Below are 72089 nucleotides of genomic sequence, written 5' to 3' on the forward strand. Positions count from 1 at the left end.
AGGTGTTGTTCGAGATTGGTCAAACTTAACCATTCATTGAGTTGTGGTCGAGGGCCGATAGGTGTTGTTTGAGCTTGGTCGAACTTAACCATTCATTAAGTCATGTCTGAGGGTCGATAGGTGGTATTCCATATTGGTCGAACTTAACCATTCAGGAGAGCATTTTCAATAAATGTGAATTTCTATTACTTTGACATTGTTGCTTCGATTACATTATTTTCCCTTGGGAAATTTTTGGAGAAAGTTACAAGTTTTGGGTGTTGGTTGATGTTCCAGTCCTAGTCCCGATATATCTAGTCCCTTCATTGTTCGACCTAGAGAATCTTGAGGAGTCGGGCAATGAAAATTCTATCTGCTCTCATATACTTCAAATCGAAGTGCCCCACGTATCACCTCGTTAAAAACCTCCTTGAGAAAACCCTATTGGGACGAAACTCAAGAGAGGAAAAAAGAGTACGACTTACAAGGCATTTCTTGTTTTTTAGAAGTTGAAGTACTTGAGTTGGCTGATATTCCAATTGTTTGGCGGGGATTTTCATTCCATGGTTTCTAGTTGGAAAGAACCCTTGTTTGCATTGCCTATAATTTTATATGGCCCGTCCCAATTGGTTCCCAACTTGCCTTCTCAAGGATCCCTGTTTGCGTGGGTTTTGGCTTTAGGTACGTAGTCCCCGATCTTGAGCTATTGGACCTTGCCTTTTTGTTGTAGTAATGCTCTGCTTGTTGTTTCTGGGCGATCATCAACCTCGTCGAGATCTTTCCTCATACTCTCGTCATTGTTGGTACCGCTTTCATGGGAGTACCTCAGCTGGGTTCTCCAACCTCGACTGGTATAACCATTTCTGTTTCGTAGAATAGGGAATAAGGTGTCTCTCTTTTGCTCGTCTTCGGGGTGGTTTTGTGCGTCAATAATACTTCTGGGAGTATTCCCGGTCACAGTCCCTTAGCTTCTTCGAGTTTCATTTTCATGATGTTCAATATGGACTTATTGGAGGATTCCACTTGCCCGTTGTTGGCTGGGTAATAAGTAGTTGAAAGTATCCTCTTAATGTGCTATTTTTCGAAGAACATGATAGTTTTTCTTCCCCTGTACTAAAGTTTGTTGTCACAACTTATCTCTTTGGGTAGACTGAATCGGCAGATAATGTCTTTCCATATGAAGGCGATTACCTCTTGTTCATGCACTTGGGCGAATTCTCCTGCTTCCACCAACTTAGAGAAAAGTCAGCTAAAAAATAAAAGAATTTTACGTTACCTCGTCCTGGTGGAAGTGGTCCCACGATGTCCATTCCCCATTTAATGAAAGGCCACGGAGAAGTGACAGAGTGGAGGTGCTCGCCTGCTTGGTGAATTATCGAGGTGTATTTTTGACACTGCTAGTATTTCTTTACAAATCCTAGGGCATTTTTTCTTGGTGGGTCGGTAATACCCGGCAGTATGAGGAACCTGACGAGTGCTCGGTCACTAGAATGACTACCGCAATGACCTTCAAGGACTTCCTCGAAGACGCGTTGGGTTTGGTTCGGGCCTAAGCAATTTGCCAAGGGACCACCATATATTATCGTGTATAAGTCATTATGAAGGAGGTTGTACCTGATAGCTTGCATTCCCAACTTTTTGGCTTCCTTTTTGTCGTTTAGGAGGGTGTCATCCTGGAAATAGTTTATAATGAAATTGTGCCATTAGATTTACATATTTTACCTTGATATGGTCCAATGTCGAGCTGAGAAGGTGAACTACACTCTTATCCTCAGGGGTTACACTTTTGGTGGCGGCATTGGCGAGACCGTCTGCTTCAATGTTCTGATTTCATGGAATTTGGTCGAGCTGGCATTTGTCAAAACTAGGTAACAATCCGCAGATCTCAATTTGATATTTCTGCAATCTCTGCTCTTAGATTTGGAAATTCCTAGTATCCTGGTTGACTACGAGCTGAGAATCGCAATGAAGCTTTAATTGCTTTGCTTTGTAATTGAGTGCCAGTCATAATCCTGCAATTACGGCCACATACTCTGACTCGTTATTAGTCATGTCCGAGCATCTTATGGATTGGAGAATTATCTCACCGGTGGGAACCTCGAGTATAAGTCCCAGCCCAAACCCGCATGCATTAGATGTGCCATTAGTGTGTTGTACCCAAAGGTCCTGTGTCTGAAGAGAAGTTTGAGTGGCTTCCTATTCATCCTCCGGAATTACTTTTGCGCTAAAGTCTGTGACGAAGTTGGCGAGTACTTGCGACTTTATCGCCGTACAAGGCTGACAAGTGATGTCGTGCTCACTTAACTTGATGGCTCACTTGGACAGCCTCCCCGACAGCTCGGGTTTGTGTAATTTGATTTCTTAAAGGAAAAGTGGTGATGACCGAGATAGGGTGGCCTTTGAAATAGGGTCTAAGCTTTAGTGAAGCTACGACCAGGTACGACCAGGGACAAGGCTATTTTCTCAAGGTCGAGGTACCTCGTCTCGATGTCGATAAATGTTTTACTAATATAATACATTGGAGATTGTGTACCTTTATTTTCTCGAACCAAGACCACACTTACTGCTGCTTCCGAGACAATGAGGTAGACGAGGAGTTGCTCCTAGGCTCAAGTTTTGAAAGCAGGGGTGATGATAACAAGTACGCCTTCAGTTCTTACAATGCTTGTACACACTCGAGCATCCACTCAAGGTCGTTATCCTTTAAAGTATGCTGAAAAACCTACGACATATATCGGACGACTGCGAGATAAATCTGGATAGCGCAGCAGTTCGACCAGTCAATCTCTGGACTTAATTTTTAGTGGTCAATTGTTTTGGTATCCGCGGATAGCCTTAATTTGATCTAGGTTGACCTCTATCCCTCGATGTGATACCAAGAAACCTAAAAACTTTCCCGATGCTACACCAAACACGATTTTTTAGGGTTTAATTTCATTATGTACTTTCTTAGTATATCGAAAGCTTCCTTTAGGTGGTCGATATGATCCTTTGCCTTCACGCGCTTGACCAGCATGTCATCGATATACACCTCCATGGTTTTGCCGAGTTGATCTTTGAACATCTTTGTGACTAACCTTTGATAGGTGTCCCTTGCATTCTTCAACCGAAATGGCATGACCCTACAACAATATGTTCATGTATGGGTGATAAACATGATTTTCTCTTAGTCCTCTTCCTCCATAAGTATTTGGTTGTAACCTGAATAGGCGTCTAGGAAACTTAACAGCTCGTGCTCGGCCATTGTGCGATGTGTGGTAGTGGGAATGAATCTTTTGGGCATGCTTTGTTTAGGTCTGTGAAGTGCACACGCATCCTCCATTTCCCTTTTTCATTTTTACCGTCACCACATTGGCCATCCATTTGGGGTACCGTGCCTCCATAACGGATCCATTATTGCCAATAACTTCTCTACTTCTTCATTGACGGCCTCATTGATGGCGGGGTTGAACTTTACCTGGTTCTCGGAGTTTGCAGCCGATGTAGGCCTTTTCGATGGGGTCGTTATGATCTAGTTGAATGGGGTTGAGGTCCTCTATGGTTGATTTAGTGACTTTGACCGTCTCTGGATCCATAATGGTTTCCTCGGCTTCTCCTTGTGGTGACCTCAACCCTACTAATTATTATGCGTCCTTTTCTTTTTCCTTCTTTTGTTGACTTGTTATGCTGTCCGTGGCAATTCTGTAGCATTCCTGAGATGTACGTTGTTCTCCCCGTATGCTGAATATTCCCCAAGGTGTTGGGAATTTGATCACTTGGTATAAACTAGATGGGACGGCTCTCATGGGGTGTATCCATGGTCGCCCCACGATGGCGTTGTATGCGGTGTCCTAGTCCATAATATGGAATGTCGTCTCTAGAGTTACTTCGCCGGCGAGAGCGGGGAGTGTGATTCTCTCGAACTCCATTCAACTGCATTGTTAAAATCGGTTAGTGTGATGCAGTGCGGCACTATCTTATCCTCGAGTATCATATGTGCGAGGACTCGAGGATGGATGATGCACGCTCCACTTCTGTAAGTGCATCACTATGAGGGAAAGTCAAACCGTCGGCATCTGACTCATCGAAGATAATGCTTTATTCGAGTCCGTCATATCGTTCATGAGTGATCGATCTTTTGTGCTTGTGGGTGATGGTGAATTTGATGTCGGTGATAGAGGCGTCGTCACTGCCACCAATAATCATATTGATGGTACGAGCTGGTGAAGAGGGCCTTGGCGTACCTGGACGTTCTCGACCCCTCGCCAAGGTGTTCCTGCCCTTGTCGTTAAGTTGTTCTTTGAGGTGCTCTTGTTGTAGTAAGTTTGTCACTTCTAGCATCAGGGCGAGGCAATCTTCTATTTTATGTACACGTTCTTGGTGGAACTCGCAGAGGGCGTGAGATTTCCTTGTGTTTGGGTCCGACCTCATCTTGGGCAGGCATTTGACTTTTGTTTCGAGGCTCTCGAGATCGTAGACTACTTATGTAGGCGATACGCAAAAATTGTGAGCAGATAATAAGGGAGTCATACCTCTGTCGTTCTTGAGTTCCTGATCTCGTCCTGGAGGGGCTGTCTTTATAATGAAAGGTGGGAACGGGTGTCCTAACATAAGGCTGGTGTCGTTCCCTTCCTAGCCGTGATACTGGATGATCTCTCCTTATATTATTTTTGCGTTCCTTCCTGGGCTCGGATTGTACCGAGGTGAGTCGTCGAGTTGGTTTGTTGAGGTCATCGTCGTGTGCTCTGACCTCGACACAGTAGGCATTATGGATTTCATCCCAAGTGGTCGGTGGATACTTCATTAACTAACTCAGTAGCTTTCTGGTCACCCTCGAGCCTTCTCTGCTCAACCCATTCTGAAAGGATGCGACGGCCATTCCTTCGGCAACATTTGGTAAGGTCATCCTTACGCTGTTGAACCGGGCAAGGAAGTCCCTCTTCTGTGGATTGCTTGATGGCGAAGATGTCGTTTACTCTTGTTTCAGCTTTCTTGGGCCCGTCGTTTGTCGTTACGAAGTTATCGGCCATTTCTTCCAATGTTTCTATGGAACGGGCTGGTAACTATGAATACCATGTCAACTCACTGGAGGGTTTCACCAAATTTTTTAAGCAAGATGGAGGAGATCTGCTCTTTGGTGAGGTCATTGTCTTTCACAGCGATAACATAGTGGGTCATATGATCTTCGGGGTCGGTCGTCCCATCGTATATTCTGAGATATGGGGCATCCTGAAGGTCTTTGGTATGGCGTGCGGAGCCGCTTCCTCGTTGTATGGATGTTCTATGAACCTACCGGCGTCCCTTTTTGGCAGCAATTTGGGGTGCTTGGTATTTTGTCTACTCGTTCTTGATGCTCTTCCATTTGGCTCTGAGCAACTTGTTTTCGTTCTCCATTTCTTCCATTCTTTTAAGCACAGCGGCGAGGATGCTATTACGTGCATTGACAGTAACATTATGAGTTTTACCTAAAGTTGGAGGGTCTGGTTGGTCATCTTGTTCGTCCCCTCGTTATGCTGCCAGGACTCTCGTGTTTTCTGTGGTCATGCATGGAGCTTGTGTTACTGAGTACAGTGACTAGGGTATCAGTTAGCCATGCTTCGAGGAGCTTTTTCATAGCAGGTGGTGTCCCTTCTCCCGTGGACGTGGATGATCCTTTCCTATTTGGTTTTTTTGTGTTGCAGAAAGGGGCAAGCGACCTTTCTCTCCTGGGGGAGGCAGTGGGCTTCGCTTCTTCGCCCTGTGTGTCATAGCCTTCGTTGATGGAGTTCATGAGGTTAAGGGGAACGTTATCTGCTGCCCTCGTCCCGTTTCCTTGGTTAGCTGCCATGGATTTTTTGTACGCATAAAGAGGATTGATAAACCTTGTGGTTTGTTATACTAACAAGTCACGTGAGTTGTAGATCTTATGAAAACTAAAAAATTGGCTAAGAAAATCCCCACATGCCAAATTAGTTTACCCAAAATTTAGATCTAGGTTTAAACAATTAGATTTTTCAATAGAATAGAGTTAATCTTAGCCAATATTAATATCCAACAGATTATTTAACTGGTTTCGTAGCAAAATATCACGTGTACCGTTCAAATAACAATAAATGTGCAATAGTGAACAATATTCAATGACTCAAGAATAAAGGGAATAGCATTAAATAGTAATAAATAATATATAATGGCATTTATGTACATAAATGTAAGTGAGGTAACCGAAAATGAATGAGATTCTTTGATATTCCTCTTGACAATGATAAATGATTGATGAGTCTTTGAATATTCGGATTCTCCTTGGATCGTGGGAGAAAAGCTAGATACAGATCTGAAGAAAAGGTTTATTTTGTATGTATGTAATAAAGCATGAAACTTCAGAGAATACCAATGTGTTGTTGTTGTTTTTTTACAATGAGTGTTCAATCTTCCCTATAGCTTCATGTCTTTCTATATATATGGGTACATGGGTCGCAAAAATCATAATAGTACAGATAAGAGGAATATTTCCTAAAATATTCTCTATAATGTCTTATCTCTAAAACTAGTTGTTACTGCCCTTCTAAAGGGAGTGCTCGTTCTCGTCCCTCTGCTGAGTCAGCTCAACCTCATCTTCGTCCTTCGTTGAGAACACATCGATGATGTGTGACAACCTTCAAAGGCTTTCTTAATTTTGACTTGGCCCACACATAACATTGAGGATAATTTTTAGCCCATACACTTAGGGGTCGTTTGATTTGAATACGGCTTTTGCCGGAATAAGTTATACCGGGATAAGTTATGTTGGAATTAGTTATGCTTAAAAAACAATCCCAGCATAACTAATTCCAACATAACTTATCTCGGTATAACTTATCCCGGTATAATTTTTAGCCCATACACTTAGGGGTCGTTTGATTTGAATACGGCTTTTGCCGGAATAAGTTATACTGGTATAAGTTATACCGGGATAAGTTATGTTGGTATTAGTTATGCTGGGATTGTTTTTTATCCATTGTCTGGTATGTTGTATTAAATATGACAATTGCATAATTTGTAAGAAGAATGTATAAGTTATACCCATGCTAATTACCCCCCTCTCTATAAGGTATAAATTATTCTGATGTTAATTTTAATCCTGGGATAACTTATACCTGGTTTGCTAACCTAACGAAATATTAAGATGGTATTAAATTTTTATACCAGCCTTATACCTTCTTATATCTCATACCAAACGATCCCTTGAAGCACTTTGTATAACACTGAGTGGTGTGATTGCTGCTTTTGAAGTACAAACTCTTTTTCTTGGTTGAAAGATAAATTCAAAAATAAAAATAAAAAAATTAAGAGGATAGAATAATTATCTCTATCTCCCCTCAACTTGCATAAAGGGGAAAAGTCAACAACTCTGAAGCTAATCCCCTCTTGTCCTCAATTCTTTCCCCTTGCAAAATATGAAAGTTTAAGTTTTACCTCTCCCTCATCCCTGTCCTCTTTAACCACCTAGGAGCTGAGTAAACAAATCTAGTTTTCGTCAGATTTTAGAGCGTAATGCATAGATCAAATCAATTGGACCTCTAATCTATGAATAAGTGATAACTTTCTTTTACAATCTGAAGCTAACTCGTCATCAGAAAACATACGGGCAGATTTCTCCAAACAATAACCACTTAAGCTAATTCATTATTGTAGGTAACATAAAAATAAGAAAAGCGTAAGATCAAAGCTCATAAGAGAAGAAGAGGGCTGGAAGGAGCAAGTTAAGGGTTTTAGGATTCATGAAAGAGGAACATAGGAGTGGATGTTCCAACACAAAATAAGGTTAAATAGAGAGATCTAGACATTGATAGGTGGAATCCGATACCAATATTGGTGGAAAATAACAAGCACCTAATGAATTACTCGAGATGCAAGCAGAATTACCCGAACACCGCAGTTATTCAAAAGAAAAAGGGAGATACTGGATGGTTTGTGATGAGGCCAATAGAGACAAGAATATAACAAATGGAAGAATATGTTCAACAATGGAGGAAGGTAACTTGCTTGTTTCTACTGTTTCTTTCCATCTTTCTTGAGCTAAGAGTCTATCGGAAACGGCTTCTCTACTTCCAAGGTGGGGTAAGGTCTGCATACACATTATCCTCCCCAAACCCCACTTGTGGGACTTCACTGCATCTATTGTTGTTGTTCCTAATGGAGGAAGGTAACTCCACAAAAATAATTACTCTAAGAAGTAATCCTTGGCTTGAAAGGCAAGTCTGCAGGAGATATTCCATTCAAAACCCCAAATAAGAGAACTTGAAAACTTCACCTTCGTCCTCCCCAAACAAGTTGGAAAGCATTTAGCAAAAATTTAATATTTCAAGGAATTCAGGTCCAATCATAAAAGCACTTCCTTCTTACCTTCACTCTCTACCTCAAAACACCTACCTGCAAGCACAGAATACTTAAATGGTGACTAATATGCCAAATCCGCGCTTTGCCCTTGTATTGAGACACGATTAATAGTGTGGCTAACATCGCTCCCTCAAATAAAGAAGTGACAATATAGTTATGCACACACCTTGACACAAAAATTGAGGTAATAATGTTGAAGAGTACAAAGCAACTCAAGCTACAAAGTAAGCGGTTGCATGCTCGAATTATTACTATATGAAATTGCAATTTTGTAAGAAATTTCACAAGCCAAGTGTCTGCAGCAAGAGCAAAAAATCATAAACAAAGAACCATTTCCTACAAAAAAGATAAACCGTTCCAATATATATGCAATCAGAAGAAACTCAAGCTTTTGTCATCAGAATTATTGTGGTCTGCAGTTATCGCCCCTCTATTCAGGGTCCAACTTCCAAGCAAGGCAATCAAAAAGGCAACCATATCCTTCGGCTTAAGGAAGTGTGGTTCTGACTTCTTTCCTATCTGCTCCAAAGGCCTGAAGAGCACAGCCGCCAGTCAGTCATGAGCCATGTAACCATGAGAAACTAGCAATTCACTCAAAAATAGACCTATCCTTCAAGAAATCCATCTTTTATGAAACATTCTTTTATTTGCTATATAGTCATATTATTCAAATTACTCCGTGTAATAACAGTCTACAACTCCCTGTACCAAACCAGATCACTTAATCTGCTGCCCGAGAACTAGGCCACCTATCTAAAGCTAAATACAACCACTCTTTTCATAGTAAAATAAACAGGTTCCACCTCCTAAAGCCATCATATAAATACTTCCAGAAAACTAAAAAATCATCTGATGGCTTATGCAATACCACAAGCCACAGTAATATTTACAAGGAACTAGCACAACGAGACAATCATACACAAGAACTGTTGAAAGAATTTGAACATCCAACCCAAGCCCAATCCTCAAGACAAAAGGGTGTGGTCCAAAACTTTATGCACCTGTTGATATTTTACGTCCAATGTGGGATACAGTACCTATATAACTCAACAGTAAACACCCTCTTGTATGTCTAATTCAATTGCTAAATTTACAAGTGAACTTTATGCAGACTTACGAGTGTGAGAATGGACTTACCAAGGGTTGTCTCTGGTACCAGATTATACGTGGATTGAAGAGTACTTTTGCTTTTTAGTTTATTTTCCTCAAAGTGGCTAAAAAGCTGGAGAGTGAGCCTTGGCTCTGGAGTAAAAACAGTACGTTTAACAGGCAGTGGACTTAAGAGTAGATAAAGGTTCACTTAATAGACTAAGAAGTGTGTTTTGAGCAGATGTTAGTGGCTCGGTGAGTTGAACTGGGAGAGATAAATGAGAGAAGTCTAGAGCGGCTCGATGGACTGAGTTGAGAGACAGAAGCCCAGAGCAATACAAGAGGTAGAGAGAAAACAGTTGTCAAATGTTATATGCCTCTCACATTGATGGTGAACTGGAAGGTAAATCGAACAGCAATAGCTATTCTACTTAGTCCAGTTACGCATTCTAGTGTCCAGTACAGCTTAGGAGTTGATCCTTCCTTGCTTTGGTCCAAAAGTGACCATTATATTTGTTCGACAAATATTCCCCATCCATATCAAATTGCAAGGTAACAGCGTCAGACCCAATCTATTAACTTAAACTTCATAGGCCACTTTTAGAAAGGAGAAGACCATGTTGAAGTAGATGTCACTAACATTACTTCTGTGTCATAAAAATCTCCACAGAATCATAATATCCAACTTCAATACCTCTGTTTTTTTGGGGGTGAGGGGGAGGGGAATCGGCACGGGTTATCAAACATTTCTAAGATAATTTGATTTTACCATTACAACAATTAAATGTTTATAACTAGATTTAAGGATATATGTCTTCTTAGTATTACAAAGAGCTAAAAGCTGGATCAAAACAAATACGCACCTCAACTCCAAACCCTTTCACATATACATTAGTAAACAGTTCTGAAGGATCAGGCATGGGACTCTCCTGAAAATAAATATGAGCAATCAGTAATCAGCCATTATGCCTTAAAGCAATTCTTATAATTCTAGAATCAAGAACAAATGGAACAAAATGGCATCATCTTTCTCACCTTTGCTTTAGCAATGGCTTCATCTACCACTTTCCTCTTTTCTTTCTCAATATCCTGAACATAATAAAAAGGGAAAGTCAGTTTATTAGCAGCATTTTATAAGTCAAGAGCCACATAATCTATTATCGGATATATGGTCCAGGTTTCGAACTTTATCATGACATTAAAACTTACCTTCAGCTCCTTCTCAGTGGCTATATCATGGGCTAATATGAGTTTCCTAATTCTTTCAATAGGATCACGTTCCTGCAATGGTAAAGACAACCTTATCAAGATACTTCATGACTCATCCGCATGTTCAGATTGTCAGAAAGTCTAAATAAATTATTTACCTGTCGAACACCGCTAATCTCGTCACGCGTACGGTAGGTGCTTCCAGGATCAGACATGGAGTGACCATGGTACCTGTAGGTGTCCATTTCAAGAATCTGGACATAGAGAGAGGACAAACATTAAATTGCTATGATATGCAAAGAATGAAATGAAAAAATTGGAAGAACAAATGGAAGTTGCAACAACTTCAAAAAACAATGACATGATAAGAGTAACAAATGAAATGAAATAAAATTTTCGAAAGAAGTAATGGAACCCATTAAGCATTCAACAAACATGACATGAACGACACTATTCCAAAGTATCAATATGCATCATAGTTCTACAAACTGACAATGGAAGAATCAGTTACAAGAGGTAGCATAGTTGTGAATCACAAATTCCCAAAATTTCTCTTAAGAAAAAGGAGAGCACAGAAAATAATGAATTATCTCTAGCAAGCTGATTAACTTTTTTTTTTACCAGTAAAGCTGATGAACTTTTTTCTGCTCCTAAAAGGGGGCTCTATGACCATGGAACACAATTGTCAAACAGACAACCATAAAAGATGAAATATTACCATGTCTTTACACCAGAAAGTTTAATGGAAAAGAAGAAAATATAATGACCGTTAAGCCATGTGATCTGAAAGGTATCACATCTCATATTCATCTATCAACCTGCCACTTACCTCCATTCAAAATTATAAGTAATAGCATAATTATAGTGAATCAACAAATTCCCAAAATCTCTCTTAAAGAAGAAAGGAGAGCAAAGAAGAAAAGAATTATCTCAACCAAGCTGATGAACTTTCTTAAGCTCCTAGAAACGGGCTCTATGACCATTAAACACATTGGTCAAAATAAGAACCATAAAACATGGAATAGTACCATGTCAAGAAAATATGACGACTATTAAGCCATGTGATTTGAAAGGTCTAGCATCTCATATTCATTTCTTCTCAAGCTACTTTCATCCTTCCATATTACTCATCTCCAACCTTAGCTGATAAAGGTAACTGTGGGGCAGTACCTATGAAGTCTTAATAGTATCTAATATGTAGTATCAGAAACATCTTTCAACAACATACTCACACAAGACATTAGATCACCGAATATCGTGTGAGAAATGCAACTGCATATCAATCCTGGAATTTAGGCATGCTATGTACTTACAATTGGTCCATTCTTGAGGGCATGCTCCTTGGCAAATTTGCATGCTTGTTTCACAGCAAGAGCATCCATACCATCCACCTGTTTTGAAACATAAAACGAAGAACATCAATAGCACACTTTCACATCCTTTTCTGAATCTCTATTTTGGTTATCACTTAGAATGATTATTCGGTCTTTATCTTGGCAGTAGGAGAAAGCTTTCTCAGTTTTTCCTTTTCCTACTATGTTGGAGATGTGGGTGGTAAGAATACAGCTGTTTATCATATAAACAAGCAATAAGCAATTTCGTAGTATAAAAACATGTGTAAGTACACCTCTTGCTCAATGCTTTTAAAAGCCCAAAGCAGAAAAGAGCAATAAGGTCCATGAGACATAGAAAAGTGAAGCACACATTTTTCTAGAGCACCACACAATTTGTGACATTAAAAAGTACCAAACATATATGAATTTAGCACTATAATGCTTAAATTCCAATGATACAACTAATTCAGTATACAATATACAATAATGTTGATACAAATCCAACTTCTCAAAGTTGAGATTCAAATCTTGCACGGATCACTTTGCGGGCCATTGCTTTGAAGCGCACAATTTTATAAATGGCATGGCTTCACCTATGAAGCAATAACCCCTCACTTTTCATCACTTTTAAGAGCAAAACAGATCACTTTTATTCTAATTGTATTGGATGTCCCCAAAGGGACCAAAAGCGCTTACTTTTAATGATACTACCCTTGCTTGTCCAACTAGTAGCACAAAAATACAACCCCCTGAACATCGAGGGATGTGTTCCTTGCAGAACCATCCTCAAACCCAATAAAATGCATAAGAGAAACACATTTATTTTAAATGGAGAGAAATACATTTTTTGTCATTGCAGCTTTTAAAATAGTTTTCTCATAGATCCTTCATCAATTTTACATTAATTTAGCATTTCGCTTTACTTTCCCAAAAGTTAGTTATTTAAACACATTCCCCAAAGTTATATCCATAGTTTACAGCATCATGCATATACATAATGATACTTATCCATGAACAGCTGCAAATTTGCATAAGAATTATAGTGGTAAAGTTGTCATTCATGGGTTCTGAAATATCTGTTATATGAATCTTACAATGTTATATGAATGTCACAATTTTTCTGCACCCAAGGGCATGGCCTAAAGGTCGATGAACTTGAAATGGACCATAAATGATCACGGTTCAAAATCTGAGCAGAGGCAAAAAAACATTAGGTGATTTCTTTTCATCAATCTAAGCCTTAGTGGACAAAGTTACTTGGTACCTATATTGGTACAAGGCAGCGGTAAGGTGTGTACTAGTCATATTGCAAGAAAGCTGAAGACACCACCTTTATCAGAAAAGAACAGACTTTCACCAAAAAAAAAAAATTGGAGCTTTAAAGCATTTTGCTGCAACCAATAACCTAATGAAGATATATGCACATATTTTTTGAGAATGAAAAAAATATGTAATATGACTACATTCACAAAGAATTAACAATTGCAGAATTAAATTTTTTTTATGCTGACATTAAAATTAATGGTCGAAAACAAGGATAACACTGCCAGGCTTTCAAAGCTATTTTATCTTTAAGTTTAGATGACAAAATTCAAAATTTACAGTTGCAGACGAACTCATTAATGCTCATCAAGCAGCATATATTCCAGGATTCAAATTGAAGAGAAGTTGGCTTCTATATATCTGATGTCAAATGTTGTCTTCAGTACCTACTTAACACATAAAGTAGACATCTAAATTCTGTCTACAAATTATAACAATGGATTTGCAAAATGTAATTTGGTCTCACCTTTAAACCAGGAACATAGTCTCCTCTTTTGTAATAGGCTGGACTTTTTGCAGCCCTCCATTCTGCTGTCCCCATTCCATCTGCATCAACAAGTAACCACTCAAAATCCTACGCGTTAAGTCACAACTCTTCATATTAACTTATATAACCAACCTCCATAAATTGTTCCTTTCCTTTTCATGAACATCAAATGCTATTCGTAGTTCTAAACTTGCATCACATAATATCAACAACTCTACTACTCCAATTAGAATATATAAACAACATATATTTATAGTATGAGTTCAAGTTATATATTACACTATCAGGTCAGAATTACCTATTGTTAGCAAGTAACCTTCCTTACTTTCAAAATTACAAAATGGATTACCTGTTAGGTGACCTAAAAGTGTAAAAAATTCTTTAACATAGACACTTATAGTGTGCCTTACGGGAAAAAAAAGTATAAATCTTACAGTGATTATTCTCGCAGACAAGAATAGCAGGCAAATCCCATAAAGCAGCCATATTCAAAGCCTCAAACAACTGTCCTTGATTAGCAGCACCATCGCCATACATAGCAAAAGTAACATGCTCCTCTTTCGAATACTTTTGAGCAAATGCCAATCCAATCCCTAAAGGAACTTGAGCACCTACAATCCCATGACCTCCATAAAATCCACTCTCCTTCTTATAAAAATGCATCGATCCTCCTTTCCCTTTCGAACACCCATCTTTTCTCCCCATTAGCTCCGCAAATGACTCGTATAACCCTCCGCCACGCCCTAGGAATAAACAGTGATCCCTGTAAGCCGTAATGATACAGTCCTTTTTGGTAATTGCAGCTTCCATGCCTATGGCAACGGCCTCCTGGCCGTCGTAGAGGTGGCAGAATCCGCGGATGAGTTTCGCCTTGTAGAGCGAATCAGCGGCGATCTCCATCCGCCGCATCTCCGCCATGTCTTTGAAGAAAGTCATGAGTTCGTTGGCGCTTGTCTCGACGGCGCGTGAAGGAGGATCGATGTTGTGGCCGGTAAATGGGAGGCTAGTCTCGACGGTGATGGTGTCGGACGATAGGCGGCGCGTGGCGCAGATGGCGGCGGATAATGGCTTTAGAAGGTGGTTAACCGTCCGATTCGTGGATAAAGCCATTCTGATCGTTGAATTGTTGTGTAAGTTGTGTGATGGGAATGGTTGATTTTGCAGATGGAGAAGAAGGGGGTTTGGTGAGGGGAGAGGAAAAAGGAGAATGTAAAGTAGAGAATCTCAGCAGCCACTGAACCGGGAAAGAAATGAAGTTTTTCCCTTAACAACTTGTTTTTTTTCTTAAAACAATTTCTACTAGGATTATATAATCCTTAACTATACCATAAAGTAAAATAGATCAACTAATAGATAAAGACAGCATTACATCTTGACTACTAAGTTGTCCCAAAAGTTGTTCAGCTTAAATTTTCCCTCTTTTTGAACTCTAGTGGTCCCTTAAGTTAGAAAATATGCCTATTTAAGTCCTTCTTAGATGACTTATGAGATCAGGATTCTAATTTGTTTAATTTACTGGGTTCAAAATTAATAAATTATATATATTCCATGAATTCAGGTTTGGCCGAACTCGTAGGTCGTGTTGTAGCTCCGACCCTACATACATGAACCGATAAGTTTTTAAAATTTGCAAAAGCTAAGCACATCTGGTCCATTGAAAGAACAAAATTATCGGTTGTCTTCATGTTGCTAGTAAAAAAATAATTTTTTTAGAGTAACACGGCTCAATTATACCAATACGCAATTAAGAATTCATCCAACAATTGGTTCCATCTAACCCTAGATAAGTAATTTAGCTACTCATAATATTATGTAAGATTACAATATAAAAAGTCATAACCAACGATAGAAATAGGAAGAAAAAAGTGAAAAACTCGTCGTGGAATTCTCCGCCTTACTCCTTGTGTGTTCTTACCTTATTTGGCCGAAATCCCCATTCCAAAGTGAGTTTTAGGACTATTTATATGGAATAAGGTTTGCATGGGGAGAAATAATACAAGCCAACTTTGGAACAACTTTTTCAGGCTCGTTCACTATTTCGTGGCGCACGCGAGAGTGAACGAGCGAAGTTCTTCTCTTTTTTCTTTTACTTCTAGGTCTCTCGTATACTTCCGTGTCTTTTTGCCTTAATCCACTATTTTTTTCAAGCTTCCCTCATCTAGCTTGTTCACTCTCTTGTGTGCACGTGAGAGTGAACGAGCGAAGTTCTTCTTTTGTCTCTTAGTCCCCAATCAATTTTTTTTGCTCACTTTTTTCCACTTTGCTCCTATACATAAGAATGCACATGAAGAGCATAATTTACAACAAAACTCGTGTAGCCTGATATTTAGCTTAAAGTATATATATTTATATGCATATCACCTTGCATTTTACTCAAGTTTCGTATGTGAAATATAATGATTTGTGCTAACTCATGGTGTTTTTATGTATAGGAATTATCCGGAGGCAATATGAAACGAAAGTGTGAGATTGGAGGCAAAAAGGAGCGAAATGGGAAAAATGCCACAGAGTAGCGCCCACGCTAGCATGGGGCGCTACTTGTGGCACAGAAGTGAGAAGTGAAAAAAATTCCAGTGCCAGCGCTAGCGCCCCACGCTACCCTGGGTGCTAGTGATGGAAAAGTTCTCCTAGGTCGCTCGGGACAAGGTTATTTCGGCCCCAGTCCCCCCCCCCCCCCAACCAACTTATATAAAAGCAAGCATAAGCCTATTTTGTGAGGGGAGATGCCACACTGAGGGAAAAGTGCATACGAGGAACATCCGGGAGCAAGGATATCTCAGTTTTCTTCATCTTTTCTTAGTATTCGCAATTATTCAACACTTGTAAATTTGTTTTGATCCTACTATATGGCTAAAACTCATAGTTCTGGGGTTGTGATTTAGCCATGAATATTATTGTTTGAAGTTGACTTAACCTTGATTAAAATTTGCTAGTATATGGTTATTTCTTCAATTCTATGATTAATTGCTTAATTATCTTGCCAAGAGTTAGGTTCTATTTACTATCTATGTTATGCGTGGGAAAGATATGTCTAGATTAGAGAAGAATTGAAGAGGGCATGATCTTAACTCTGAATTGGGAGGGGGGGAGGATTTGTGGCTAGGATAGGAATATACCTAGTCAACATGCTTAATTGAATATCGTAATCTTAATACGTTCTTAATAGATTGATTTCATAAGAATATAAGCATTAATCTATTTTGAATAGGCGAGTAGTATTCGGTAGAATACTACGAGAGAAATTATTTGATTAATTAGCAACCATGAGTTGAATTGTATGAAAGGGAGAGTTAATTAGAATGCAATAGAATTGGTGCATCGATCACAACCTTGGAATATTCGTCTCTACTGAATACACAACAACTATTCGACTACTTGATTATTTAATTACTTGTTAGAATTATTGCTTCGTATAATCATAATTCTGAACTCTGATTGACTCGACTAAATAATAATATGGGTAAAACTAGTGGGTAGTTAACACAAGTCTTTGTGGGTTCAACACTCGATTTATCACTTTATTACTTGTACGACCACGTACAGTTACGTGTGCGTTTGGGAGCAATAAGTCTTTGGCGTCGTTGTTGGGGACTTGAACATTGACTACTTTCTAGCTTTTACTTTAGTTGTTTATTTAGTCAAGTCTAACGTTTCTTATTGGTTGCTCTGCTCTCAGGAACTTTGATTGAATGCGAAGGGTCAGAAGCCAGGATAGACTTCAAGGATTTGACCCTGAATCTGAGAGAACATTTAACATGAGCTTGAGGGAAGCAAGGGACACAGATAATCTTCAGGCACTTGTTCAACTACCTATGAACATGGCAGAGGAGCAACATATGGCTGTTCAGGAGGTGGCAATGCCCAGCATTGCTAATGTCACCTCCAGCATTGTGAAGCCCAGAATCACTGGGCACTTTGAACTAAAAAAAGAGCATGATCCAGTTACTACATGCAAATGGGCACTTTATGGGTCTTCCACACGAGGATCCACAACAACACATCCTGAACTTCTTGAAGATTAGTGATACTTATATCAATAACGGAGTCACTCCAGACTATGTGAGGCTCACACTGTTCCCATTATCTCTGTTGGGCGAAGCAAAGCGATGCTTAAAGGCGGAACCAGCTAATTCTATTACATCATGGAATGATCTGGCGAGGAAATTTTTGGCAGGGTTCTTTCCCTCAGGCAAAACTGCAAAGAGCAGAACTAAGATAGTCACCTTCAAATAGAAATCAGGGGAATCTTTGTATTCAATATGAGAGAGGTTCAAGGAGCTGCTTAGAGACTGTCCTCATCACAACTAGACAAATGAAATTTTAGCTCACACCTTCATAGAAGGGCTACATCCATAGACAAAAATGGTGGTGGACGCTGCAGCGGGAGGTCAAGTGTTGGTGAAAAGCTTCGATGAGATATATGCATTATTGAACAAATTCTCCAAAAACAATCATGATTGGCAAGGAGAGATGGGCATACACACAGTGCAAAAATCTGAGGGGGTACTTGAGTTAGACGTTGTTTCTGCATTATCAGCGCAGGTTGCCACATTAGCAAACCAAGTCAATTAGATTACCTTGGTCATTAACAAACAACAAGCTCAGCCAATGCAACAGGTTCAGATATTTTGTGAAGTATGTGGAGAGGGTCACACGAGCGACTTATGCCCAACTAATCTTGAGTGAGTCTGTTTTGTGGGTAATGCAAATAGGGACCAGATAAAATAGTATGGGAACACATACAATCCTAACTAGAGGAACCACCCAAACGCCTCTTGGGGTAGAACCCAAGGTGCTTAGAATCAGTACAGGCCACAAGCTCTTCAATAGTAATATAGACCACCACAGACTGAACAACCTACAAACTTGACGAGTCACATTGAGGAGATACTAAAGAAATTGATGGTTGACCATCAGGGCCAAGCAGTAGCGATAAGAAATTTGGAGCAACAAATGGGGCAACTTGCCAGTGCCCAAAATACTCGACCAGTTGGAGCTCTTCCAAGCGACATTGAGGCTAATCCTAAGGCATCTATCAATGATGTGTCATTGAGGAATAGGAGATAGTTAGAAGAAGTCCCATTGAAAAATAGAGAGCAAGTGATCTTTAATGAGAAACCAGCCACCATAGAAGCAGAATCAGAAAAAGAAGAGAAGTCAGAGAAGCTAGTTAAATAGGCAGTGGCAAAGCAACCCCAACCACTAGTTGCGAGGAAACCACCGCCATTCCCTCAGAGATTGAAAAAAATGATGGATAATGTTGCTTATAAAAAGTTTCTTGATATTTCGAAGCATGTACAAATTAATATTCTGTTGGTAGACATCTTGCAAGAAATGCCCAAATATGCCAAATACATCAAAGACATAATGGAAAATAAGATGAGGTTGGCAGAGTTCGAGACTGTGGCACTAACTGAAGAATGTATCTCAAGAATTCAAAGCAAGCTACCTCATAAATTGAAGGATCCAGGTAGTTTCACTATCCAAATCTCGATTGGTAAGCACGTAGTCAAGTGAGCTTTGTGTGATCTTGGGGTGAGCATCAATTTGATGCCGCTATCTGTTTTCAAATAGTTGGGGTTGGGTGAGCCGCGCCCAACTAAAGCGATTTTACAGTTGGCTGATCGCTACATTGCTCATCATGAAGGGGTGATTGAAGATGTGTTAGCTCAAGTAGGTTCTTTCATATTCCCTATTGATTTCATTATCTTGGACTATGAGCCTGATTAGGAAGTCCCATTTATTTTGGGGTGTCCATTCTTAGCCACGCGCCGAGCTATTATTGATGTATGTGAAGAAAAGATGATAATGAGAGTGGGTGAAACACTCAGATAGCCAGCCCATTATGAAGGGATATCCATGATTTATGTGGTGGAAAGTGATGTGACTTCATTGTTGCCTTATATGATCCCCATAGATCCTCTTGAGCGAGTTCTGAACGGGGATAAAGAAGAAAGAAAATATGAGATGATGGAAGTAATTGAGCAAGTACTTAACATGTCTTGCAAATATATCCATGGGCTTAGGAGATTTGAGGAGTTAGACAGACCTGTTACTCTGACCCCTCATAAACCATCTATTGAAGAAGCTCCAAAGATAGAGCTCAAGCCTCTTCTAGTGCACCTACATTATGCTTACTTGGGGAACTCTAAAATGTTGCCAGTGATTATCTCATCCAGCTTGACCAATGTGAAAGAAGAAAAGCTGCTCAAAGTGCTTCGCAAGCATAAATAAAGTTATTAGGTGGACAATCGCTGATATTAAAGAAATCACTCCATTATAAACATGGGTATCTAGAGAATCATGAGACATATCCAAATATGAAGCAATGTGCCAACTCAATACCAAAATCAATATCTCTATCGGGTGGCTTTCCCGGCAGGTCTGTAGGAAATATATTTGGAAAATCTCTCACTATGAAAACTGAGTCAACTATAGGAGTATCAGCACCGACATCTCTAACAAAGTCTAAGTACGCCAAACACACCTTCTCAACTATCCGTTGAGCCTTCAGAAAAGAAAGTACTCTGCTAGGTACATGATCCAAAGAACCTCTCCAGTCCTCTCGGCAACCCCGACATAGCCAACGTCACGTTCTTAGCGTGGCAATCAAGAATACCATAGTATAGAGATAACCAATCCATGCACAAGATCACATCATAATCCACCATATTAAGCAACATGAGATCAACCCTAGTCTCATAGCCCCCAATAGTGACCAAACAAGACTGATAGACACGATTCACCACAATAGAATCTTCAATGGGTGTAAACACATAAACATGGGTATCCAGAGAATCACGAGACATATCCAAATGTGAAGCAAAATAGGATGACACATGCGAATAAGTAGAACCCGAATCAAATAAAATTAATGCATCTTTATGATAGACTGGAACAATACCTGTAATGACTACATCTGATGCGACTACCTCGGTCCTGCCAGGGAAAGCATAACAACGAGCCTGGCCTCCCCCTTTCTAGGACGTCCTCTACCCCTATCCCCACCTCTAGTTGACTCAGCAGGCGGAGTGGCAACTGGAGCAGTGATCATGGCCTGAGTACCATGTTGAGGTACACCCATCCGCGGTCTGGGATAATCTCACCATAGTGTTTTGTAAACTGAATTCACTCCAAAAATTTAAAATATTTTTTTCAAAGATTATAAAGTGAGTTTTGAAGGTGAAGAGCCTATCTGTACTAATACAATGTTTTTAACTCTTTGGAATGTGTCTATGTCGCAATAACACAAAAATTAATGTAGAGGCTACCAAGTCATTTGGTCCAACTATAAGCACATCAGGCAAGCTTGCTTTGTTTCACTTTTCCAATGAGCACGAAAGTTTCGAAAAAACTTATTAGTTGGCGACTACCTAATGAAACTTCCGTTCATCACTTCCACTTAGGAAAGAATTCAACTGGTTTGCCGCCCTAATAGAAAGGTCTTCTTTCTTACCAACACATTCTGGGGCGAGCTGAATGAAAATTAACAAAATAGAGAAATTGTTAAGTAGAAGAGGACGTGTAAAGATTTTTGCGGGGTAAGGATTCACCCGGCCCACCATGCCGTGCTTCCCAACCGGGATCATGAAGGATAACTACCCCTGCAGGCTAGATGATCACCAAAAGGTTAAGTTTCTTCTTTCTTTTACTAATGGGATTGATACACAAATAAACGGCCAGATTCAGTGTTTACTTTTCTAGTCCATATGAATAGATTATACATTAATTATACACAATCATACATGTATTTTACATGAATTATACATTATTATATATCCGCCGGGTATTTTTAATTTATAAAATTAGGTGGGCGGCTATTTGGGTTAATTTTGTTACACAAATGGTCGGAAAGATTCAACATTTACTTTTTCTAGCTGGTATACATAGATTATACATTAATTATACACAGTGTTATATATATATATATATAATTTTTAGCGTAACATGATATTTTTATTCAATGATTTTGTCGGTGAAATCTTTTGGCATCGTTGGGAAGGTAGAATATTCACCCCTTTTTGTAACTTCTAAAAGTTTTTGGTTACTTTGAATTGTATAAATTGCAGAATGTATGGGAAAACTCTATTACGAGAATCCTTAACAATACAGTAAAAAGAAAATGGACATCTACACTTTGAGTATTTTAAACATGCCATAAATTCAACTCAAATGAATGCCAATGAGATGAACTAATGAAGTTTGACGAAAATTCATGATCAAAATTGATGGTTCTTAGAACAGGAGTACACTTAAGGATTCGATGTGAGAATATTTCCATTACATATTGGAAGCAACTTCAACTTTTGTATAAGCAACAAAATGCTCCATTTATTCATCGACCATATGAAGAGATGACATCTTTTTATCAGTACGCCTAGTTAGATTCAGCATAGCAGAAGTTTGACCTTTAACTGCAGATTCTTAGTAGCTGCTTTTGCAAGACAGCCAATAACAAAACTACGCCTTTGTAGAAGGGAGGTCCAGGAGGACACTGAATACAACTCTGAAATGGCTTTCTATGGGTTATAATCTTCTACCATTTCTCACAGAAAAGACGAAAAAGTTACCTCCTATAGTATCTCATCCTTTCACCAACCAACAAGACCGCAGAGCTTAAGCTCACGAGGGAAGTCATTTCAAAGCAAACCATCATGGAAATAAATTGCCACTCTTTGTGCCTGCAAACATTGAAATGAATTAATAAATGGAGTATTATATTGCACAATCAGAAATCAACAGTTGTCTAAAAGATCCAGGGAAAACTTCTAATATTGCAGTTGGGCGGAAAATAATAACTAGCAGAAACTGCAGTTCCTTTGTTTGGAGAGGCAAGTCCAAAGAAAAGAATCAGGGGACACATACTGGTGTTCTCGAGAATTAACGTGCCACCCATGTCACATAAACTAAAGGAAGGAAAATCACCTTGAAATAAGACATGATTATAGGCAAATGCTTGAACTTAGATGCTGCATTTAAATGTCTTGAAACATATATCTTGCACTGCTAGTAGGAATGTCAAATAACTTTTGTCAGTGTGGCATCTAACTTCTCTCCGATCAATGTGATCCATGCCTGTCAATGATGGAGAAAAGCATGAGACTAGGGTGCATTTGAAAGATGACAAAAGGGGATACCAATATGAAGTGTGAATTTTATGACATTTGAATAAGTATTTAGAGAGAACAACTAAAGTTCAAACCACAACTGAACAACCATGGTAGAGTAACATACTTAAAGCTACCAAAAGTCATTTTAGGTAAGTATGATGACATACGCCATAAAGAAAACCATCTGTGTTCTACCGCTTTCCAAAATCAAAGGCTAGGCAATACAATTAAGTGTACAAGCACAACATGAATTGTGATACATACTTGGTCAGAAGATGTGAATCCTCTGATTGTGTCACCACCAATTATGGCAATTCCTTTGTCAGCTAGAGGTTGCAGGATTACTGCCTAATAAAGTATTATGGTTATCAGTAACCTTCAGGTGAAGATTGAACCTCCGAAAAAAATATAATGAATATGAAGGATGTATGATAACAGAGATCATATAGGTATATACATTTGGCAGAGACTTTGAATGATGCAAGAATTTTTTGAAGAGCAAAAGAAATGCTCATTTGGCTACTATAGGGGTATCTGCACATCTTTAGTACATTTGCTGTCGTGGACTTAGGTGAAATGAGACAAAGTTTTGTGCCGGCCAAATACATATGCAGCCCCTTTAACTTGTTCCTTTTTTCCATTTAGACACTTAAACTACTTCTTGTTCCTATTGAACACCTGAACTATTCAAGAATTGATCTATCAAACACTTTCTTTATCAATCTATTGTAAAAGGCCTGCGCGTGTTGTCAAACGCGTATGACATGGCAAGATAAACAAATTATTATTGGACACGTGGAATTTTAAAAGCTTTTCTTTTACATGCCTTTTTTACTAATCCCTACCCGCCCACTCTTCCGTCCCCTCTTTCTTCTTGCACCACGCACAGTGCCCCTCCCCAAATATATTTTGACTTTGATTTTGCAGATTGCCTCACCTTTGGGAAGAACCAAGTTCCAGTTTGCCATCTAATCTGAACAATGAGATAATGGAGAAGACAGATGTAACCATAACTGATGCGAGAAGATAAGAGAAGGGAAAAGGATGACAACCGGGAAATGGCAAGCCCTCTCTCCCAGCAAATTTTCAGCCATCCCCTATTCTTCTTCCTTTACCACGAAACGGGCTGTAAATTTTAAGTCCTATTTAAGTTTCCTTGCAAATTTCTCTGTGTATACAACAATGTTAAACACACATGATAGAGTTATGGGTTTGAATTTACTATCTGAAGGGCATTAAACACATGGGTATTATACATCTGCTGGGATAGAAATATCTGATACTTCTATTTGCTTTGAGAGTTTGACTTATAAATTGGATACTTCAACTGGGTATATTTGATTAAGATAGGTTGGAATAGAAGACGTTGGATTCTATGCCTAAATTGATTACTTGTGGTTGTAGTTCTTAACCAAGTGGATAAATGCGGTGCTCCTTTGCTTTTTGACATGGCTAATATTAGTGGCCTCATTTTTGCTCAGTTAAATTTTCATGTCTGCTACTTCTGTTCTTGACAAAAACCATTTCTTTGAATAATATGATGGATTGTTTAGTTGCGAAAGGACTGGGTCTGTGTTGTTACAGATTAGGGTGGTGAATGGTCGTGGAAGACGGAGGCGAAGGTAGAGAGAGAGGAGGAAGATAAGAAGGATAATTTTTCCTTTAGAAAGAATCCCTCACGCGCTCACGCATAGAGTAGCTCACTCACTTTGCCATGTAAACATTGTGTTTAATAGATACATTTAGGCATATTTCAAGTGTTCAATAGGAACAAGAAGTAGTTTAAGTGTCTAAATGGAAAAAAGGAACAAGTTAAAGGGGCTGCATATGTATTTGGCCGGCACAAAACTTTGTCTCATTTCACCTAAGTACAGGAGTTAATAGTACCTGTGTATTTGAAGGAAGAAATGGTAGCTGCGACTTCCCCGGATAAAGAGATAAGTTGGCCAAGTAGCTCTCTGAAGATACAGACAGTCAAGCTCATGTTAAACTAACTTCTTAACGGATGCTTGGAAATTTATATAATGTCTTGATCTTTCAAAACCTGCTCTCGGGCTCATAACTCTTTCACCCACTTGTTTTAGGAATGAGAAGATACAACTATATCTCGAAAGCTAGAAGAAATGAGAAGTTCAAGTGATATCACTCACGCGACGCTGATTTTAAAACTCCTTGGTAAAGCGATCCTTCTATCATCTTATTGGTGTCCACAGCTACTGCATCGCTTCCATTAGAGGAGGATGCAGCAGCAAACCCAATTTGAAGGATGCATTTCCCATCATAAACAATGACCAGAGATCTGCAGCACGTGACAGCTGATAGAGAATCCCAAGCCCTGTGAATTAGACAAAAAAGAAAGAGTAACACTTCAAGAGGCATTTGGACAATATTTCGTTAAAGTTGAGAAAAGAGAGTATTTGAAGTTGAAGTTGAAAAAGAGAATCTGAGAGTTGAAATTGCGTTCGTGTATGAATTATGCTGGTAAAAGAAGTTGAATTTTTGTGAGCGGAAACCATTACTTCACTTAAAATACTCCTCAAAGAATTTTTCAATATTTCAGAGTATTTCAATTACTGAAATTAGGTATTTGCAAATATTGATGGCCAAACTTCAACTTGCAAATAATGACTTCACAATTTGCAAGTGAAGTGATGGCCAAACACAACAAATTATCATCAACAAGTCTCTTCCACGGAGATTACAGGTTTTCTCATCTAAAAGAACATCAGGAAATGTATAAAAGTACGCTAAATTGTGCTTTCTTGGTTATATATCATTTGCATACTGGAAGAGCATGTTCAAGGACTTAGCAACACATTCTCTTTCAGGACAAGTTGTCTATTATATCAGTGCTATAGAACTTTGCGCTAGTGAATGCAGAATTCACACATTATTCACTATTTAGAATGATGTCACTTTTCCTTTATACAACCAAATATATTTCAAAGAATCAAATCATGCGCTTTCCCACTCATTAAGAAAAACATTATGTTAAATTGCTGGAGCTAGATTTCTAGTTACAGGTTTAGCTGAAACCAGTAGCTTTGGTCAAAACCTGTATTTGTTGTTAAGAAATCTACTTAATATGCATAAATAATTTATCCAAAACCCAATGAGCTGCCTTTTTAAGATTCAGAACCCATAAACTCAAAATTCTGGATCCGCCTCTGCACAAATCCCTTATCCGCAGAGGCCAATAGCGGCTTTTGCCACTTTCTCGCCCCTTGTTGACTTAAGCCCCCAGCCTCATGGTTAGGTGGATGGTCCCTTCCACAAAATCAACCCACTCTTGTCAACAAAAAAAGAACTTTTCAAAATAATTCGAAAGACATAAACGGTGAATATTTATTGTTCAATGACCTAGTCTCCTCTCTACTGATTTGATAAAAAGTATCATGCAGCGTAACTGTCACAGATATGTGACCTTCAGTCTGATTTTTTCTTCACAAAGGAAAAAACGATCAGATTCACTTCTTGAGTGCAACTTAAACTCATTACATAGATTATGCAACATGTAGATATAGCACAAACAGATCAAGTTCTTAATACTTTACGTGATCTCCAAGCACAAAAATAAGCAAGTACTCATAGATACAGTACCAGAGCAGCTCAGAAGTAACAAAATCTGGTAGGTTGGACGCTACTCTTTGGCACTCCACACCATTAGGATTTACCTGGAAAAGAATCAAAAGGCATAAGTTGATCAGTTACTCTAATGGTGTAACAACAGGAGGAAAACTAAGCAATGAGCTGAGCAGAGATAGCGGGACACAAAGTACATGTCCTCATGTGTGTATGTATGCGTATACAGTCCTCACCACAGATATGGTTTTTGGTCGAATTGAAAGCCAAACAAGACCATTTAAGATGTTGGTGACAGCCAAGCCAAGTGTTAATAAATCTGCTCTGGATTGAGAACTGTGCAAGTTGAAAGTAAATAGTTAAATAGTGGTCCAAGAATATGTAGAAAACTAAATTACAGGAGAAACAGGAAGCTAAAAACTGTTTCCAATGTGTTCTGTGTAAGAAGAAAAGTGCTGCTTCTAAAAGAAACATACTGTCTCAGCTACATATGATTGTGAAAAAACTTATGCATCCAACTCAATATGTAAGGGTAATAGGTGGAGTAATAAGATCATTATAAACTGATATGGAAACACTTATTTAACAAATATGGGATTTCTATCCATCTAGAGCTTTAACTTCTTCCCACATGTTTGATTCATTTGATCTCAAACGTGGATTTTAAAGGGAAAATGTCAAGATATCCATAAACGAATTGGGAACCCATATTTAACCAATGTGGGACTATGTTCAGACTATGTCTCTAACAATGAGTAAGTGAATTAGTGAACAAACTTTGTAATGGCTTAATGATTAGAGCACATACACCCAGCTTAATATGAAGAGGGCCATGCCCCTTCAAAAGCCTTACAATTGCTTTTCATATCTCATAGATTTTACTGGTACAGCATTCTCTTCCAATTATCAGAGTCTACTAAAATCATTTCAAGATGTAATGATTGGGCTATTAAGAAACTTCACTAACTATTTCCAAAAGGAGAAGACCTCAGCTTTTTTGTTTCTGAAATACAACAAAGGCTTCACCTATTAAGAGATGTCTCTATTGCGTTCAGCCAAAAGTTCATGGTGATAGAGGATTCATTAAATAGGTGTAGTCTTACAAAGCAAAACAACTGCATCAATTCTTCTACATTATGTCCGATGCAATCTCGTTTCATACTTTAGTACAATTTTCCTTTTCCTCTTAAGATGATCCATAAGTATATACCAAATGATGTGTGTGTGTATGTGCGTGTGTGTGTGTATGTGCGTGTGTGTGTGTGTGTTTTTCTCTTCTTCTTTTCCTTTTAAACCAAGCTTTAGCTGAAATCCTCACATTACCAAGGATTTAACTTATGCAAACAGATAGTTTCGAAAATCTACCAGAATTACCTTCTTTTTCTGAAATTACTAGTTACAAGTCGGTTTTTAAGTAGCCTGATAATGTAAGTGCGTAAAAATTAAACTCGTTCTAATACCAACATTGTCAAATTACTCGACAAAATTCAAAGCTACTCATTAAGAGGTAATATTCCAGGACATCAATTGCAGCCCTAAATTCTCTCTTGTCTCTTTCAAATTTTACATTTCTTTGTGGTAAGCTTCTAAGAGCAACACATTCATTTGATAAACAACCCTGCCCAGCCATAGAAAGGAAGAAAAATAATTGGCAACCGATACTCCCTGTCTCCCACCACTCCATTTTCCTTGTTAGTCCTTCTAAAAAGAAGGTCACATATCTATATTTGGAATGATTTAACTTTATACTTCCATTTTATGCATAATGATTATTTTTATAGCCAGAGAAACCTCATGTGCTTAGTCAAAATAGCCATAGAAATTGAAAAGGAGGAAGTAGTAGTAGTTAACCTGCTAGCATTTGAGACGGGAGCAATACCAGAGACCGTGCGATTGAAAAGAACAGCCAATAAAGACAATCCACCAACGTATATCGGCAAGCTCCGAACAAAATCATCATTTTTGGATACCCAATCTGCTATCCATTCCCTCCGTGGCTTCGGCCCTCTATACCCACTTCCTCCCTTCATTTCTCGTCACGAATTTTCCAAATGAGCAAATAACCAATAAGCACAAAGACAATGAATGTGGAATTGAGATTACCTGGGAACTAATAGAAGCCTTAACAGTAACAAAGGAAAGGAAAGAGGAGAGGCGACGGGAATGTACACAAAGTCGTTGTGGCGGTTGGTTTAAGGGAATGAAACCAAGGAGATTTCCCGCTTCCATTGAACAACAGGTTCGTTTTTCTGTCTGATTCCAATGTTCCTAAAACGGATAATGTCTAGCTTCCAATCACAATAAATAAAAAAAAAAAAAAAAAAAAGGAGTGAAGGCATTGTTAGAATAATGGGCCTAAGAATGTGCTTTTGGGTGTGGAGAAGACTGGGCTAGTCCTAATTAGGTGGCCACTTATAATATTCTGTTAAATTAGTTACCTCCTATAGCAAAGGTTGATATTTTATTTATTTTAAATAAATATCCTTATAAAAAATTATATTTCATAACTATATTTTGATTTTTTATACCCAAATATCTATTTATGGTCACCTCCTACTCTTAAACCATAAAATAAATAAGGTATTATTTTTCTCTCTTATATCCCCTCAAATTTCTCCAATCCCCTACCCCATATCTATTCTCCCTCTCTCTACTTCCCGATATCTTCTACTCCGCCGGAATATGCAACACCAAGCCCGTGATTTGATCAGTTTTAAATTCATACAAGATATATTAGTTTGTCTACGTCTGAAAGATGAAACTCCCACTTAGACCGTTTTGTATAATCCCCTACTGATGCTTGATAACTCTTGCCAAGCATGAAATATTTTTCACTGAGTGAGCCATTCTATAGGAGTCCTTTTTGCCTATCTAGAAAAATTAAGAAAACATTTTTCGTCATACCTGTCTGAGCTCTCGCTTGACTGAAACCTTATGTTTAGTAGGCCTTACAAAATAGTTCTTCTAGAATCCAGTGAACAACAATTCCTAAGGATCAGCTTGCGAATTTGTATTTCATATCTCGCTGTATTTCATTATCTTTTTTTAAATTGAATTTCAATATATCCAATTGTCTTCTATGTATTTCATTGTATTCACTGTCTCGCTATATTCTATAAATGTATTCATATGTTTTTTTAATTAATATAATTTATCTATTCAGATGTATTATATAATTTCTCTGAAGATTGCTATGTTTTTGGGGTATTTTCCGGTTGAGAATCTTTTTTATAACTGCAACAACAACAACAACCCAGTAAAATCCCACTCAGTGGGGTCTGGGGAGGGTAAAATGTACGCAGACCTTACCCCTACCCCGGAGGAGGTAGAGAGCCTGTTTCCGGGAGACCCTCGGCTCTGAGACAATATATCTGTGACAACAAAACCCGAAAAAATAATATCATGACATCAAATAGATAGAAAAGTAGTACCACAAAAATTATACAAAAGTCTGAAACACAACCTAAATCGACCGCCCGACTACCCCTTAACCTACCATCCTTAACCTATAACCCTAATCTCGACTACCCCTTAACCTACAACCCTAATGCTCGACCTCTACACCTTTATATCTAGAGCTATGTCCTCGAAAATCTGGAGCCGCGCCATGTCCTGTCTGATCACCTCGACCCAATACTTTTTAGGTCACCCTCTACCTCTTCTCGTACCTGCCAAAGCCAACCGCTCACACCTCCTAACCGGGGCATCTAGGATTCTCCTCTACACGTGTCTGAACCATCTAAGCTGCGCTTCCCGCATCTTGTCGTCCACCGGAGCCACACCCACCCTCTCCCGAATATCTTCATTTCTAATTTTATCCAGCCTAGTGTGCCCACACATCCACCTCAATATCCTCATTTCTGTAACTTTCATCTTCTGGATATGTGACTTCTTGACTGGCCAACACTCAACCCCATACAACATGGTCGGTCTAACCACCGCTCTATAGAACTTACCTTTGAGTTTCGATGGCATATTCTTGTCACACAAGACTCCAGAAACTAACCTCCATTTCATCCACCCCACCCCAATATGGTGTGTAACATCCCCGTCTATCTCCCCATCTCTATGGATTATTGACCCTAAGTACTTAAAACTTTCTCTCTTGAGGATGACCTGTGAGTCAAGCCTGACTTCCACATCCTCTTCCCCGTCACTTTGCTGAACTTACATTCCATATATTCTGTCTTAGTCCTACTCAACTTGAAACCTTTAGATTTCAGGGTTTGCCTCCATACCTCCAGTCTCCCATTAAAGCCGCCTCGTGTCTCATCAATCAAAACTATATCATCAGCGAACAACATACACCATGGCACCTCTCCTTAGATATGGTGTGTTAGTGCATCCATCACCAGGGCAAATAAGAACGAGCTGAGCGTAGATCCTTGGTGTAACCCATAACCACCGAAAAAGGCTCTGAGTCACCTCCCACAGTCCTAACCCGAGTCATAGCTCCATCATACATATCCTTTATTGCCCTAATGTAAGCTACCGACCCACCTTTCACCTCCAGACATCTCCAAAGGGCGTCCATGGGGACCTTGTCATATGCCTTCTCTAGGTCAATAAACACCATATGCAAATCCCTCATTTTATCCCTGTATTGTTCCACCAACCTCCTGATAAGGTGGATAGCTTCCGTAGTAGAACGACCCGGCATGAACCCGAACTGGTTTTCTGATATAGACACCTCCATCCTTATCCTCCCTTCCACCGCTCTCTCCCAAACTTTCATGGTATGACTTAGTAGCTTGATACCCCTATAGTTGTTACAATTATGCATATCACATTTGTTCTTGTACACCGCAACCATTGTACTCCACCGCCACTTATCAGGCATCCTCTTCGTCCTGAAGATAACATTAAACAACCTAGTCAGCCACTCCAACCCTGCTTTACCCGCATATCTCCAAAACTCTACTAGAATCTCGTCTGGTCCGGTCGCTTTGCCCCGACTTATCTTACCCATCGCACCCACAACCTCCTCAACCTTAATGCGCCTATAATACCTAAAGTCGAGGTGGCTTTCGGAGTGCCCCAATTGCCCTAATACAATGTTTCTATCCCCCTCTTCATTCAGAAGTTTATGAAAGTACGACTTCTATCTTTGCCTAATGTGGGCCTCTTCCATCAATACTTGACCGTCCTCGTATTTGATGCACCTCACTTGATCCAAGTCGCAAGCCTTCTTCTCTCTTACTTTGGCCAACCGGAATAACTTCTTGTTCACACCTTTGCCCTCAAGCTCCTCATACAACTGACCAAATGCAACAGTCTTAGCCTCTGTGACCGCTAAATTTGCCTCCTTCCTAGCCTCCTTATATCTTTCTCTGTTTGCTCTCCTCTGATCCTCATCTGTGCTCTCTACTAACTTAATGTAAGCCACTTTTTTGGATTTCACTTTACCTTGGACCACGTCATTCCACCACCAATCGCCTCGGTGTCTGCCAGAGTAACCTTTCGAATAACGCTAGCATCCCCACCACTCTTCCAGGCACCCATAGTCGCCAATCGCCCCTCCAACTCCCGTGCATTATCCTTAGACAAAGCTCCCTACCTAATTCTCGACTGACCCCGTACAAACCTCTTCTTCCTCTTCATCAAGATACCCACGTCCATCACTAGGAGCCTATATTGAGTTGTGAGGTTCTCACTTGGGATCACCTTGCAATCCTCGCACAACCCCCTATCACACCTCTTGAAGAGGAGACAGTCAATCTGAGTCTTAGCCACCATACTCCGGAAAGTAACCAAATGTTCCTCCCTCTATGGAAACTTAGAGTTCACGATTACCAACTCAAAAGCGCTAGTGAAATCTAACACTAAGGTACCACCCCCTTCCTATCACCAAAGCTGAAACCACCTTGCACCTCACCATAGCCACCAGCAGACGACCCAATATGACCATTGAAATCCCCTCCTATGAATAGCTTCTACGTAGGTGGGATACCCCGCACCACCTCATCCATCGCCTCCCAAAAGCGCCTTTTAACCTCCTCATCTAAGCCCGTTTACGGCGTGTAAGTGCTAATGACATTCAGAGTGCTCCCTCCAACTACTACCTTAATTGCTATCAATTTATCATTCACTCGCCTAACCTCTACCACCGACTCTCTGAGCTTCCTATCCACCAAAATGCCCACTCCGTTCTTGTTGATACCCAATTTTTCCTTATATTTTTTAATACATATATATACTTTCAAAATAGCATATATGCAGTTATAAGCATGCATGAGCATTTTTATAATTTTTTATGCAATTTTTATAAGCTCCAAATTGATTTATTTCTTCCCCTTTTATTTATAAAATTTTCAATAATTATCCTTCAAATTATTTTTCTGGTGATTTAGCCATCTAAATTCTATATTTATGCCAAAATATTGTTTAAATATTTTTAGTGCATTTTTATAATTGCATTTACATTTTTAATCTAATTTGCATATATTTGCAATACTAGCCCTATTAATGCATAATTATATTGTTGATGCATAAAATGATCTTTTATATTTTTAAAATGTTAAATAACTATTTTAAACCATTTTAGTACATGAAATTATTTTTTAGAAATTATTTATTATTTCTTATAAATTAAATAGTATTAAAATGGCTATTTAAAATGTGGCCTAATTTTATTTCAATTTTAGCCCCAATCCAACCCCAATACTCGCCCAATTTTTAAACCTAAATCTACCCAAGCCCAATACCCATCTGCCCAACCCAATACCCGACAAAATCCTGGCCGTTGATCATTTTGATCAACGGTCCAGGTTTCCCCTTTCCTTAATTAAACCAACCTATACCCCAAAACCCTAATTTATTTTCCACCTTATATCGTCGTCACCTAATCCTCTCTGCTCTCAAACACCCTCAACCTAAACCCTAAATGTCGTCACTCATATATGGCCATCTCTGATGATCTCTCACCACCTCTTAGGCCTCCAATGGCCTCTCTCATGTTGTTCTTGCCATCTCCAAGGACCTCAAGGGACCAAGGCTAGTGGCTTGCATCTATTGGTCCTCTCTCGCCTATTTCAGGCCACTTCAGTGAGATTCCGAGTAAGATTGTCCTATATTAGTTACGATCTATAAGTTTCTCAGTATGATTCTTCATCTCTGTATGGTTCTCTTCGAAACCCTAATTTCTTTTCTAAACCTCTCAGATCTGTACAGATCCAAGATGATTTGGGTTTGTTTCATGTGAGTTTTACAACAACCTTAAGATTCTTTACAAAAATAGTATGATTTTTATCTTTTCCTAAAGCTAGGGTTTCCGGATTTTCTTTTAAGAATTGTTTGATGATTTTTTGTGTTTAATCTTTTGCTTCTCGTATATTTTGACTGATTTTGTAAGTCCGCTACAACCTTAGCATGTTTGTACTGAAAGCCCTAATTTTCTAGGGTCCTTCGTTTGGTTTCTGTATCGGTGCATCTGACTGTGTTCTTGCTTTGGGTTTTTGTGATTTCTCGTGACCTTCTTGCCCTAATATGCTTCTACTGAACTTCTTAGTTTAACCTTTTACTGATTCTATGTGCTTGCGTTCGTCTTGACTGTTCATATAAAGACCTGTATCTTTCTCATTGAACCAACATTGCTTAGTTTTTGTTTTGTTAAGTTATATGTCAATTCTTGAGTATTCATGTTTTACCTTATTTATATGCTAAACATGTTGGCTCTTTCATGACTTTCTGAACTTTTGATTACTCTGAATCCCTTATTTCCTAGTTCAATTTGAACACTCTCCTTTAAACGTTTGATTCTTACCTTTTACTCAATTTGATTGAATTTGCTTACCTTAATTGTTTTTCCCTGCCTTGTTTGTATTCCTCTGATTATCACTGATCTATTTCCTTAACTAAACTATTGTTCATTTACCCCTAATTACCTACTCTATACTAAGCCTTATTTGATTATTTTCCTTAAATACTTAGCATGCTTTTACCGTTGATCTAATTGTCCATTGATTAAGGGAAGATCTTGCTGATTTACATGTGACTTCCTTGATTTACTACTTAATTGATCTCTTACCTTATGTATCAAACTTTTGACTACTATATAAACCTCATCTTCTTTTAAGTTCTAAACAACGAGCATTAGTTCAAAAATCACTCCTTCTTACACTCTAAAGTTCTCTTTCTCTGCTGCTACTTGTGTTACTCACTGATCTAGCCGGCTGAAAGCCAAGGCTAGGTACTGGAACTTTATTTGCTTTATATTCTGCATCCTTTCTTCAACTGGTATGTCTCTAATTAAGTTTGAGGTTCAAACCCTATGTGTTTTCATTCCTGCACTAGTTCATCAGTTATGAGTTCAATTTCCTGCCTATTTCTTTGCTCGACAAGTCTAAAATCTGCTTGTTTAATGTATTATTTATATTCTGCACTTTTTCTTGCTTACTTTTTTGCCTAGCATGTCTAAAATTCTGTCTTGTTCAATGCATGTTCTACACTCTACACTCTTTCCTGCCTACTTCTTTACTTAGCATATGTTTAATCCTGTTCAAGACATGCCAACTATTATCTATGTCCTAAATACTTGCCAAGTCTCTAAGATCCTAAGTGTTGCATGCAGTTTGTGACTATATGTTTCCTCTATCCCCATCCCTGTACCTTAAATAATGAGTTATGTGTCACAATCCCTTTATCCCCATGTGAAGATCTGTTTGTTAAGTGTTCTGAATGTCTCTTATGACTAATTGATTGTCTGCTGCTTGGTACTCTTCTCAAACTGTCTTCTACTACTAATATATTTCCTGTTTTCTGAAAAACTTTTCTACTTTTGAAGCCATCTATGTACTATTTTCAAAACAAAGTTATGTCAAGCACTCTCATTTTACTCTTAGGACATTAGGTTCTACCCCTCTGATATGTGTACTGCCTTGAGACCATTGAGATCTCTCTGAACTCTGGCATATCAGAGTTGGCCTTTCCACACTGCACTAAATCAGTTATTGTTTGAAAAAAGTTCTAGGTGTGAGCACTGCTCGGGATCTTTAAGGTCCTTTGGGAACTCTGACACATCTAGACATGATATTGTCTATGGAACTTTGACATTTGGGGCTTTTGGAGTCTTGGGAAGTCATTTAGGCCTGCTTTAGGCTCCTTATAATTAACTTCTTCTCTTTTCTTTATTTGTTTATGTAATTTATTCAGCTGGTCTGTAATATTTATCTGCAAACAATATTGGGGTGATTAGTGAAAAGGGGTGGGTAGTTATATATATTGGGTAAATCGGGTAGATACCATGCCTATAGGATTTGTGTTAATGCATTTGCTATGTTTGCTATACTTTCACAATATTAGAAACCATGCCTATAGGATCTAAATGGCTTCAATAATAGATACCATGCCTATAGGGTTAAAATTAGCTTTATAATTAGATATCATGCCTATAGAGTGTAACGTGTTTAAGTTCAGTTTCTGCTATAACATGTGTTTACATTCGTCTCACTAGAAATCATGCCTATAAGTTCGAAAATCAACTCTTAACAACTAGATATCATGCCTATAGGAATTAAAATCAGAAATCCTGCCTATAGAACTTAAAATCAGTTTAGTTAACAAATCAACTTAATTCACGTTAGTTCATTCTGAATTGGCTTAATCAACTATCCGCTTCTTTAAATGAGTTTTCAAACACTGGCTTAATTTACTACCGCTAGAAAGCATGTCTATAGGATCTCAAGTATCCGTTTAAAACTGTTCATTGTTTTACTACATCAATGTAGATATCGTGTTCTTATGACATCACTGTTTGCGTTTAGGCAAGACTATAGGGCAATTTAAACTCCGCAACTCTGAAACTGTGCTTTGTTATTTAAAACTGTTCAGATTTAACAGGTCTAAATCAGTAGGTAAGCTAAATAGGATTTTTACACTTTGTCCTAAGTCAATACTGCATAATCCCTGCTCACCTAGATATCATGTTCTAGGATTTTCTCTTAAATACTTGAATGTTGTTTGAAGACGTGCATTTATTTGTTATATTTATGGAGGTGACTATGAGCCTATAATTTGTTCTCTTTTAAATGCAGTCCTAATTGTTCTTGATTAACGCCTAGACTTTTATCCTTTAAAACCTTAGGATGGTCTAGAACTGTCCAAATGTAGAGGTCCTAAAATACCTCCAGGGCCACGAGGAAGGGACGAGTAGTGCACGCGTAGGAAATTTATCAAGGATGTTAGAACGCTTTAGGCTATGACCAAGGGGAGGGAATTGGGGTAGTAAGGATATGATGACTACGCGCTAATGTCACGTGTATCCCCTCGTTGGGGAGGGTTTACCGGGCATTGTGTGGGGTGATCCTGTAGGCTAACCAACCTAGGACCCCTCTTTCCCAATGTTTAAACTTTACCTTTTTATATATGCAACTTGTTCATATCTTTTCATTTTTTTCTATCTTATTACTTGAGTCCAAAACATGCCTTTATTTACAAGTATGTGTTTAAATCATTTATTTGATAAAAGGACTTATTCCTAAGTATAAGTTCGGCCGGGACCCACCGTTGTGGACCAAGAGGAGTGCCTAACACCTTCCCCTCAAGGTTATCTCGAGCCCTTACCTAAATCTCTGGTAATGCAAACTAAGTCTAAGAGTTAATCACTTTAGGTGCCCTAACGCACCATAATCTGTTAGGTGGCGACTCTTCAAAAAACCTAAATTTCTAAAAGGAAATGAGTTATTACCCCGCATGAATGTCGAAATCCGGACTTCTCTCTCTTTCCCCGCGGAGGGAAAAGAGAAAGGGGGCGCAATAGCATGGCGACTCTGCTGGGGATACCCTTAGGCTCTTACCATAACGAACTTATCTTTTGTGAATTAGTCTAAGCATGCTCCATCCCACGTACCCCTTTCCCCCTTATTTGAATTTAACTGCCTATTTTCAAACATTTATGATTTCTTTATTCCTAAAACTGACTTGTCTCCTTCTTTTCTTTTTCTGTAACTGTCTTTCAATTATTTAAATACTGCATTTCTTATTCTTACGTGCAAATACTTGACTACATGCTGTTTATTGCTGCATAAATCATGCTCCACATCGTATTCTACTCGTGTGTATTAAATCCTATAGCAACGCTTGATGAATGGTTGCGCTCTTCCTATTTATTACCCTTAAATTCGAAAAGGCTTATTTGCGGTAAAACCAGTCGATCATCGGTGCAGTCGACGGTTCCGTGCCTTTCCCCCTCAAGTTGTCCACTTGAGGGTACCATTCTAAACCCTATAGTAACCTTACTCTTATCAAAATTGTGCATGCATCACGGTCAAACCTAGTCGTATTAATATGTTGTCCACATAGTAATCCTTTAAGACAAGCCTTATCCAAAGTCCACCGGGGTTTCCATAATCCCAACGGACACAATCACATTCTGTGCATTAATTTGGAGAACTAAATGCCAATATGCTAATCATGAATGTATAAATAGTCGAGTCTGGTGGGGGAGAAAGGCCTAACCTTTTTATTTTGCAGAAAATGAGGCACGAAGTCCCCAGATTCGGCATGGTTAACAACATTCCACCATTGCTGCTAGATTGGTGTGAGGACCTTTCCTCAAGTGAAAAGAAACATGTTAGAAAATACCTGGGTAACTTGCCTTCCCTACTAGACATTGAGCCAAACAACAAGTTAATCGAGGCTACCACTTTGTTCTGGGATAGTGAGAGGTTTGTGTTCCATTTAGGTGACATAGAAATGACACCACTTCTAGAAGAAATTGGAGGGATTGCGAGATTGACTTGGGATAGTCCCGAGTTATTAGTGCCGGAGAACCGTACCGGTAAAAGGTTCTTAAAGATGATGGGGCTGAAGTAAAATGCTGATCTGGTATGCCTGAAGGAATCTTACATACCCTTCAAATATCTGTATGAGAGGTATGGCCATATCAAGTCCTACCGTACCTACCATGATGAGATCTCTCTCACTTCTCTGGGCCACATCCACCGCAGAGTGTTCATGTTCATTATATGCTTCTTGGGCTTGATAGTATTCCCAATGAAAAGGGAAAGAATCCACACTAAGTTGGCCATGGTTGCCAAGACTTTGATGGAAGGGATCAATGGGCAGACATACACTATAGTCCCCATGATTATATACGACATCTACATGACTTTGGATCGCTGTCAAAGAGGGGTCAAACATTTTGAGGGTTGTAATTTATTGCTATAGTTGTGGTTGTTAGAACATTTTCAAAAGGGTCATTATTGCCAAGAATTTCCGCGAAGGGCTTGGAACGACCATATTGCCTTCCATCACCCCAAGCGGATGACTTACATTCCAGACAGGTTTGCTCAGCCGGAAAGTGCCAAAGAATGGGTAGAGTTCTTCGACAATCTGACCGAGGAATATGTGTAATGGATGTTTGAATGGTTCCCAACAGATGAATTCATCATCAGATCCAGGGACGCTCCACACCTGGTGTTGATCAGGTTGAGAGGGATATACCCTTATGTCCCTATTCGAATTATGAGGCAAGCAGGCAGGAAACAGGTTGTACCAAGGTTTGCCAAGATGAGTCATTTCAGGGCAGACTTTCAAGACGATGACGTCCCTTACAAGTGCCAATCGCAGCACATGTGGCACTGCAAAATCATTGTGGAAAAGGACACCATTGAGCCAGACAGGTATCATGCAGGGTGTGAACCTCTCTACCCAGCATGGTTAGAGGACAATCTAAAAGGAATGGTGATACCGGGAGCCGGTCGAGGGAATAGAATCATAGATGAAGAAGCTGAAGCTCAAGTCAAATACAACAGGCTGCGCAAGAGGGTCCATGACTCTGAGAATGAGCATCGGGAAATACATGAAAGGAATGTGAGGTTGATCGAAGAATGGAAAGAAATGTCAATCACTTCCAACAGGAAACTGGAATATCTGGAGCGAGGAATAGTGGAGCTGGAAGGTAAAGTCATAAAGAGGATCGAGGACTGCCAGAACGCTGAAGGAGCTGAAGGAAGACATCTGGCCAGAGCCTACTTGCTGCTGGGTCTTGGCGAGCTCGGGGACCTGTATGATGAAGTTAAGAAGATCGAATATGGGGAAGGTCCTTCTGGGACCAAATAGGCTAGATTTATTTGCTTTCTTGAAATGTAATAAGGCCAAGTGCCAGTAATGACTTATTTTTCTATTATCTTAGTGTCGTTTTGGGATTCGTCTGTTTTACATTATGAAATGAAGTATTTACTGGCATCTAAAGTTCTCCAAATCTATTTGTCACTAGGCCTACCTCAGGAACAATGACGCTCCCTAAATTAGGACACAAATTTACATTCCCGCAATATGTGTTTAAATAGTACAAACATTTCAGAATCCTCACTGACTTGTTACCTTTTTGTTTTTCCTTATTTTATGATTATTTCCATCCCCTTAGGTTGGTTCACTCATACTGGCCTCATCAACATATCACACTAGATCTAGAGGCCCTCTACCACCTCTTCCTCTAAGCAATACAAAAGGCAGAGGAAAAGCAAAAAATGGACGACTTAAGTGGTATCCGATAGGAGAATATTGAGAACGCAGAAACTTCATATGGCCGTAGTACTCCAGCTCCAAATGATCTAGTCCTGAGACTAGAACAAAAGATATTGGAATTGCAAGGAGAACTTGAGCAGGTTCGCAACTTAGCAAACTTGTCGCTCACCCTAAATGTCCCCGACATCCACCAGCAAAACACAAAGAACCTAGAACCTCCCCAAAACACACAAAACCAACACCCACAAAATCCAATCAATACACAACTCCACCCCAAAATCTCAATCTATTGCCAATACCAACTCCGCCACAACATCACCACCAATTAATTCAGTACCCACCAACTACTACTTACCACACTCCCCAAAACACATCACAACCCATTCCCGATCCCCAAAACTCAACTAATGACCATCATTACACCCAAGTCCCTGGCACCCATCAAAGCAACCCTATATACGTAGAAACCATACCTCACTCTATCCAACCAATCTCCTATACACCGGAATCCTCCGAAAAGGACCTGCTAATTAAAAACATGGCTGAAGAACTCAAGAAGTTGACAAGCCGAGTTCAAGGTATTAAAGGCAGCAAAGGAATAGAAGGGTTGAACTATGAAGACCTATGTATACAGCCAGACATAGAACTGCCAGAGGTATACAAACCTCCCAAGTTTGAGATGTTTGACAGCATAGGTGATCCTAGGGTCCATTTGAGGACCTATTACGACAAACTTGTCGGGGTCGGGAAAGACGAAAAGATCCGAATGAAACTCTTTATGAGGAGTCTTACTAGGGATGCTTTGTCGTGGTACATCAGCCAAGATCCCAAGAAATGGTCCAATTGGGTAGGTATGGCATCAAATTTCACAGACCGGTTCAGGTTCAATACAGAGAATGCACCGGGTGTTTCTACATTCAGAATCTTAAGAAGAAATCTACTGAGACTTTTCGTGAGTATGCTACTCGTTGGAGGTCGGAGGAGGCCAAGGTCAGGACATTTTTGGATGAGGAACAGATGAACAAGTTCTTCATCAGAGCACAAGATCCACTATATTATGAAAGGTTGATGATTATCGAAAATCATAAATTCTCTGATATCATCAAACTCGGAGAAAGAATCGAAGAAGGAATCAAGAGCGGGATGGTAACAAATTTTGAGGCACTACATGCCACAAATAAAGCACTACAATCAGGCGGCATATCGAAGAAGAGAGATGTTGAGGCAGTAATGGTGGCTCAGGGCCCGAAATCCCCACTTACATATCAAACACCTCCACCTACATATCAAACACCTCCACCCATGTATCAAACACCTCCACCCACATATCAAACACCTCCACCCACATACCAAGTATCACCACCTACATATCAGCCTTCATCTCCCAGATATTCCCAACCAACCACTATCCATCACACCTATAACTCCCAACCATCCCATTTCCAGTCACCTCCAACTCGCCAAAACTTTCCAAGACCAAAACCCAATTTCGACCGTAAGCCACCCAGACAATACAATGCCATTGTTGAACCCATCGACCAACTGTATGAGAGGTTGAAAGTCACTGGTTATATCACCCTCATTCCTGCTGTGGCATTAGAGAATCCATCCCAATGGGTCAATCCAAACAAAACTTGTGCGTACCATTCTGGTATGAAGGGGCACACCACTAATGAGTGCCGAACATTGAAGGATAAGATCCAGATGTTAATCGACAAAAAGGTTATACAGGAGAAAAAGGCCACACCTAATGTCCGCAATAATTCCCTCCCTGATCATAGAGGTGGTGGAGTACATGTGATAGATACAAATAAAGAATGGGACCCTGAGGGGTCAATTGGGCTTATTCAAGAAGTCGATGACTTTAAAGTTGTAGTCACACTTATTCCTATTGCGGTAAAACCTCAGTCACCAATTGAGGTCGAGGTAGCTGAACCGGTTCCATTTGGGGTAGAGGTAGCTCCACATGCGACCACCCCCGCTCCATTTGAAGTAGAAGTAATCATACCTTTCACTATGACAGTATCAACCATACCTCCATTCAACTCAAAAGCAATACCCTGGGATTGCGTGGCCGAGGCTCGGCGGAAAGGGAAGGCCAAGGTAGAAGAATCTGACGCTGCACAAGGAATGACTAGGACTGGAAGAGTCTATACACCTGAACACTTGGGAGGATCGAGTAAGGATGCCACTACTAGGTAGCCTGTCATTAAGACAGGGCCAGATGACCTGTGGAGGAAAGTACAAGCAAAGGAGTATTCTGTCGTTGATCATTTGAACAAAACTCCTGCTCAGATATCTATCCTATCACCATTGCAAAACTCAGAGGCACATAAGAACGCTTTAATGAAAGTGCTGAGTGAATCTTATGTACCCAATAACATCACTGGCGGAGAAATGGCCAATATGGTAGGGCAAGTGCTGGAAAGTCATAAGATTATCTTCCACGAAGATGAGCTACCGCTTGAGGGGTTGAATCACAATCGAGCATTGCATATTACAATGCAATTTGAAGACAAATTCATTGCCAGGGTCCTGGTTGATGGAGGTTCGAGCCTCAATATTTGTCCGTTGGACACTCTGAAAAAGTTGGACAAAGGTTTTCATGAAATATGGGTGGGAAACATGAACGTGAAAGCTTTTGATGGGACCCAAAGGGCCACAATCGGGGACATCAACCTTTGTTTGCAGATGGGGCCAACTTGGTTCGACGTCGAGTTTCAGGTGCTCGACATACCAGCCTCATATAATCTTTTGTTGGGCCGACCATGGATCCATGTCGATGGAGCTGTGCCTTATACACTACATCAAGCTATGAAATTTGATTGGAATCGTCAGGAGGTGATCATTCACGGAGATGGAAGTAACCCCATTTACACTAGTCAAACCATCCCGGCTATTGGGCATAGAAGAAGGCTAGGAGGGGAAACATATCATCACATTGAACGGGTCAATGCCGTCGAGAAAGATAAATGGTGGAGCAGTAAAATAGAAAGTATATTGGCATGGTCTGGGTCGCAATTCCATGTACTCGGGGTCTCGAGGTATTCTTCCGAAGTGTCTTGACATCAAGAAATTAAGTCCTCTGATTTCACCGCATACAGATAGTCTTCGCATTTCCTAGAATGAAGCGATGGGAAATGATTTTGACACCTGACTCCACGAGCTTCTTACGGCGACGTCATACCAATGATGCAACCTGTGGTGCGGGCTTCTTCGGCAACCGGGGTGTCCCATGGACTTGTGTATTTGACATCATTCAATGAACTGTCGATTCCCATTCTCCAAGATGAATGCTCCGCTGTCGATTCGGTTATTCAAGAATGCAGTGATTGTGTCCGCTGGTCAATCTTCCAAAGCCTCGATGATCGTGTCTTTACCCTCTATAAATGGGGTGCTTTGGCGTTGTTTCTTCTATCTAGGTACCTTCGTTGGCTCATTTGCCCATTTCTTCTTATCATCTTTCTCTACCCTTGAACATTATGTTTGGGGCTCATGGCCTTAAGGCCATTCTGCAGAGCTCCCGTAGGCTGTGTTGTGGCCTTTTGAATGTTTTACTTTGTTATTGACCACTGACATTTAACTTGGATGCGAGCGTTCTTTCCGATCCTTTGCCAATTGACGTGGCTCTTTTCCAAGACCTCGTCGTACCTCGGACCAAGCCTGAATTGATCTGATAGACTCGGGCTGTCGGGCCCTTTGATTTGCATAGAGGTAGCACGCTGAATTTTTGGAGCTTTCGAGAGTGGTATCCTAAATGAAGGTCGGCTTTGGGTATTTTGGGGTCTGCTTTGAACTTGATGCAGATAGCCTTTTAAAGCGTAGTGGATAGACTTTCGTTGAGGGGTTACCTATGCTTAGGCGATGCCTCGAGCCCTCTTAGAGCCTTCATGATCGGGGCTTCGCGTGCTTTTTTTTCTTTTTAGAAAGAAAAACTATAAGATCGGGTACCGCCTCGAGTTCTATGATGGCGTTGAAGGTTTCCCGAAGCCTGACTTCTTTTTTAGCAGAGATTCTCGAGGCCGGGCACTACCTCGAGACTGGAGATAATAAAGTTGAATCCTTGAGGCCTAACTTCTTGTCGATGGATGCCTCTAGGGTCGGGTACCACCCCGAGATCTGTACCGAGGCCGCTGGCCTCATGGGGCTTACTCTAGATAGGCGAATCGTTGCTTTTCCCACATATATGTGGGGTGGCTTTCGCTTCTTTGGGAGATCTCATTATTTTGGATAGCTATCCCTCCGCCTTGGTATCGGGTCCTTCATCTCTTCAAGCGCAAAAAGCGTTGGCGCACGTCCTTGCTTTAGTCTGTCAATTCTACCATAGCCATGGCTGTTACTTCGGGGCCGGCCCGACAGGGAGGGGGAAAGTTCCACTTCCAGCCTTCAGGATCCGTGGGAGTTCGCTATGAAGACTGTGTTTTTGATAAGAGAGGAACATCTGGAGATGGTGAGGAGATACTTCGGATGGAGCGAGTGGTAACGTTGCAGGTGCTTTCCCCGGATGAGAGTATCACGGACTCTTCTGATGGATTCTTGGGCGTATACCTATATCCTTTCGCATTTGGCCCCCTTGATAGGGTCGTGCTTGATTTCTGCTTGAAGTATCGGGTTACTTTGGCGCAGATACATCCGTTGTTTTGGTGAGTGGTGCTGATGGTGAGGTTCTTTACGGAGAAGGCTGGGCTTGAATTCACGCTCAGCCACCTCGTTAGGCTGTACTGCCCCTTTCATCACCGAGGCCTGTTAATCTTGCGGTGTCGTTTGTTCACGCCCTTTATTGTCGATGATGAAGAAGATGGGGATCAAGAGTGGGTCATTCAATTCATCCGGGTCCGGACGGCTGACGTTATCCCCGTGGAGCTCATGCCATTTCCCGAGGGATGGAATTACGCGCGTGAGTGGATTGTTTTATGCTCCCTTAGATTTGCTTATAGAAAAAACCAGTTGAGTGATTGTGTCTCCTTCCTTTTTTGCAGCGACTTCATGGACGCCGGGCGAAGTTCTCGATCTGCCCGGCTAGGTCCGAAAGTTGGCGACCCATTCGACTTTTGATGAGCATAGGTGGTGAGCTGTGTCCCGTGATAGATGGGAAGCGAAAAACCAGGGTATGCGCGTACACTACTCCTGCCTTGGTCTTTGTATAATTAAGATGACATTTCCATCTTTGTTTTGTACCAGCTTTGCTGTTGCAGGTATCGGGCGGTTCCTTGGGGCGAGCCTGTGCTCCTCCGTAGAAGGGAAGGAGTCGTCGGCCTCCGAGCTGAGGGATGATGGCGATAAACAGGATTCGAACCCGTAGTGTGATGGAGCTTTTAATAGGGCTCAACGGGCCCGTGTTTTCGAGGAGAGGACATCGCCCGAGCCTGCTGTTCTTGGAGCGTTCGATTCCAAAATGATGGTTTCTCTGATTGAATATGCTTTGCCCGAGGTTGGTTCTTCCAGGGCCGAAGGGGCAGGACCAACAAGAGTATGCTCCACCTTTTGTATTTCGTATCTTCCTTTCTTTATCGAGTTTTTCTTTTGCAAGCCTTTGATAGGCTCAGGTCTGAGCTGCTCTGTCATAGGGCTAGGCTTCGAAAAGCTCTAGATGAGGGTGAGTCCCTTAGGCTCCTTAGCGAGGAGAAGGAGGCTGAGTTGATGCACTAGCGATATGAGGCGTATCGGAGCTCGAATTACGAGAGCTATTTGATGAAGCAAGTAACATTTTGTAGTATGCATTTTGCTCTTTTTGACCCTTAAGGTTAATCCCTTTGCCTATCTTAGCTGCAGAAAAAGACAGAGGCTTCGAAGTACTTTTAAGGCGAAGCTGACCGCGTCAGGAATGCTTGCGGTGAACTGAGGGCTCAGGTGCAGGCTCAAGCTTTATAAGAGAGGGGTGCCTTGGCCAAATTTCTCGCCTTCAAGGCCCAACTCCACTGGCTCGTGACAATGCTACAGTTCAAGCGGATATGATCGTGAAGCTCGAGTCCGACCTCTCGAAGGTCAGGGCTGAGATAATTGATGCCCGGGCTGAAGCAGCATTAAGTCGAACCAAGGCTGATTAATAGATGTCAATTCATTTGAAGGACGCTGCTGATGCCCAAGCCGAGTTGAAGCGGGCCCTCGATCGTGAGAAGAGGATCGAGGAATATGTTCAGATCCCGGAGAGAGGTACTCGAAGAGATCGGCGCTTGGGGCTTCGTTCTCTGGGAGGAGTTGGTTCGAGCAAGGGCGGACAAGCGCAATACTCGGTCACTTCTTGCTGAAGCCACATAGAGTGAATCTGGGGCTGGCAGGTTGTAGCCTTTTGGAGCAGAGCGTAGATTTTGCCACTTTTCCATTTTGTATTTGATATTTTCAGAGCATGTTTGTAGATGGAGAGCCCGCCTTTAGGCATGTAAATAAGAGGAAACTTGAAGCTTTATCTCTTTTGTATCTCTTTCTGTATTGCTTTAGACCAGGCAGGCTGGTTTTGGTATTTGGCAGGAGCCCCATGGGTTCGGAGCTAATTAGGTAGGCCCGGAGGCTCAAAAGTGCGATTTTGATACGAGTAGGCATTGTGGCCTTTGTGCTTCGCCTAACCATTTTAGGCCTAATCTTCGAGTCAGGCCTTGACTAGATCTTACCTGACCTTTAATCTCCTATGCCTTCATGGGCGGATGATGATTGTTCTTGTCACTTGCCCTTGGGCATTTGTGTTTCAACTATTTTGGGTCTAGTCTCCAAGCCGCATTGCAACTCGAGCTTTAATTGACCCTCAAGTTTATTTGTGCCTACATGGGCAGATGACGATGGCTCTTGCACTTCGGATCGAAACGACCCTTTAAGTGTGTGGCCCGGAGGCTTGTTTGGCTGGAGACAATGGCACTTACGCGGTGCCCTTAGGCATTTGTAGTTAACTATTTTGGATCCGGCCTCCGAATTGGGTTACGACTCGAGCTCATTTTAATCCTCAAGTTTTCAATTTTCAAGCTGGCGACAATGGCTCTTACGCTGTTTGGTTGTTGAGACCTTTTAGTGTGCGACCCGGAGGTTCGTTTGGCTGGCGACAATGGCTCTTACACTTTTTCCCGTGGGCATTTTGTAGGCTTTGTTTTCCTCTCATTAAGGTCTTTTTGAAATGATTTTGCCTGACCCGTCGTTGGTTCGGGAAGAACCTCGATTTCAAGTCGTTAGCAGCAATGTTCAAGCACCTCAGAAGGTTCTTAGCTCGTAGGCTGAGTAGCTCGAAGCCTTGTGATTTGGAGCTGACATGGTCGTAGCTCGTTTGCCTGTTGAGGGAAGCCTATTTTAATCGGTTCTTTTCGAAGTATATTTGAAGTAATGGCCAGCAATTTTGTTAGCGACAGTCGGGTATCCTCGAGTCTTGTTAATTTGGCTAGTGCAACCATTTTGACCGTAGTCATATGTGTTTGGCCGGCACCATTTCTGATCCTGAGTGATAGTTTAGGCGTTTACACCGAGGGTATGACCTTTCGGGATTCTTACAAATGCAACGTATGGCCTAAACTTCGGGATTGAGTTTTATGCCTGTAGTACGGACTTACAAAATTTTCATGCCTGTTGAGGTCTTATAGTTTGTCGTGCCTATTGAGGTCTTACAGTTTGCCATGCCTATTGAGGTCTTACAGTTTGTCATGCCTATTGAGGTCTTACAGTTTGTCATGCATGTTGAGGTCTTACAGTTTGTCATGCATGTTGAGGTCTTACAGTTTTTGTTGCTATGTAGAATAGATCTGGTTATATCGAGTCTGCCCGCTCGGGGTTTTACAGTTTTGGGTTTTCCAGTGTATGGAATTTAACGACAATCTCTGAGTCATCGAGTTTGTTTAGGCTCGAAGGCCGTTATTCGTGAGCTCGGAGTTACCTTGTTGGGGTTTTATGATCCCGGTGTTCCGACCCTGGGGTCGTGCAGGTGACGAATTGCTCACTCTAAGTCTCCGAGTATTTCGGGACACATTTGGCGGAGGGATCCCTGCCAAGAGTATGCTGAAATTTCCTTCTTTGGAGTATGAGATGCTGAAAGATATTCTTTTATTGCTTAGCGTAAATACGTATCGTTTCATTATTGTGAACTCGTCCCGCGCGGGCGCGGCTCCTTGGACCATTTGGTCCGGTACATGATTCCCTATTAAAACTCAATCTACCATTCCCCGGCCCTTCCGAGCGGACGACGCCTTCAGGGGAGGGGAGTGTCCTTTATCGTTTGATTGCAAAAGAAGGCCTGTGATCTTGTCGGATCCTCCTCAGGGTGTACGTTGCTCCGCTAAAAACCTTACAGGCGAGAACTTCTTCGGGTGGAAGTCCGACCGAGAGGAAAGAGTGTGACGGGCTCTGTTAAGGCCGCGGGATGTGTAGGCAATGTTCCGAGGTTTGGTATGTTCCTGCTGTTTCGGGGTCTGGACTCTAGTACAACCCTCCGTTGTGTTTAATTGGGCTTGGCCAGAGATGTGGTTCTCTAACCCTTTGACTCTTTTGAGAGTGGAGATATTGGTGTCGGCGATGCGTCATGTGATGCAGAATTTCCCCTTGTCGCGTATTGCTTCATGCCAACGGTTTTAATTTTGTCCCTTGCTTGGAATTTCATACTTTTGGCGAAGTGGGGGCGGCCCTGTCTTCGGGCGATGCGCCTGCGGTCGTCTGAATAAGGCGTTCGTGCCTTGTGCCTCCTTTGATGATATGGAACTCGGTGTTCTGGTCTGGGCCAGTCATGCTGTACTAAGAGAACGATCTTTCTCCTTGTCGTAGCGATCGCCGTTTGGAATCTGCCAAAGATTCGAGAGGTGGTTATGTTTTGACCAGGCAGTCCGAGCCGCCCCATCACCCTCGACCCGACAGTGCTGATCGAGCCACATGCACTCATGTGCACATGTTTTATTTAAAATGGATTGAGTGAGAAAGAAGGTTACCAGTGCGTCATTGTAAGGTCGAGACGAGGTCTCGGTACCCTCTTTGTTGAATGTAAGGGCGTCCTTGGGGGCGTGTCCCCAGATCTGCCTTTCTCCGGTGATGGGAAATGTTGCTCTCCTTTTTACAAGTTCTTGGAAAGGGTCGTCGCTCCTCCATTATCGTGGTAACGCGCTGCGGCCCGTTTGCTTTGTTCCTCCTAGCCGCCTTCCATACTGGGGACTGAACTTGAATTCAGTCGCTCGTCAGTTCTCGGCGGTGATTTTTGTCGAGCGGCTTGGCATCTTTCCTTCAGAGCTTGCGGCTATCCTCGGCCCCGCGGCTGCACTTGCTATGTAGTTCCCGTGCCAGGCTGTGATTCCTATGAGAGAAATTCAACCGAATTGGTCTGAGCCATTCGATGTCCCTAGTTTCGCCTACGACGAACATGATATTTGGTATAGCGATGCAGAAATTGCACTCTGATGGGCGAGGCGCCCCTTTCGGCTATGCGTCCTCATCGAATCTGGCTTTGTTAATGATTCCTCGAGGATATTGTCCTCGGGCCATTCTCCGATCATTGTGAGGTAGATCGCATCTCGGGGCGTTCCTCCTGTCTGCGGTGCGCGGGTGGTACTTTCCTTTGTTTGGCATTGGTTTCTTTGCCAGGAGCCTACTTGGGTAAGATGAGCCCGAGGAGGCTCCCGGATGGTCATCCAAGACCCTTATTTGTGACTGATGTCGGGTACGAGCATCCGAACAGGTCTTGGCTGGGTACCTGATCATGTTTTGTTTGAACTGCCGTGAAATCGTCAGGCTTGTTTTGTTTAGGCTTTGAGTGAAGGCCTGCATTGCCTGGTCGTCTGAGACCGGGGGTAATCTTGTTCGATCTATCGGGGAATATGGTGCAAATTCCTGTGGCCTTTCATTCTCCCTTTGTTCGGCCCTAGATGCATTGGGCTTTCTCGTCGTTGCTTCGATGGCGCCGGCGTGTGCCTTTATAGAGGAATCTGCCGGTATGGTGAGCGATTTTATGGGGTCAGGCGCTAGGTTATGACGCCATATCATGGTTCCTTTCGAGAGTGTTTCCCCGAACCTCTTTGATAAGACGGGCTTGATCTCATCATCTTTTGGGTTGTTGCCTTTTTTCGCACACGTATAGGCAGTTGTGTTCGTTGGGATCTGAGGTCTCGTTGTACCTAGAGAGTTCTGGCGTTTTGAGCTTCTTTGGAATGGGCTTTGGGGCTGCTTCCTCGAGGAACGTCCTTTGTATGAACTTCTTCAAATCCATGCCCTTGAGGACCGGGGGTGAACCTAGGATCTGATCGACCCTAGAGTTATAGGTCTCGACCTTTTTATCGTTGGCTGCTATCATTTTCTCACCCGATTCAATCCTTTTGGTGAGGTCCTCAAGCATCTTTACTATGGCGGGGTCGGCTACTGATCCATTATATCTTGATCTCTCAGGTACTTGTTCGGTGGGGGGAGCTATTTCCGGCGCTGCTGTGCTGGGAGTCTTCGGATGTCTTTGTAACTGAGCGATGGCCAACTGTTGTGCATGCAATATTTCAAAAATAACATGAAGACTAACTTCATGTTCTTCCCGGGCTGGGGTTTTTGGGCTTCCTGTCGGTCGCTATGCCGTATGCTTCTATCGGTGTGCGAGGTTTCGTCGACCTGTTGTGCATCCTGTGAATCTCCGTCCGCTAGAATCGGTCCGGCCGCGTTATCGAGATTCTGTGGTTGCATTCCAGCAGCCGGAACAGCCACGCCATTTTCCCCATGGTGTTCGAGGTTGTTGTTCTGACTCTGATTACCGAGCCAGACATTTTGACCTGAAATCAAAAGATCTTGGATAAGAAAAAGTGTGAAAGATAACTTGCGTTTGTGGAATGAAACTAGCAAGAAAATAATCACTATTATTTTTAGCCCCAAGGTGGGCGCAAATGGTAACAACAATTAAATTTATAAATGGGATTCTAAAAATACATGATCTATTTTTATGCTAGTTGTTAGAGCAGTTGATGCTGAGAGTATGAAGTTTAATGAAGAAATACCAGCTAAAATGAGGCAGTAATCAAACCGAGAAGCTTGCAGCCTGAGCCGTGGACTGGTCGATGAAGGACCTCGAGGTCGATATCTAGCTCGAGCTCGAGCTAACGGGGGTAGTCGAGGATGGGATAACAGTTGAGATATGATAAAACAAGGCTCTTTATGGCCAATACCAAGCAATGAATAGAGAACAAGTATGGAAGCAATAATCGTTAAGAGTGGCCTCGAGCTAATAAGAACGAGCAAGTTATAGAAAAAAGAGAGAGAAAGATATTATTGATCTTGTGGAGAATAGTTGGAGCAACATCAGCCCTTTACAAAGTAGTGTGGGTTCCCTTTATATAGGAGGGGAACCCGGTTATAGTACAACATGCATTTATTGTAAAGTATGGAGATGGGACGGCTAGACGTGACGCTTCGATAGAGGCCATGGATAGGCCGGCTCTGTCAGACTGAGCCGCGTGCCTTGGGAATTTCCCTCTTTGCTCTAGCCTCGGTCTTTGTCTTCTCTAAGTCGGGCCTCGATGAGCCCCGGGGGAGGGGACTCGATCACAATTCCATGTCCTTGGGGTCTCGAGGTACTCTTCCGAAGTGTCTTGACAGCGAGAAATTAAGTCTTCTGATTTCACCGCATACAACAAAATCAAGGAGTACATGTCCACACCACCAGTTCTGGTCCTGCCAGAACCAGGATGACCTTTGCTACTCTATCTATCTGTATTGGATGGAGCCTTCGGATGTGTTTTGGGACAACATGACGAGACAGGAAGAATGGAGCACGCCCTATACTACCTAAATAAGAAGTTCACACCTTACGAAGCACGATACTCTCTGTTGGAACGCACTTGCTGTGCTTTAACCAGGACAACTTAGAAATTGAGGCATTACTTCTGTGCCTACACTACATACCTCATATCCAGGATGAACCCTCTGAAGTACATATTCTAGAAACCCATGCCGACTGTAAGGTTGGCCAAATGGCAGATACTGTTAAGTGAGTTCGATATCGTCTACGTAACTCAAAAGGCGGTCAAAGGACAAGCATTAGTAGATCACCTTGCTGAAAATCCGGTGGGAGGAGCATACGAACCTTTGAAAATGTATTTTCCTGATGAAGAAGTGTCGTTCGTAGGGGAAGACATTACTGAAGCATACAACGGTTGGAGGATGTTCTTTGACGGAGCTGCAAATTTCAAAGGAGTAGGTATTGGAGCAGTTTTGGTATCAGAAATGGGTCAACATTATCCGGTATCTGCTGAACTCAAATTTCCCTACACTAACAACATGGCAGAATATGAAGCCTGCATACTAGGGCTCAACATGGCGATCGACATGAACATTCAAGAGTTGTTGGTAATCGGTGATTCAGATTTGCTTGTGCACCAGGTACAAGGAGAGTGGGCTACCAAGAATTCCAAGATATTGCCATATCTGTACCATGTGCAGGAATTGAGAAAGAGGTTCACAAAGATAGAATTCCGACATGTGCCCATAATTCAGAATGAGCTTGCCGATGCATTAGCCATATCGTTATCTGTGATACAACATCCAGATAAGAATTATATTGATCCCATTCCGGTGAGGATCCATAATCAGTCGGCATATTGTGCTCATGTTGAAGAAGAAACAGATGGAAAGCCTTGGTTCCATGACATCAAGGAGTATTTGTCGAGGGGAGAATATTCGGAGCATGCAAATCACACTCAGAAATGCACAATCGGAGATTTTCCAATCACTTCTTCTACAGTGGAGGAAATACGTATAGAAGGACTCCCAATTTGGGATTGCTAAGATGTGTCGACGCAAAGGTAGCTTTTAAACTGCTTGAGGATATGCATGCCAGAACCTGTGGCCCATACATGAATGGTTTTGTCTTGGCTAAGAAGATACTCAGGGCCGACTATTTTTGGATGACCATGGAGACAGACTGCATCCAGTATGTCCGCAAATGCTTTCAATGCCAGGTACATGCCGATATGATAAAAGTGCCACCAAACGAGCTCAATGCAACAAGCTCACCTTGGCCATTCGCCGCCTAGGGAATGGATGTTATTGGTCTGATTGAGCCCACTGCTTCAAACGGACACAGGCTCATTTTTGTAGCCATTGATTACTTTACAAAATGGGTAGAGGCTGCATCTTATAAAGCTGTAACTAAGAAAGTCGCCACAGATTTTATCAAAGATCGTATTGTTTGCCGATTCGGAGTTCCCAAGTCCATTGTTACTGATAATGTCGCCAATCTCAACAGTGATATGATAAAAACTATGTGTGAAACTTTCAAAATCAAGCACAAGAATTCCACAGCCTATAGACTTGAGCCGTAGAAGCCGCCAACAAAAACATCAAGAGGATACTAAGGAAGATGGTAGAGAACCACAAATAATGGCACGAGAAGCTACCTTTTGCTTTATTGGGATACCGCACTACGGTTCGCACATCAACCGGGGCAACTCCCTACATGTTGGTTTATAGTACCGAGGTCGTCAACCCAGCCAAGGTAGAGATTCCTTCTTTATGAATCATACAGGAAGTAAAACTCAGCGATGCATAGTGGATAAGGAGTTGCTATGAATAATTGGCCCTTATAGATGGAAAAAAGGATGAACGCAATATGTCATGGTCAACTTTATCAGAACAGAATGTCCAAAGCTTTCAACAAAAGGGTCAAACCAAGGCAATTTGCACCGAGTCAGTTGGTGCTGAAGAAGATCTTCCCACATTAAGATGAAGCCAAAGGGAAATTCTCTACCAACTGGCAAGATACGCACATGGTTCATAGGGTGCTGACAGGAGGAGCACTCATACTTGCAGAAATGGATGGAGAAATCTGGCCAAAACCAATCAATTTAGACGCAGTCAAGAGATACTATGCTTAGATTATTTACATTTCCCCATCTGATGTAATTGAACTATGCTTGACCTGATTCCCGTTTAAGAGGGGATACGTAGGCAGCCTTATAGGTTCATTCATAATAAAATTTCCATTTCTCCAAGATCAGAAACTGGGGCAGAATTTTGAGGAGGACCCTCAAAATTTCGGAGCAAGTCCAACCAATGCCATCACATGCTAGAAAGTCAGAAATTGGTTAAGAAACTAGGGCAGAATTTTGAGAAGGATTCTCAAAATTTTGAAGAAGGTTCAGCAAGGCCTGTTATCCGCAAACGATCAAAGATCATCTACCAAACTAGGGCAGAATTTTGAGAAGGACCCTCAAAATTCCAATATAAGAGAGCTGCAATGCCTTTGAGATGTGTTACAGTCACTAGTTCATCTAAAATTACTTGATATATCAATACATTTCTAAAATGACTCTATTTTTATCAATTATTGCATATTTTTCGAAAACTTTATTTCCGTAACAGTTATATGTTACCTAGGGGAACTCGAAAAGGCCTCCAGAGCGAAGAAAGGCAAGGCCAGAAGCACGAACCAACCTCCCCTCACAAAATGTACAATTTTTCTTTGAACGCAGGCACATGACGTAACGATAACATCTGCAAATATATGCACGTATCAAGATTACTATCAATCAGGCCATCAGATACTGAATATATCTCTAGCTAAGACATATGTTACTCTTATTTTCTATTTGCTCTCTGGATGAGGCTAATCCTTGCCTCCACATTTGCATGAGGCTAATCTCTGCCTCCATATTTGCATGAGGCTAATCGTTGCCTCTACATTTGCATGAGGCTAATCTTTTCCTCCATATTTGCATGAGACTAATCCATGCCTCCCCATTTGCATATGGCTAATCTCTGCCTCCATATTTGCATGAGGCTAATCCTTGCCTCCATATGAGGCTAATCCATGCCTCCCAATTTGCTTGAGGCTAATTCCTACCTCCATACTTGCATGAGGCTAATACTTGTCTCCATATATGCATCAGACTAATCCTTGCCTTCGTATCTACATGAGGCTAATCTCTGCCTCTATATTTGCATGAGGCTAATCCTTGCCTCTCTATCTGCATGAGGTTAATCCTTGCCTCCGTACTTGCATGAGACTAATCCTTGCCTCCATATTTGCATGAGGCTAATCCCTGCCTCCACATTTGCATGAGGCTAATCTCTGCCTCCATATTTGCATGAGGCTAATCCTTGCCTCCCTATCTACATGAGGCTAATCCTTGCTTCCGTACTTGTATGAGGCTAATCCTTGCCTCTATATTTGCATGAGGCTAATCCCTGCCTCCGCATTTGCATGAGGCTAATCTCTACCTCTATATTTGCATGAGTCTAATCCTTGCCTCCATACTTGCATGAGGCTAATACTTGTCTCCATATTTGCATCAGACTAATCCTTGCCTTCGTATCTGCATGAGGCTAATCTCTGCCTCTATATTTGCATGAGGCTAATCCCTGCCTCCATATTTGCATGAGGCTAATCCTTTCCTCCACATTTGCATGAGGCTAATCCCTGCCTCCACATTTTCATGAGGCTAATCTCTGCCTCCATATTTGGATGAGGCTAATCCTTGCCTCCCTATCTGCATGAGGCTAATTCTTGCCTCCATATCTGCATGAGGCTAATCCTTGCCTCTACATTTGCATGAGGCTAATCCTTGCCTCCATATTTGTATGAGGCTAATCCCTGCCTCCCTATTTGCATGAGGCTAATCCTTGCCTCCCTACTTGCATGAGGATAATCCTTGCCTCCATACTTGCATGAGGCTAATCCTTGCCTCCCTACTTGCATGAGGCTAATCCTTGCCTCCCTATTTGCATGAGGCTAATCCCTGCCTCCATACTTGCATGAGGCTAATCCTTGCCTCCATATTTGCATGAGGCTAATCCTTGCCACCGTACCTATATGAGGCTAATCCTTGCCTCCATATTTGCATAAGGCTAATCCCTATCTGCATGAGGCTAATCCTTGCCTCCGTACTTGCATGAGGCTAATCCTTGCCTCCGTACTTACATGAGGCTAATCCTTCCTCCACATTTACATGAGGCTAATCCCTGCCTCCACATTTGCATGAGGCTAATATGTGCCTCCATATTTGCATGAGACTAATCCTTGCCTCCCTATCTGCATGAGGCTAATCCTTGCCTCCATACTTGCATGAGGCTAATCCTTGCCTCCATATTTACATGAGGCTAATTGTTGTCTCCCCATTTGCATGAGGCTAATCTCTGCCTCCATATTTGCATGAGGCTAATCTTTGCCTCCATACCTGCATGAGTCTAATCCTTGCCTCCCTACTTGCGTGAGGCTAATCCTTGCCTCCCTATTTGCATGAGGCTAATCCTTGCCTCCATACATGTATGAGGCTAATCCCTGCCTTCATACCTGCATGAGGCTAATCCATGCCTCCATATTTGTATAAGGATAATCCTTTCCTCCATATTTGCATGGGGTCGATCCCTATCTCCATATTTGGATGAGGCTAATCCCTGCCCCTATTTGCATGAGGCTAATCCTTGCCTCCATATTTGTATGAGGCTAATCCTTGCCTCTATATTTGCATGAGGCTAATCCTTGCCTCCCCATCTGCATCGGACTAAGCACTGTCTCTCTCTGTACAAATATTGCTCTATCTCTAGCACTATCTATTTGCTTTTCGATCGGGCTAAGCTCTGCCCTCTACTTCACAAGACTAAGCCTTGTCTTGTTAACATCATATTATTGCATATCATGGGCTAAAACATTGCCAATCTATCCGAAGGCGCCATAGTCTAAAAGGTATCATCCTCATAGCCGGAAGACACCATGCCATGGCCTGAGGATCCCTCAAATTTGCATATCATTATTCAAAGGTGTCATGGTTCGGAGGCACCATTTTTTATGGCCCAAGAACATCATTTCATGGCCTTCTAATCCTTCACTAAACAATTCATAGCCCAGGACATCATCTCTAATCGTCCAAAGACAACCTTCATGGTCCAAAGGGAATCTATATCATGTTTAAATTTTCGTGCAAATACATGTCGGCAACATCTTTTCATCTGCAGGTGACCAGTAAGAAACCACTGTCCTAGCAAGAATGACCTTGCTCCAGTTACTTCAATTGTCTCGAACCTTAATCGCTCACCATAACCGCTTTTGCATCCCGTGTCCATTCCTGCAATGACTTCATCTGTATATTTCTTCGATGAATCCAGAACTACACATGGCCTGATTCCAGCAAGACCAGGGATTTGTAGGCAACTCGAAGACTGGAGTCCGGCCTCTGTCTTTCAAAACATCCCATCCGGTCAAAATTGAACATTATTTCTTTACCCGAAAACTCTTTCATCCTTCCCGGGTAAAAAGGGGCAGCTGTTGATACCCAATTTTTCCTCAAAATATTTTTAAATTTGCATATATGCCTTCAAAATCACTTTTTATAATAATTGGTATTTTTCTATAATTTTTCATATTATTATCAATATATATATATATATACTTTCAAAATAGCATATATGCAGTTATAAGTATGCCTAAGCATTTTTATAATTTTTTATGCAATTTTTATAAGCTCCAAATTGATTTATTTCTTCCCTTTTTATTTATAAAATTTCCAATAATCATCCTTCAAATTATTTTTCTGGTGATTTAGCCATCTAAATTCTATATTTATGCCAAAATATTATTTAAATATTTTTAATGCATTTTTATAATTGCATTTACATTTTTAAGCTAATTTGCATATATTTGCAATACTAGTCCTATTAATGCATAATTACATTGTTGATGTATAAAATGATCTTTTATATTTTTAAAATGTTAAATAACTATTTAAAACCATTTTAGTACATGAAATTATTTTTCAGAAATCATTTATTATTTCTTATAAATTAAATAGTATTAAAATGGCTATTTAAAATGTGGCCTAATTTTATTTCAATTTTAGCCCTAATCCAACCCTAATACCAACCTAATTTTTAAACCTAAATCTACCCAGGCCCAATACCCATCTGCCCAACCTAATACCTGGCCAAATCCTGGCTATTGATCATTTTGATCAATGGTCCAGGTTTCCCCTTTCCTTAATTAAACCAACCTATACCCCAAAACCCTAATTCATTTCGCACCTTATACTGTCATCACCTAATCCTCTCTGCTCTCAAACGCCCTCAACCTAAACCCTAAACGTCGTCACTCATCTATGGCCATCTCCGATGACCTCTCACCACTTCTCAGGCCTCCAATGGCCTCTCTCATATTGTTCTTGCCACCTCCAAGGCCCTCAAGAGACCGAGGCTAGTGGCTTTCATCTATTGGTCATCTCTCACCTATTACAGGCCACTTCAGTGAGATTCTGAGTAAGATCGTCCTATATTAGTTACGATCTATGGGTTCTCAGTATGATTCTTCATCTCTGTATGGTTCTCTTCGAAACCCTAATTTCTTTTCTAAACCTCTCAGATCTATACAAATCTAAGATGATTTGGGTTTTTTTCATGTGAGTTTTACAACAACCTTAAGATTCTTTAAAAAAACGTATGATTTTCAAGTGATTTTCATCTTTTTCCTAAAGCTAGGGTTTCCGGATTTTCTTTTAAGAATTGTTGGATGATTTTTTGTGTTTAATCTTCTGCTTCTCGTATATTTTGATTGAATTTGTAAGTCTATGACAACCTTAGCCCATTTCTACGGAAAGCCCTAATTTTCTAGGGTTTTTTGTTTGGTTTCTGAGTACCGGTGCATCTGACTGTGTTCATGCTTTGGGTTCTTGTGATTTCTTGTAACCTTCTTGACCTAATATGCTTCTACTGAACTTCTTAGTTTAACCTTTCACTGATTCTATGTGCTTGTGTTCGTCTTGCCTGTTCATATCAAGACCTGTATCTTTCTCATTGAATCAGCATTGTTTAATTTTTGTTTTGTTAAAGTTATATGTCAATTCTTGAGTATTCATGTTTTACCTTATTTATATGCTAAACATGATGGCTCTTTCATGACTTTCTGAACCCTTGATTACTATGAATCCCTTATTTCCTGGTTCAATTTGAACACTCTCCTTTAAACGTTTGATTCTAACCTTTTACTCAATTTGATTGAATTTGCTTGCCTTAATTATTTTCCCTGCCTTGTTTGTATTCCGCTGATTATTACTGATCTATTTCCTTAATTAAACTGTTGTTCATTTACCCTAATTACCTACTCCATACTAAGCCTTATTTGATTCTTTTCCTTAAATACTTAGCATGATTTACCATTGATTTAATTGTCCCTTGATTAAGGGAAGATCTTGCTGATTTACATATGACTTCCTTGATTTACTATTTAATTGATCTCTTACGTTATGTGTCAAGCTTTTGACTACTATATAAACCTCCTCTTCTTTTAAGTTCTAAACAATGAACATTAGTTCAAAACTCACTCCTTCTTACACTCTAAAGTTCTCTTTCTCTGCTGCTACTTGTGTTACTCACTGATCTAGACGGCTGAAAGCCAAGGCTAGGTACTGGAACCTTTTTTGCTTTATATTCTGCATCCTTTCTTCAACTGGTATGTCTCTAATTAAGTTTGAGGTTCAAACCCTATGTGTTTTTATTCTTGCACTAGTTCATCAGTTATGAGTTCAATTTCCTGCCTATTTCTTTGCTCAGCATGTATAAAATCTGCCTGTTTAATGTGTTCTTTACATTCTGCACTTTTTCTTGCTTACTTCTTTGCCTAGCATGTCTAAAATTCTATCTTGTTCAATGCCTTTTCTAGACTCTGCACTTTTTCCTACCTACTTCTTTACTTAGCATATGTTTAATCATATTCAAGACAGGCAAACTATTATCTATGTCCTAAATACTTGCTGAGTCTCTAAGATCCTAAGTGTTGCATGCAGTTTGTGACTATATGTTTCCTCTATCCCCATCCATGTACCTTAAGTAATGAGTTATGTGTCACAATCCCTTTATCCCCATGTGAAGATCTGTTTGTTAAGTGTTCTGAATGTCTCTTATGACTAATTGATTGTCTGTTGCCTGGTACTCTTCTCAAACTGTCTTCTACTACTAAGATATTTCCTGTTTTCTAATAACTTTTCTACTAAGCCATCTATGTATTATTTTCAAAACAAAGCTATGTCAAGCACTCTCACTTTACTCTTAGGACATTAGGTTTTGCCCCTCTGATATGTGTACTGCCTTGAGACCTTTGAGATCTCTCTAAACTCTGGCATGTCAGAGCTGGCCTTTCCACACTGCACTAAATCAGTTGTTATCTAAAAAAAGGTCTAGGTGTGAGCACTGCCCAGGATCTTTGAGGTCCTTAGGGAACTCTGACACACCTAGACATGATATTGTCTATGGAACTTTGACATTTGAGGCTTTTGGAGGCTTGGGAAGTTATTTGGGCCTGCTTCAGGCTCCCTATAGTTAACTTCTTCTCTTTTCTTTATTTGTTTATGTAATTTATTCAGTTGGTCTGTAATAATTATTTGTAAACAATATTGGGGTGATTAGTGAAAAAGGGTGGGTAGTTATATATTGTTATGCCCTGAACCTGGGGAGGCATGACTGGCACCCGGTGCTGTAGTTGCCCAAGCGAACCACTCTGTAACTTATTTTTCTTCTAACTATCATGGGCCAAGATGACCGCAACTCGTAATGTATAATTTTAAGTGGGACAATGTTATATTATTGAACCATCGTTCATAAAATATTAATACATATGGGCCGTCACGGCCTCTAAAATTCTGTACATAATAAACCTCTGCGTCTACAAAGCCTCTAAGATTATTTAACATCAAACAGGACAGGGTACCAGCTGACCCATAAATATGTAGTAAAACTTTGACATGATGACTCATAGACTCGGTTGCACTCCGAATGAGGTGGAGTCTTACCGATCCTTCGTTCAATGCCAATCTCGTCTACACTGAGAGATCGTCAAACTGATTGTCTACACCTGTGGGCATGAAACACAGCGTCCCTAGGAAAAAGGGACGTCAGTACGAAATAATGTACCGAGTATATAAGGCAATATACTGAAAGCTGAAACTAAACTGATAATATAATAACTGCAAGTAGCTGGAAGTCGAAGAAAATCTGAAGATATGCTTACTTGCTGATACTGACTCAACTCTCTCAGTATAGTAAGTAAAATAGCTATCCGACCCTATAAGGCTCGGTATTGTTAAAACCCAATTTTTCCCTATGTATTTTTATATACAAAATACTTTCAAAATAACATGTACATACATATATAAGCATGCCCAAGAGTTTTGGTAGTTTTTCTTCTAATTTTTAAGATTTTAAAATCAATTTATTGTCTATTTTTAGCAGTACAAAATCCAATAATTATTCTCAAGATTATCATTTTGGTGAATAACTTATTTTATACTCATATTTACACCAAAATATAATTAAGGTAATTTTTGTATATTTTTTACAAATCTATTTGGCATTTTAAGCTAAATTGCATGTAATTGGAATTATAGCCTACTTCACGATTAGTAGCATTTTATAATTATAAAATTATTTCCAGTATTTTTAAATTAATATTTATATAGTATTTGTTGGCTCAGTGTTTTAATTTACTTTTAAAATTGTTATTACTATTTTTATAAAATAAAAAGTAAAAATAGGCTATTTAACACTTAGCCCATTTCTATTTTAATTACAGCCCTTTCACCTTTCAATTTTGGCCCTCAATTTGACCCAATTCCACCCCCAAATAAAACCAGCCCAATCCCCCAAATTACCCGACCGCTGACCCGATTTAAAAAACCCACCCGACTCCCCTTTTATCCAGGCCGTTGATCATTTTGATCAACGACCATAAACTCCCCTTTCCTTTTTTAATTCCCAAACCACCCTTAACCTAATTCATTTCACCTAGACGCCGCCTTTGAACCATCTTCTTCTCTCAAACTCTCTCGAACCTCTCCGAAACCCTAATCGTTTCACACCTTATTTCACCATGTTTCCACCGGAATCCATGGCGTCTCCGGCCATGGACGGTCTGTACTCATCCTTTCTCACCATCAGACCTAAGCTATTCAAGGTTTGAAGCCCGACTTCAATGGCTTTCTTCAGATCCTTCTCAGATCTGTAGATCTATGGCTTCTCCGGCCATTTCTCTGCAACTTTAAGCCGTCTGAGATTCTGTACCCGCCTATTTTCTTAGATCTATGATATGTCTGGGATTTATTTGACATTTTAAAGGTTTTCCCCAAATTTCCTTTTTAAAATCGTTCAATTTCGATTTTTAGGTTTCTGAAAAAGTCTCTTCAAATATCTTTATGATTCTTTCCGTTCTTTCTTTATGTGTGTTTATCTATGTTAGGCTCGTATATTTTCTTTTGTACTACGCATGCGTTTGCTCTCTTGTTCCTTTTCTATTATGCGAGACTCTTCTATTTTGCTGTCACTCTTATGCTCTCATGTTAATCCGTGTTGTTAATCCTTATTCTTTGCTATATGTGTTTATGGTTGAGTTTTTTGATTTTGTTCACTTTACTGAGTTCTGTTTGTGTTCCTGCTAAGCATATTTCATCTACTTTTGTTTAAAGCTCGTATCATCTATTTCTTCTAAACTTGTTTAAACTCCACGTTTTCTCGAGCATGTTCTCATGACTTTGAATCAGTTTTCTTTCTATCGTATGTGTTTATCTCTTATAAGTCTTTGGAAAAGACTTTTGAGCCCCTCTCAAGTGGCCTGCCTTCTCATCTCCATTGTCTGACTCAATTTGAAACCCTAGGATTTGAGGGTTTCTTTGGCAATTGGTATTAGGGACCCTAGGCTTTCAGACTCACTATGAGTCTGTAACTGAACTCGAATCCCTTTTGCTTGTGGCTCTAAGACTTTCAATGTTAGACTCTTTTTCTGGGAAACCTGACGATTCCTTTTGCTTGATCTGTGTGCTTTATATACGAGAAATTCCTCTTTCAAAAGTTTTCACCAATTAAGTGATTGATTCTCAAATCCCTTTAATAAGGCTGATGAATTGTCATTGATTTTTCTTCGATTGAACCTCTTTTACCTTTCTTGACTTGGTTCATTCGAATTGAACTTGTAATATTGGTTTCATGGTTGTTTGATTGATTCCCTTGCCATATTTGGCACAAACCATATGCCATTGATTGTTTTCCTTAAATAACTTCTATGTACTTACCCCTTTTGTGCTACTTTGAAAAGGTTTTAATTAAAACTTCTTTCCTTAACTAATTTTTACCTGTTGAAATCAGAATCCCTTAACCAAAGGGAGGTTGATTTCAATGATATTTCCTTGTCTTTCTTACTTTCTTTCTACACTATAAAAGGGACTACCCTTCTGCACTTTTAAGACACCTTACACCTTCAGTTCACATGACCTACACACTACCAGTCCTTAACTCCAATTCAATACTTGCACACTTGCAATATTGCTTTGAATTCAATACTCTTTCAACACTCTGCTTTTGCTTGAGATCTTTTGGAATTGCTTGGCTTGCAACTTGTCCTTTCCTAAGGCTACTGTTTTTATTTGTTTTCTCTTGAACTGGTATGTTCTGATTTAACGTTTCTGCCTCACCCCTATGTGCTTATTTACAGTTTTCTGCAATCTTGTTTACTTTACTGCTCATGTTCAATGATTTATGCTAAGTATGTTCTTTCCCTGCACCTGTTTCTTTTGTGAATCCCTGCCCCCTATTCCCTTCTATGTGTTTGAGTTAAGGCTCATGGCCTGGCAGTATTCAAATTGCTGCTCAGGTCATAACCTGATCTACAATGGATCCTAACTCTTAAGATTTGGCTAACAGGCTGGTCGGGGGTGTGCCAGCATTCCCAATTACTGAGCATGACCACCAACCTGCCATGGCTTTGCCCTAATTCCCCTATGCACTTACACTTATTCTTATACTCTTAAGTTCTTCCCCCCTCTAATGAGCCTTGCTTTGGGACCTTAAGTTCCCTCTGAACTTGGACATCTAAGGGTTGACCCTTCCACACTGCACTATGATCTCAATTCTGCAATGTGTTTTGGGTGTAAGCACTGCCCGAGGCCCTTTGAGACTCTTGGGAACTTAGACACATCTCAAACATGAGAAAGGCTTTTGGAAATCTGATCCTGGAAGTTGGGTTCTCTCATATTGTTGGACTTTGAGTCTAAATTAGGCTATTTGGTTGTAGCTGGAATTTCTGATGTAATTTTACTTTTTTCTGATTCATTCGGGTCTGTAATAATTTGTAATAACTATTGGGGTTGGCTAGTGAAAAGGGGAGGGTCATTTATGTACGCATATGGGTAGACAGTATGCTCATATGGATTACTATTTATAAATTCTGCATTTATGCATATCATATAGTACTCCTGCCTATAAGTTTCTGCATATAGAAATCATGTATAAGTTTCTGCACTTGGGCATTTAGAAATCCTGCCTATAAGTTATGCATTACACGTAGAAATCTTGCCTATAAGTTGTTTCAATACTGCATTAGAAACCATGCCTATAAGTTTTTGCATATAGAAATCATGACTATAGTTTTGTTTCTACATTCTGCATATTCATCTGTCGTTAGGCAAACAATTATAGGTTTAATAATAATCAACTTCATTATAGATACCATTCCTATAGGGCTCTTGCACACACACAATCGTTTTAAAATTAGTAACGCTTAGAAATCATGCCCATAGGAGCAGCTATCTGAATCAGCTTCGTCTATTTTATCTATAAGTCTAAAATCAGTAGTAATGTTCGTTTAATATATGTAGAATTTAATTGGTTCTAAAATCATTAACCCTGTCACACCTCCTTTTTCTGCGCCCGCAGGGGGTGCGAGGGAGTTTTTTCCAATTAAAGGACAATCGAAACGGGATTGGTTTAATTATTTCAGAGTCGCCACTTGGGAGATTTAGGGTGTCCCAAGTCACCAATTTTAATCCCGAATTGAGGAAATGCATGACTCTATATTACAGTCTGCGTACCAGAAATCTAGATAAGGAATTCTGTTAACCCGGGAGAAGGTGTTAGGCATTCCCGAGTTCCGTGGTTCTAGCACGGTCGCTCAACTGTTATATTCGGCTTGATTATCTGATTTTATACAAGTATGACCTTATATGCAAATTCTAACTTTTAACCGCTTTATTATTATTGTTTTTACAAGAATTGCAACGTTGTGAAAATGTATCTCGAATCGCGTTACAATCAATGTACCCGTGGTCGTCGACACCTTTTGACTCCGTTGAGATTTGGATTTGGGTCACATCAATGTGCACCCGAGTTTACGAAAGTAAGATTTATTAAGGTGCGTCCTAAAGAGTCTAACGTATTGTTATTTTAGGAGGGTTGTGAGATTTGCTAAACAACCTGTCCTGGAAACTAAATGCTTCAATAATATATATTTAACAAGGGCCCCGCATCTGCCCAAACCCAGCTCATGACTGCACTTATGGACAACTAGTCGAAAATTATGGGCCCAAACCCAGCTCATGCGAGATGGCCAGACTTGGGCCCCTGTTTTCCCGATACAGGCCTAGCTGATTTGTTTCGATTTGGGCTCGGCCTTCCTGAGGTTGAGGCCTAGAACTGATTCTTTGTTCTTTATCAATTTATATGTGACAATTTGGCAAAAAGGGAAAGAACTTTAACTCATGTGGATAGTTTTCCTATTGGGCCTACATTAGAGAATATACTACACCATCAGACTAAGTCTAAAATACAACTTATTACACTGGGAATGTTTTTCACCTAACAGCATACATATATGACTATTATTCATTAGCCTACATTGATATACTGAGCATGTAGGCTACTTCTATTATCCAAACGAAAATGTAACTACTTCATGATATTTAATGTAACAGTTCATGTATATATAAAAACAATCTGCAGGTCCTCTCTTTTGCATTCATACTCAAACTCTCAGTTACATTGGTGGTATCAATTGTGTACCTGGTAAGGAAATGAAAGGAAGAAAGGAATGATCAGCTGGGCAGTATGCAGTAAACACAGCAACAACAGGTACACAGCAACAGCACAGCAACAAACCAAACACCAAATGTTTTCCACAATCCACGAACAACCAACAATAATTCCCATAACAAAAGAAACCAGCAAATGGTCGAGTGCCAAACCAGTAATTCCATACGAAGAGTAATGAAACCCCAGAAGTAAAAGAGTGTTCAATGCAGCAAATACCAACAGTTCAGCAACCAACAAACAGCTCAGTCAATGCAGATGACAGAACTTGGCCAAGGCAGCTTGACCAATATGAATTCTTATTCAACTTTCAGATGGTGTTTGGTTACAATATATTTGGAAACTAACTTATGTTTTTCAGCTTTCTTTAAACTCAGTAAACCTTTCTTCAGACTAAAAGTTTCAGCTTTAAGACTAAAAATTCCAGCCCTTTTTTTCCTTTTTCTGAAGACTAAAAGTCCAGCCCTTTTTAAGTTCTCAAATGGCCTATTTATAGGCCAAATGAACCAGTGCAGCTGAGCTGCCTCCCCTGCCAATTGGCAGAATACCCATACCCTTTAAGCCCATGCCTAAGCATCTTTGGTGTCAGCCCCTTTGTTTCCCACGCCTGGTCTTTTGTTTAATCAAGAGTTATGGGCATCATTTTATTATTCATTTCAAGCCCCATACTCTTATGTCTTGCTCCCCATTGGTATTAGTTTAATCCTAAATCAGTACCCTACTTGTCAGCTCATTTAAACTAATCTTTCTGCCCTTTTAACACCCCAAAATACCCCTGCTTAACCTTGATTATTACTGCCCTGCCTATTGCAGCCTCAGGGCATTTTTGAACTGGCGAAAGTTCAGATTTAAGACTGCCTGGACTGAACCTTTTCAGTCATTTTTACAATGCAAACCAACCATTTTAAACAATGCTGGGGCATTCAGTTAGTGGCCACGTTCAATTAGTCATGCGACCTTATTAGCTCGTTCGATTCATTAGTTATAGAAACTAATCAACGACATTTATCGAGTCGACTATACTAATTATAGCAGGTAATAATCAGTCGCTCATATAAACAATACGTTCGGGGACCTAAAGGGCATCAGACAATTTTGTGTTCAATTACTGGGAACCTATATAAGTTTATTCATGCGACGACTATACTAATCGGACATGCTTATCATAGGATACATTTAAATCATACACAGAACACAATCGACCAAATAAAAGGTCTTTACAGAGAAGAAAGAAATTAAGAAACTATCAAGAAATAACAAGCAATTACCACAAAGCATGCTAATGACTTAATCAGAACCAAACAAAGAGAAAAGGAAACTTACCGAAAAAGTTTGAAATCAAAACGGACCCAAATCTGACTCGACTTCGAACTCTTGAGGCCGAACAAACTTTAATCAGGGTGTTCTCACATGAGAACACCTTGATTAAGGTCTATTAGACCTCAAACCCTTGTCAAGACCGGCCGGATTCCAAGGCTATTAGTGTTCTAGGTTTTGGATCCCCAGATCTGATTTTTAGGGAGTTGTGGGTAGATTCGGACCAAACCAAGCTTGGTTTGGTCACGAGGAAGGTCAGGGGAGTGGCTGATACAAAGATGGTGAGGTTTGGTGTAGGTCCGGGTTCGACTCAAATCTTCAAATGAAGATTCGAGACGAACGAAAGTGATTCGAGGCAAATGGATAGTAGATCCATTTTCAGGAGAGTGAGGGGGTCTTAGGGTGTTCAGGAGGTGGTCACCGGTGTTCGTGCCGCCGGCTTTAATGGCGAAGGAGACTAGGGCGGCTGCTAGGGTTCGGGGGGTTTCAGGTTTGAGTTTGGGGACGATGAAGGGTGGGGTTGGTATAGAGGGTGCGGGGTAAGGGCTGAGTTTATATATGGGGAGGTTGATCGGATCTGAGCCGTTAGATCATATGATCTCAACGGCTTGGATCTGAGGGTGGTAAATGAGACGAGGTCGTTTGGTAGTTAAACGGGGTCGTTTGGTTTAAGTGAGGGGTTGGGTCGGATTGGTTATTGGGTCGGGTTTGAACACGGGTTGCTGAAAATGATCCTGGACCGTTGGATTGGATTGATTGGAACGGCTGAGATGGATTGGCCTGAAACGGTGTCGTTTCAGGAGGTGTCTGGGCAACCGGATTTGGACTGGGCCTGAGTGCTGGTTGGGCCAGTTATTTTGTTTAATTTTTGGCCCAAACCGATTTCCTTCACTTTTGTTTTCTAATTTCATTTTTTTCTTTTAAAACAAAAAATAAAAATAAAAATAATAAATAACGAAATTAAAACTAAACAACAATGCAACATTTTAACACAATTACCACAAAAATTATTTAAGTAAGTTAAAAACCTAGAACAAACGATGCACACATATATATCTATTTTTTGAATTTTCTTTTACTGACCGAATTATGGTTTAATCATCCTGACATACATATTTTGTTTGTTAATGATTAAATGCAAAAATGGACAGATCCACAAATGACTAACAACACATGTCACGAAAACTCAAACATTTGTACAGCGAAACCATTTGTTACTATTTTTATTTTCTTTTGGAGCGATTGCTCGTAAAGCAAAAATCACGTGCTTACAGCTGCCCCTCTTTGCACGAAGACACGAAGGGTTTTGCGCAAAGATAAACGAGCGATTTTTGCCCGTCCGAATACTCCGTGTGAAGCATTTTTTGAAAAAGATTTGACCGAACCTTTGCTTCAGAGGTTTCCTACATATCCTGGGCTGAAACAGGAATCAGGTCAATGTAGTTCGGGAAATTTTGGTAGCTGGGACTACCGTGTGACTGTATTGCTTGCTGCTGTTGTGCGCTGTCGCATGCTGCTGTAGGATGCTACTGCTCAACCGATCTCCCTGTTACATTGCTCTAAAAGGAAAAACAAGAAGTTAAGCTAGAGTATGAGATCTCATCCATCTCCAACTTGTTCTTGTTGTCTTGCTTTCTTGTCGGCTAACGCTTTCTTCTGACGCCTTTATTTTGTGAACTTGGAGATGATGCTGACCCTTCACCTTTTCTGAATGTCAGTTCTCATCACTTTGCTTGATTTGCTGGGAACATGGCTTTCCTCCTTAAATCTTTCAATGGTTTCTTCAGCGGTATGACTTTTCATCAGAATCGTCATGTTGGGCATGCCATAGCGTTCTCAAACTGCTTCTTCTGAGACGTGTTCCTTCTTCCTTTTGAATGTGCGCTTGCTTTTGCAGCCTTCTGCTTCTTAGTGCTGGGGATTTTATTGTTTCCTGCTTGGGGATCTCTGTTGTAACCTTCCGTCTTCAGGTGGGGCTACTGATTCCAAACTCTAGAGCTAAAATGTATTCCCGCATTATACTGGTGGGCGACCTAGAACTTAAAATGCATTCCTGCATTATACTGGTGGACGACCTAGAACTTAAAATATATTCCCGCATTATACTGGTGGGCGACCTAGAACTTAAAAGTATTCCCGCATTATACTGGTGGGCGACCTAGAACTTAAAAGTATTCCCGCATTATACTGGTGGGCGACCTAGAACTTAAAATGTATTCCCGCATTATACTGGTGGGCGACCTAGAACTTAAAATGTATTCCCGCATTATACTGGTGGGCGACCTAGAACTTAAAATGTATTCCCGCATTATACTGGTGGGCGACCTAGAACTTAAAATGTATTCCCGCATTATACTGGTGGGCGACCTAGAACTTAAAATGTATTCCCGCATTATACTGGTGGGCGACCTAGAACTTAAATGTATTCCCGCATTATACTGGTGGGCGACCTAGAACTTAAAATGTATTCCCGCATTATACTGGTGGGCGACCTAGAACTTAAATGTATTCCCGCATTATACTGGTGGGCGACCTAGAACTTAAAATGTATTCCCGCATTATACTGGTGGGCGACCTAGAACTTAAAAGTATTCCCGCATTATACTGGTGGGCGACCTAGAACTTAAATGTATTCCCGCATTATACTGGTGGGCGACCTAGAACTTAAGAATGTATTCCCGCATTATACTGGTGGGCGACCTAGAACTTAAAAGTATTCCCGCATTATACTGGTGGGCGACCTAGAACTTAAATGTATTCCCGCATTATACTGGTGGGCGACCTAGAACTTAAAAGTATTCCCGCATTATACTGGTGGGCGACCTAGAACTTAAATGTATTCCCGCATTATACTGGTGGGTGACCTAGAACTCTAGAACTTAAAATGTATTCCCGCATTATACTGGTGGGCGACCTAGAACTTAAAATGTATTCCCGCATTATACTGGTGGGCGACCTAGAACTTAAATGTATTCCCGCATTATACTGGTGGGCGACCTAGAACTTAAAATGTATTCCCGCATTATACTGGTGGGCGACCTAGAACTTAAATGTATTCCCGCATTATACTGGTGGGCGACCTAGAACTTAAAAGTATTCCCGCATTATACTGGTGGGCGACCTAGAACTTAAATGTATTCCCGCATTATACTGGTGGGCGACCTAGAACTTAAAAGTATTCCCGCATTATACTGGTGGGCGACCTAGAACTTAAAAGTATTGAAATTGCTTCCCCGTTCTTCCGAGAAAATTTTCGACAATCGGCAGAAAATTTTCTGCCCCGGTTTTTGTTGACTTCCATGGCGTTGCATCTTGCTGCCATCATCAATTCTTTGCTCTCCTGCAACAGACAAAAGGATTTAGTCAGTTTTAATCGTGGTGGTAGAGGGTGCCTTTCTGGCGAGCCATTTTTCTCTCTTCCCCCTTTCTTGCTCTTTGTCCCCATAATTGGTTGGCGGGCAAAGTTGCCTGTTGGGGGTCTCTAGCCTGCTGGGGATTGGTTTTCAATTTATCCCCTTTTCTGCTTTCTCTTTAAACACATGATGTGGGAGTCTGCTTCTAACTCCCGAAACCACTCCCTTTTGGAGCTTACTTCTTCCAAAATTTCCGGGCACAATCACTGCATTGCCTGGGACCGGCCCTTAAGACTGTTTGTATTATCCTGCATTGGGATGAATTCCCCTTCGGTTTCTGGTAGTAAGCTTTGAAAAATCCTTTCAAGACACATTTTAGGAAAAGAAATAAAGATATGGAAAAGAGAAAAACTTTCTGAACCAATATTTTGTGGGAGGAGACAATCCAAAGAACTTATCTGAAGGACACAACTGGTCCCCGTGATCATGGCGTGCACCATAGATTCCGACCCAGTCTATTTGTATCAATTGATCTGCTCGATGGTTTGACTTGCTGGGGATGATAAAGGAGTGTTCATTTCGTTTCGAATGTGGTAGCTTTGCTGATCTGTCTTGTCGCCTCATAGTGCCCTTCGAGGGGTTTTCACTAATGAGACTCTCTCTTTTCTCTCATCTCCCGGCGCCTTATGGTGCCTGTGAAGGTTTTCACCAATAAGACTCTCTCATTTCATATCCCTCATCTTACATCGCCTCTCGGTGCCTGTGAAGGTTTTCACCGATAAGACTCTCTCATTTTATTTCTTTCGAGGATCCGGGGTGTTGTAGATACGACCCTCTCTTCCGGGGATTCTTTTGACTATCAACTCATTCCCAGTCTTACGATCCTCTTCTTTGCTGGGGATCAGTGTATTATTCTCGGCCTTATTTGCCGGATTTGGCATCTCTCGAACATTGATCGGGAGGTCTTTTGGATGTTGATGTTGGTTTTGGTGTGGGATTGAAGAAAGGCTACAAAAATGAAAACAATTTGAAGGGTGATGTGCTACAACTTTTGGAATCAAACCTTTGTTGGAACTTAAAACATAACCTCTGCCCCAGTTTTCTTGCTTGGGGAATTTATTTTTTATGCTTATGTTGAGCTATGTGCGTTACGCACATTGTGCCTATTATGCACACTATGTACATTATGCATCCTATATTTGCTATGATGCATACTATGACCGAGCCGTGAGGCGCCTACGTATCCTCTTTGAGGAATCAGGTCAAACGTAGTTCCCACGGTTTTGTATTTCTTGTGATTTTATCTTCTTCTTTTTTTCTTTTCTTTCTTTTCATTTTTTCATGTCTTTTTCTTTTCTTTTCTTTTTCTTTTCTTTTCTCTTTTTTTTTCATATCTTTCCCGTTAGTGATTCCAAAAGAGGGGTATTGAAAGAATTGCTTAAGGCTCAAAGGGGGAAGCAAGGGTTAAAAGTGTTTGGATAGAAGAAAGAATTGCCTCCGTCATCTCATTATCCAACAAATGCCAAATACAAACAAATAAACCAAAAATTGCCATAATTAAAGAAGTTACGCATAATATCTCTTGACTGCATCTGAATTGATAGCCATGTCGACACTTCTACCTTCGACATCTGTCAAACACAAAGCACCGTTGGACAATACTCTGGTCACGATATAAGGCCCTTGCCAATTTGGGGCGAATTTGCCTTTTGCCTCGACCTGATGTGGGAGGATCTTCTTCAATACCAGC

General features: G+C 40.6%; 3 protein-coding genes across 3 annotated transcripts; all 3 read right to left on the reverse strand.

Moving 5' to 3' along the window:
* Positions 1-8492: 8492 nt before the first annotated feature.
* On the reverse strand, positions 8493-15136 carry LOC107799031 (pyruvate dehydrogenase E1 component subunit alpha, mitochondrial). Its single transcript, XM_016622093.2, has 8 exons — positions 14190-15136; positions 13735-13814; positions 11925-12002; positions 10770-10865; positions 10612-10683; positions 10438-10491; positions 10266-10331; positions 8493-8845 (listed from the first exon to the last, which is right to left on the reverse strand). The coding sequence occupies exons 1-8, from the start codon at positions 14863-14865 to the stop codon at positions 8801-8803; spliced, it is 1167 nt and encodes a 388-aa protein (XP_016477579.1). The 5' UTR covers positions 14866-15136; the 3' UTR covers positions 8493-8800.
* Positions 15137-21956: 6820 nt separating this feature from the next.
* LOC107799032 (protein COFACTOR ASSEMBLY OF COMPLEX C SUBUNIT B CCB4, chloroplastic) lies at positions 21957-28738 on the reverse strand. The gene is made up of 9 exons (XM_016622094.2): positions 28551-28738; positions 28299-28471; positions 26684-26783; positions 26466-26539; positions 25016-25200; positions 24753-24823; positions 23130-23213; positions 22681-22830; positions 21957-22436 (listed from the first exon to the last, which is right to left on the reverse strand). The coding sequence occupies exons 1-8, from the start codon at positions 28674-28676 to the stop codon at positions 22774-22776; spliced, it is 870 nt and encodes a 289-aa protein (XP_016477580.1). The 5' UTR covers positions 28677-28738; the 3' UTR covers positions 21957-22436; positions 22681-22773.
* Positions 28739-31548: 2810 nt separating this feature from the next.
* Positions 31549-32183, reverse strand: LOC142170359 (uncharacterized). Its single transcript, XM_075232252.1, has 2 exons — positions 32032-32183; positions 31549-31891 (listed from the first exon to the last, which is right to left on the reverse strand). The coding sequence occupies exons 1-2, from the start codon at positions 32181-32183 to the stop codon at positions 31549-31551; spliced, it is 495 nt and encodes a 164-aa protein (XP_075088353.1).
* Between the last annotated feature and the right edge of the window lie 39906 nt (positions 32184-72089).

This window comes from Nicotiana tabacum, chromosome 16, assembly GCF_000715075.1.
Source record: "Nicotiana tabacum cultivar K326 chromosome 16, ASM71507v2, whole genome shotgun sequence".
NCBI lineage: Eukaryota > Viridiplantae > Streptophyta > Magnoliopsida > Solanales > Solanaceae > Nicotiana > Nicotiana tabacum.

What these genes read in the sequence shown, in the direction of transcription:
- LOC107799031 (XM_016622093.2), bottom strand. Translation starts at nt 14,865, where the DNA reads ATGGCTTTATCCACGAATCGGACGGTTAACCACCTTCTAAAGCCATTA. An exon ending in TGTCTGCGAGAATAATCACT is followed by an intron (nt 13,815 to 14,189) that starts GTAAGATTTATA and finishes TTGTTGATGCAG; the next exon opens with ATGGAATGGGGACAGCAGAA. An exon ending in CCACTGAGAAGGAGCTGAAG is followed by an intron (nt 10,492 to 10,611) that starts GTAAGTTTTAAT and finishes TATTATGTTCAG; the next exon opens with GATATTGAGAAAGAAAAGAG.
- LOC107799032 (XM_016622094.2), bottom strand. Translation starts at nt 28,676, where the DNA reads ATGGAAGCGGGAAATCTCCTTGGTTTCATTCCCTTAAACCAACCGCCA. An exon ending in CCCGTCTCAAATGCTAGCAG is followed by an intron (nt 26,784 to 28,298) that starts GTTAACTACTAC and finishes CAACTTGCACAG; the next exon opens with TTCTCAATCCAGAGCAGATT. An exon ending in AGTTTTAAAATCAGCGTCGC is followed by an intron (nt 24,824 to 25,015) that starts GTGAGTGATATC and finishes CTGTATCTTCAG; the next exon opens with AGAGCTACTTGGCCAACTTA.
- LOC142170359 (XM_075232252.1), bottom strand. Translation starts at nt 32,183, where the DNA reads ATGGTGGCTAAGACTCAGATTGACTGTCTCCTCTTCAAGAGGTGTGAT. An exon ending in TTGATGAAGAGGAAGAAGAG is followed by an intron (nt 31,892 to 32,031) that starts GTTTGTACGGGG and finishes TTACTCTGGCAG; the next exon opens with ACACCGAGGCGATTGGTGGT.